We start from the raw sequence: 72089 nt of genomic DNA, 5'->3' as shown, positions 1-72089 counted from the left end.
CTCAATACTCCATGGGACCAAGCTCCACTTCCTTATTTTGAAATTTTACAGCTAATTTGGTAGTGTTAAGGAGTTGTCTTATTGATGAAAATCTACTGACGTCTACCACATATGGCCTAGGTGCTACAGGATCCAAGTTTACAACACTAACCTCAGCAATAATATACTTTTTCTGCTCAGGCCATTCTTTAGTAAATGACCATTTATGACCCTTGAGCCACAAGTCATTTCTGATCAATCTCTTTACTGTCAAGCCTCTCGAGAGCAGATCAGATGGGTTTTGAAAGAATACACATTCATAAATTTAAATTTGGTATACAGTTATTTTATATTTTTCAATCTGTTGCAGACGAAAGGAATTTTACTGTCTTCCTTTCCTATCCAGTAAAGACAAATCTCACTGTCAGTCCATATTTAAATATCCTCAAACTGAGTGTCAAGAGTAGTGGTTAGATACCTGGCCATTTTAGTTCCTACTTCTATGGAAGCTAATTTCATTTGAGGTATGGTTCTTCCTTTAATTGGTGTAACTCTGGCGTTGGATATAATAATTTAACTATAATATCTTGTTGCACAATAAGCTACTGCCCCATATGCTTTTTGAGAAGCATCACAAAACAATTATATGCAAATGTGACTTTCCATTACTATTTATCTGGCGTGGAATACATATGCTTGATCATTTGTCGAATTCCTCTCTAATATGTTCCCATTACGTCTCACCTAATTCAGTGTTCCAGTCCATCTTTTCTCACCAAGCCTCTTGCACTAGACATTTGCCCCTAATAACTATGGGTCTGACCAATCCCAATGGGCCAAAAAACATGGAGTCGTTTTGGTGAGTGTTATTTCAGAGAAGTTTATTGGTTTTAGACTTATTTCATCAGCCCTTGTATTCAAGGTAAGACCCAACACATATTTAGTTTTGGGAATGTCAATATTAGGAGAGCCCTCTTGAATTCTATTCCTTAAAAGCTGTGAATTTGTATTCCAGCACTGTAACGGCAAATTTGCCTTCCCACATTCGGAATTGGCTACATCATAAGCCTTCAATGCTTCTGCTTCTATATCAGCAACACCTTGCAAGTTATCCATATAGAAGGCCTGGCCTATTTCTGGTCATTTGGCATTTTCAAAATGAGGCTTCAAAGTGTTGCAAAGTAGGAAAGGACTAACACAAGTGCCAAAGATCACTGATCTGAAACAGTAAGTTTGCAAAGGACTTTCCTCATGTTGCGAGTCTTGAGGCCAGAGGAATTTTGTAAATTTCCTATCCTCTTCTCTCAATCCTATTCCAGGAAAAGCCTTACTAATGTCTGCTGTATAAGCATAAGATTTCTCCCTAATACTAAATAACATATTCCCCAACTTCTCTGTTAGTGTAGGTCCACATTATAGGCAATCATTCAAGCCAGCTAATACTTTGGATGCTTAATTACTACGATTAAAAACTATCCTTATAGGCATTGTTACTGAATAATTGGTTTCAGCATGATGTAGTAAATGATATCCATCTTTATGATTAACAGGAATTCTACCTTTTCTATAAAGTTATTCTTCAATTGATCCTTTATAATATTATCATATACTGTTAGATGTTCTGGGTCGTCTCTCAATATTCTTAGAAGAGAATTTAATTGAGCCTTAGCTGCCTGGTAATTTGTTCGTAACGCTGAATGGATTAGCTTTCATTGTAATCCAACCCAATACTGTTCAACTTTAAAATTCACTGACTGATCATACTTATCCATAGGTATTTTCTCTTCAGGGATTGGTTCTTCAGGATGTATTCCCACAGTATCTAAGTCTCACATTTTGTGTACAGGTTCAATTTTCTCATCCAATTAGTCATTTACTTGAGTAGGTTCTAATTCTGCACCTATTCTAGCTACCATTAATAACCGTGTGGGGGTAACAAAGACGGAGTCTACCAATATGGCCTCTCCTCTAGCTTGCTTTGGAAAATGCAATTAACCGATAATAAAGCTACCTCCTGGACTCTTGAACAACTATACTTTATTCTTCTTGAAAGTCCTAAATAGGAATCTTCCACAGTAATCTAACCGTATTATGATTTTTATGGGACATACAGTATCTGATTTCACATTGTTTAGCCAGCCTTATCCCTATGCTCTGTAGATGATCAGAAGTTTCCTTCAGTTCTTTGATAAATATACCTGCTTCCATCTTATCGAGCACAGGTGCAGTTATGCGGCATTTATATATGCCAAATTTTATTAAAGGTCTAACTAATTCAAAGGATTGTGCTTCCTTTGTAGTTATGAACCCTGTAATGGCTAGATTTACTTTGTTTATAATGAATACCTTGAATTTCTCTACATCAGCTGGAATGAAGGTTTTCTGTGCACCCATATCAAAAAGAGCACGTGCTGTTTCACTTCCGTTTTCTAGCCTTGATTTCACGTATGAAATTGGAACTGCAGCTGGCATTGTTACTGGATTAATTGTGTTCGCAACAGTCATACTGACACTTACAGGTTTAGGAACCTTATACGTGACCATCCTTGGACACAAAGCACAATGATGATTACCCTTTTTTGCACCTGAAACAAACATTTAATTTATTTTTAGAGTCTGTGGACGTTTGTCCTGAATTCATACAAATCATACAACACCCCAGTGCATTCAGCCTCACTATTCTAGAGATATAATCAGGATAACTCTGACAAAATACAGTGGAATGATGTTCACTACAAAACACACAAGCTTTCCTGTCCTTTACCGTGGAAGTTTTTATCTCTTATCATCCACTTGTCCATATTTTGTCCTTGGTAATTTCTCGGATAATAAGGAGCTCTTAAAAATTGCCAACTTCCTTTTCATTTACAGGCTTAATTGACCCCGACTTAGGTTTCACAGTCAGTTGGTTAGTGGCTCTTTTCTCTAATTCCACATTCTGTTTACCTTCAGCAGGCTTCGCTGTTCCTTGCAAATGTTTACAGAGTTGCATTAAGCCCTCCTCAATCTCCTCACTGGAGAAATGATCCTTTTGGTACCTACCATACCATGCGTCCTTGGTTTCAGGTACCAACTTTAACCCGCCCCGTCCGGGCCACTTTTCGACCACTGGTACCCCCCAATCCCGGGCATTTTTCGACCCTTTTTTTTTTTTGCTTAAACTTTCGCTTTTGGTCAGAAACAATGGCCGGTGGCAAAGAAAGTGGTCCCCGGAGTCCCTAATTAGCTTAACCAGGTATGCCTTGGTCCCACCTGGCCCCGTGTTCTCCATAGGCGGTGTGAGCATCAAACGTTTTCTATGGCATTATAAGTTTGGGAAACCAATGAAAGTAAGTAGAAATGAATTTATTACAAACATAAAAACATGTGATAAAAGAGTATATTGGATTTTATACAAAAATAGAGCAGAAATAAGCATTGTACCATCGTGAGAAACGAGCAAAATCAGCCAACTTGGTCACGATGAATCGCTAACATTCTAAAATCATGATATATATAATTTTTTTTACTTACATAATACTTCTACAATAACATTATACCATTTTACATTTTATTGAACTGTTTTTACGTATTCACAGGCCTTTTGATAACATTTAGCGTAATGTTAGCGCTTATTTATGTAGTGAGTGAACTCGCTGTGACTGTTGTTTCAACTCGCATTGTGCTTTTTCTACTTACATAATACTTTTCTAATATTATTATACACTTTTCAACTTTATAGAACTGTTTTGAGATTATTTCAGGCCTTACGTAAATATATAGCGTAATAATAGCGCATAGTAACACACACGGTGAAGTCGCTATGACAACTAATTCAACTTACAACCTATTTTTGTACTTATATAATAATTCTACACTAACATTGCACATGTAAACACTTGATATAATTGATATCACATCATTTCTGAATGTACGATGGAACTTAGCATCATATTTGCGCGTACTTACATAGGGAGTGTTATCGCGATATCATTTGTTTCATCTTACACTAGTAATCAACTTATAAAATACCTTACTACTAACATTACAACATCTTCCACTGTATATAATTCCTATCACATACTTACTGACCAGAATGTGGGTGTACTCGTGACATCAATTATGACAACTTACAGTAATGTTCAACTTATACGTTTTATTCATGCTAACATTACACCCGTTTCCACTTTATTTCTCATCTTATACATTATTTTTCTGAAAAAATAACACCCGTTTCAACTTTATATTTGACTTAGCACCTACTGACTGGCCTTACCATTATCATGAGCGTCATTTCGCCTTCCCACACAGTTTCAGAAGTGTAGGAAATTATGATATTCCTTGAAACAAGGCTGAAGGCACAACGCAACATTGCACTCGACACACTCGTATCTTGTGTCTTTTCTCTGCGTGGATGGTCTGACTGTCGAGTGCCTACATACAAGGCAGCGACGCTGGGGTTTACGACGGTTTGGTTCGGAAGGGATTGCGCTGGGGTAGTGGCAGCCTGCAAGACGTAGGGGAGTCTGAGCAGCACGGGGGGCACGGGGGCGGTGTGGGGGTCTTTCCTGGGCATGCTTGGCGATTATTTCACGTGCCAGCTCCCTCACAAACCCCTCAAAGGTCTCGGATACTCCGGTGGTCATTGCGTGCAGGTAGTGGGCGTTCAGGACCGTGATGTCGAGCAAGTGGAAAAAGAGTTTCTTGTACCACTTCATCGTGGTCCTGGCACAGTCAGCACTTGAAATCATCGAGTCTGACTGATCAACTTGCCTCATGTTCAGATTATAGGCAAGTACAGACTCTGGTTTCCATACGTTGCGCCTCCTCTCGCTACGGTGTTCCACGGAGTCTGTGCGGTGCATCAGGGGGCTGTGAACAGTTGATAGGAGGCAAACTTCCCTGTTGTGGTTCCACAGGGTTGCAAGGATGTTATTGGCATGGAAGAAAACCACCTCATTCTTGTCAAGTTTCCTCCCTATCTTGACCATATGGCGATGGTTTCTCTTGACTGTACCACAGACTCCGGTGTCGTGTTGGTGGAGGAACCTAGCGAGAAGAGGGCTAGTGTACCAGTTGTCCAGGTACAACACATGACCACGATGAAGGTACTCTTCTATCATTGTCTTCACCACGGCCCCAGAGAGTCCTATACTCCGATCTTCTATTATATCTGTCTGTGCGCCCGTGTACAAGACTATGTCTTGCACATAACCAGTCTTACAGTCACACATAACAAAGATCTTGAACCCGAAACGGTGTCTCTTGCTGGGTATGTACTGCCTAAAGGAAATATTGCCTCTCCACAACACAAGACTCTCGTCTATGACGAGGTCTCTGTAGGGATAAAATGAGGAGCGGAACATTTCCCGTAAATGATCAAATACCAGCCTAATTCTCCTCATTTTATCGGTGTTATTTGCATTGGCTGGATCATCTGCATCAAAAAAGTGGAGGCGGCCGAGAATAAACTGAAATCTATTACGACCCATCACCTTTCCAAAGAAAGGTGTTAGGATGATTGGGTCCGTTGTCCAGTAGGCAGGAATTTGATTTTTCCTCACCACACCCATCAAGATTACCAGGGCAAAAAATAGGAACATCTCTGATATAGTCACGGGATAGTCATACTGTTCTGCATGCTTGCTTGTGGTTCCTAAGCGTTCACTTTCAAGGCGCTGGGATTGTGAAAATATATTTGTCTGTTCTACTATGCGCCCAACAAACGCCTCACCAAAAAACAAGTTGAAAAAATCTAACAGTGACGACCCAGCATTTACACCTGCAGCCGTGCAACCTGACCGCCACTCCTCAGTGAAAGGGTGAATGATGGGAGTAAAATTACTCCCATCCTCCCAGTTCCACGTGACACCACCGTCTCCAGCCACGTCACCATCGTCCCCTTCGTCAGGGTGGGGAGGTGAGGGTGGTGGGGGAGGTTGGGGAGGTGGAGAGCGGCGCCTCTCATCACTCGCACTTCTCTTCCCTCTCTCTTTTCCTTTACCCTTTCCCTTCCCTTTCTTTCCTTTCCCCACATCCTGGAGCTGTGGGGAGGAAGTTTGTGAATATTCAGGGGCGAAAGAAGTGCTGGGGAGTGACTCAACCTCCTCTCCCCTAGGCCTACGAGCACCACGTGCTCGTGCTGCCTCCCTCACACCACTGGCCCCTTCACCCCGCACTACCCCCACACCACTCTCACTTTCACCCCGCGCTGCCACCACAACACTTTCCCTTTCTCCCAGCAATCCCACCACACCACTTGCTACTTCCCCAGACAAAGTACTTTGACCATACCTTAGGTGTCGTCTCACCCCACCTTCTGATCCACGTGGTGATATTTTCTCCTTTCCCAACCACGCGGCGATATCACATCCTAGGCCTCCGTCATCCTCATCGTCCTCATCCTCGTCCTGATCAGAATCGTGATGGAGAGATAGCTGTGCACATGGTTGGGCAGCAGGCTGGCCTTCCCTTGCCTTACGGTATGTCACATACCGCGTTTTTCGAGGCGAAGGGACCTCCTCATCACTGCTACTTATTTCTTCCTCTGGCTGGACGTAATCGCGATCCACCACATCATCATCGAGTGGAGAATCACTGTCTCCAGTGAAGGCTTCCAGGACGGATGCGATTTGCTCGTCTGAGAGACCTTTCCGCGCCATGTCTGACCTGGGTCACTGCTGGCAGGTGAGTGACCGAGACAAGGGCGAGCGCGGATCACGCGGGGTCTAGGATGCTGCCCGCCTGGCGGCAGGTAGGGGAGGCTTGGGTACCCGGGCGAAATGAAAATCTCCCGCGAATTTTGAAAATTGTGGAAATTATGAACCTTGCAATTGCAGGACGTTGAAGTACGTCCTCGGGATTAGCTGTGACAAAACGTGAGGACGTGGAAGTACGTCCTCGGGACGGCGCGGGTTAAGGATACAATTCTATCTGCTCCTTTTACATCTTCGTAAATACATAAAGCTTTTAAATTACAACCTACAGCAATCTGAAAGTTTTGTATGGAATCAAAATCATGTTTAGTATGGGTAATTCAATTAGAGTCTTCAGTATCAGTAATGTTGGAATGACAGATGATACTGGGCTAGCAGTCTTAGTTAACTTTCCAAGGGTTTATCCAAGCGTCCTGGTGCAATTTTTTATAGCATGCAGCTTGAATGAGCTTAAGGGACTGAGTGAGCAGTGGCGTTTCTTCTCGTCCTCATAGGATTCAGAGATGCCAAACATTATTTAACTAGAGTTACTGTTCTTAAATACAATGAATTACCTCACGAAACTTAAGAGACTGAGTGAGCAATGCCGTTTCTCCTATCCCTCATAGGTTTCAGAGATGCCAAACTTTATTCAGTTACAATTACTTAAATACAGTGAATTACCTCACAAGAAAAGGTTTAACTTAACACATGTCTTATTTTCAAATAGGAATAAGATCATATATTCATTTTATTTACATTAAGGTATAATACCTTCTCCCATTTTACACGTCACCACAGCATGCAGGCACTGTCCGGTACTGTGGAAAAAACCCTAACTCTCTAAGTATTTGTACACATATTTACAATATGCAGTAGTTGTCCATAAAGGTAAAAGGAAAATAGTTTCCACAAGAGAAAAGAGACTTGCCTTGAAATATGTGCAAAAGTCACAAAAGTGAGAGGGCATACAACAACAATAAACTGGGAAGAAATGATTAAACAATGACAAGATGAGGAATTCAAAGACAGTTTGAGGATGACATAATAAATAATAGTGATGAATCAAAGATGTTTTACAACCACATCCAAAGCAAAACCAGTGTTAAGAATAAAACACAGTCCATCATGGATGAGTGGATAATCTATATCCGAGAAGATATATGTGAAATAACTAGCAAAAAAATCCAATCAGTTTTTATATAAGTATAAAATTTTGAGAGAGATGATCGTGAACATGTGTCACGGGGTTTTTAAAATGATTCAGTATTAAAGGATAATGTTCAGTAATACTGAAGAGCAGGAACAATGAATTGTCCTGCTAAAAATCAAGCAATGATTACTTTATGCTGACTTGCTACACCGATTCTCTAAAAAACGAGAATTTATAAACTCTCAACAGTACACAGCATAGACTAGTTCCTCACAATTGCTGTTTATTAGTACTGTTGGCCTCTGGAGAAAGTGACTCCACCCCTGACAATCAATAACTAATACTATTAATGATATCAGGTTCTTGCTGATCCATTAACTCCTAGATGGCACAATGGATTCTAAGCTTAATACAACAAGACTGGCCTAAGTACCAGTTATGAATAGCAAACCGTTTATGCAAGCTAGGAGCTAAGTGAAATAAGCTCAATGGAGAAATGAAACACGAGTTTGCATTACATTAAGTTCAAAGAAAAAGAACCGTTAATTTATTAATTACAATAAAATAAATTAACGTTACATGAGTCTCAAGATGAATTCAAAATAAGATTGCACTCACTCTCTCACGAAAAAGCTAAACTCTTAAGCCTAGGAAAACGAAAAGAAAATACTGGTCAGAAAAGTGGAGAAAGCGGATGACTGGGTGTCGTTACTGGAAGGACACTGCACTTGCTGTCTCTCGCCAATCACAGCTATGTGGGAATACGGCAGCGGTGGGAACTGCCTCGTAGGAAAGACACTGCCACACACTACCTACTTCCGCGGCGCTCAAACCTTGACTCAAAATCGTGGGAAAGAGGGGAGCGCTGTGGCCGCACTACTAACGGGTAGAATGAGCGAAAGATGCCCAAAATAAATCGCTCAGCGGAAGTGCTAACGTCTCGCACGAAGACGATCATTTATGACAGTGAAAAATTGTTTTGAAAACACTCCCGACCGGGTGAGCAGTTAACTTTTTTTTTTTTTTTAAATAACAGAACGGAGGAAGGAAAAACAAATGGGGAAAAAAGAATAATCCATACACCATATTACTGGTGTCCTCTATTCATAAAATATCTGTAGCGGTTAGACTTGAACAGTTGTGGGTTGAAATTTGGAGGAAAACAACTCTGGGGAAGCAAGTTCCAGAGAGATGCAGTTCGGGGAATGAAAGAATTCTGATAGGCAGAAGTTCTGCAATATGGCTGAGTGACATTCCAGTCATGAGCGCTACCAGATGCCCGTGTAGCACGAGGGAAGGCATGGAGAGGTGGCACCGTGGATGTAACTTCGTCTGAGCATTTGCCAAAAAAATATCTGTAAAATAATGCAAGGGGGGCAACATTCCTTCTTACATGCAGGGGAGGTAGTTTATATGTAATTGCAGGGTTGTTAATGATTCTAACAGCTTTATTCTGAATTTTGTCTAGTTGTCTTAATGCAACCTCTCCACAACCATTCCACAAGGGTGAGCAATATTCAAGCTGAGAGCGCACATGACTTATAAATTATAGCTAACTGCTCATCGGCGAAGAAGTTACGGACTCTGTACAATAATCCAAGTTTCTTTGAGGCAGTTTTAGCAAGTGATCTGACATGAGAGGTCCAGCTGAGGACACTGTTAAGTGAGACACCAATAATTTCAATACTTTTGGAGATAGGAATATTAGTAGCACTGAAGGTAATGTACGAATCTGGCAATATCTGTCTATTAGTAAACTGTATATATTTAGTTTTACTAGCATTAAAAGAGACAAGGTTGTTTTGTCCCCATTCACTGATTGTAGCTAGATCTTGATTTATGGAGATGGCTGTACTGAGTTGAGAGGTAGAGATATTAGACTTTGTAAATGGGTGTCTGAGTGTGAATAAACTATGTAGTGTTGAGTCATCTGCATATGAGTGAACGGGATTGTGAGTGACAGATAAGAGACCATTAATATGAACCAGAAATAGGGTTGGCGCCAGGACTGATCCCTGCGGCACGCCGGCGTTAACTGAGTGGAAATTGGAATATACATCATCTACTTTTACTCTAATTTTCCTGTCACTAAGATAAGAAGAAATCAAAGGAACAAAAGACGTTAGTCCATAGCAAGGGAGTTTGGACAGCAGGGAACGGTGCCATACTCTGCCGAAAGCTTTAGAGATATCAAGAGCTACTGCATGAGTTTCTCCAAAAAGATCAATTGATTGATGGATGGTATGAGTTAAGAGATTGAGTATGTCAATGGTGAATCTTTCGTGGCGAAAACCGTATTGTCTATCACTAATTAAGTTGTTGGATTCAAGATGTTTAACAATATGCTTATTAATTAAAGTTTCAAATACCTTACCAAGAGAAGATGTGACAGCTATTGATCTGTAATTGGAGGGGTCAGACGAACTTCCTTTCTTCGGAACTGGGTGGATATTGGCTTCTTTCCATGAATTTAGGAATAAAGAAGTACGTATGCATAGTGTGAATAATTTAGCTAGGACAGAGGGAAGTTCAGGGGAACACTTTTTCAAAACAATTGGCGGAATTCCATCTGGTCCTGGAGCTTTGTTGGTAGGTAAATTGTCTAGGATGGATTTTACGAATCTTGTCTGTATTTTAAGTGGGGCAATTTCGGGAGAATCAAGTTCCAGCACTGAGACATTCTGGCTGGTATCATCTATGGTAGAGTTTCTTGCAAAGGTACTAGCAAAGATATCTGCTTTCCCATGTGGGTCATTTGTAATATTGCCATCTGAAGATTTTAGTGGGGGGGTGGAAGATGACTTGTTAAAGTTATTATTGAAAGAATTAAGAGTTGACCAGAATATCCTATTGTCATTAGGGTTGTTAAGTAGTTTTGATGCTTGCTTTTGAAGAAAGTTTGATTTAGATAGATTTAATACAGCTTTTGCATGATTTCTAGCAATTTTAAATTGGGAGAGTGATTCAGATGTTTTTGATTTTAAGTAAGAGTTATATGCTAATGACTTTTGGGCTGTTGCTCTGGCACAATTGCCATCAAACCATTTTGGAGAGTTTGATCTTTTAGTGAACAATAACACGGGATTCCACTAGAGTTCGCGGTTTCCCACTAAATTTAATATCACGAGTTTATTCAAAACTTAAACTCGCCTACTCGTGACATTACGCCCCATCAAAAGGTGAAATTTTTTCCTAGGGAAAAAATTTCATATACATATAAATCCTAACTCAATCACACAAGATTCACACTGTGGTGTGTGTGTGCTATCCTGCTACAGGAGAAAGTCATAGTCACCAGTGAGTGAAAAAACCTCGTATTTACATTAACAGAAGCAAGCTTGAGGGAAAAGCTCCGTGTCAACGGTGAAAAATCCTGTACTCAAGTCAATCCGAGCGATAAGTTCGCTACATTTACATTAACAACTAATTGTTATGTAGCGTAATGTATGTAATACACGATGAAGGTGTGACAGTTGTCGTGTAACTGTATCTACGTGTAAAATCATGTAATGCAAATATATAGTAAATAATGACGATGAGGCAGAAGGGAAGGGGCAGCAGCATGCGACAGGGACGACCAGCTGACCTGCACGGCAATGCTGCACCCACCAGCTGCACCTGCAAAAGGAATTAAGGTGGAGCATCAAAACTGTTATTTCTCTCTCTCTCTCTGCCTAGCAATCAGTACTTACGTCATTATTAACCAGGAAACGTAATTCTTGAATGCACAAATTGCTTAGAACCCTTATAGTTTACTGGTTAACGCTTATTAACTAGGAAATATGCCAGTTCTTGAATTACTCAAATCTTTTAGAACAGGCAGTTTACTAGTTAACCTAACATTATTAACCAGGAAACGTGCCAGTTCTTGAATTGCTCAAATCTCTTAGAACGGGTAGTTTACTGGTTAACCTAACTTTACACTTACGACTAATAACAGGAAGCTGAGAATCATTACGCAATCTCGGGCAGGTCACATTATAACACCCACCGTGGGTGTGAACACTCATGTGGATATTGTGCATTCTCCGGGAATCCTCAGAGAGGCCCAGAGCTCGAGACGTTCCACAAGGTAATTCATACACAGCCTCAGACTGTCTCTGCGGAGTTCTCAAACTTCCCCCCTTAACCTACGGTACATAAGTATGTACAGGCCCTGGACATACTGTGTCCTGCGGGGCCAACAGGTGAGACGTCAGGTCTACAGTTTTAACTGGGAACCAGACTGATCCTTGGATTTCTCAGATCTCTGAGAACGCCTATCTTACGGAACCCAGCACACAGCAGTTGCCCGTATTAGTCATCAGTTAGTAGGTGAGACATCAGGTCTACACCCACATTATCACTGCCCTGTCTCTCAACTGTTTCAGAGATTATGGGTGTGAGTTCAAACGGCGCAGGAAGGAAGTGTCCCTGACTGGTGTTATGTGGACACACATTGCAAGAACGCACAAAACTATCAATGTCTCGTCCCATCCCTGGCCAGAAAAAGTCAGCTCGGATACGGCCCTGGGTCTTCCTTTTGCCCATGTGACCTCCTGAGGCAGAACAATGACCCCATTCTAACGCTGCTAGGCAGTACTTGGCAGGAACTACAAACTGCAGTCGATCCTCGCCCGCGGGTGTTCGTGACTCACGGTAGAGCCATCCTTGTTTGCGAAGGAACTTGGCTCGATCTCCCCGTGAATACTTTATCACTCTACCCTTTTGTTTCTTTCGCACGGCAGCAAGTGTTGGGTCAGAATGTTGTTCTTGAACAACAACTTGGCTACACATCAGATCTTGCGGCAACTCAATGGTCACTGGGGTGACAGTGTGGAGCCTCAGCCATGGCTCGTGTTACTGTAGCCGAAGTCTGAGTAGTGTCATCTTCGGTGCAACTATGCTTGGCACCTGGAATATTGCCTACAATTAGGTCAAATAAAGGTTCTGGCATGACAACTGTGACTGTTGTACCAGTGTAAAATGGAGATGCCACCTGGATACATGCCTCAGGGAACAATCTCACTGATCCATCTATAAGGTTAGCTTGGATCTGTCGACCTGTGTACTGCTCAAGCCGAACTAGACTCTGCTTGACAGAGCAACGTGAGGACCCGTTGTCTCTCAGTACCTTCACAGGAATGTCTCCCACAAACCCTGGCTGAACAAGGAAGGCACTGTCACCTGTGAGAGGGCCTGTGGAGGAAGCAACTAGCCACTGATTAGGCTGCTGAATAAATGATGCGGCAAACATGGTGCCTTGAGAATTAGATACTTGAGGGGTCGTACTCACTGCCTGGGGAGATGGAGGATTGGCCATGTGTGGAGGGGGGTTCACTGTCGCTGTGGGACTAGAGAACTGTGGGGGAGTACCCGTACTGGTAGGGACGTGACCACCGTGCTGCTGCTGAGGAATGAAGGCTACGTTCACCTCCTGCCTCCCATTCACTTGAGCTGCTGGTGAGAAGGACAGTCCCGACGGTCGGTTGCGTGGCTGATACTGCTGCTGGTTAGGGTACCTGTTGTACCTCTTCCTCTCAGGTTTCTGAGTGTTTTGCCCTTGGTCCTTCCTCTGCAGTTTTGGACCTTGGCCATTATTCTGAAAATGGCCTTGTTACTGGGGTTCAGTCTGAGACAGTTTCCCAGATTTATCGGGTTTCCTGTTCCAGGTATACTGCTTGCAAGTTTGATACTCATATGCAGTAAAGAATGCATCAGCCTTCTTCACCTGGCATCTTAAGTTGAGCCATGAGTTCAGTAGGCCACGACTTTTCTAGCTGCGTGCGCAGCATAAGGTAAATTATCCCCTCACGCATGGAAGGAGTTTCATCTTTCTCCATCCATTCATCTAAGTAAGCAGGAAGCCGGTCAAGAAACTGAATGGCAGTCTCTTTATCCTGTAAACGCGCCCTCATGAACTGACTCTTGGCGTCTCGCCATCTTTGTATGGGGGATGATTGATGTGTTGGGATGCAATAACATGTGCAGGGAGAACGCTTGTGGAGCTTTGACCAGCTGCACCAGATGTGTCTGAAGCCAAGGAATCTCGCTTGAGCTTCAACATTTCAAATTCATGTTTTTCGTGTGCCTCTCGCTCGGCATGTTTGTGTTCTCATTCTCTCTCGCGTTGTTCTAACTCGTGTTGACGTTCTCTCTCTCGTTCCTCACGCTGTTCTCGCACATGTTCTAACTCGAGTTCGCGTTGTTTTTGTTCGGATTCGCGCTGTTCTCGCTCGTGTTCGCATTGTTTTTGTTCGTATTCGCGTTGTTGTCACTCTTGTTCTAACTCGAGTTCGCGTTGTTTCTGCTCGTGTTCACGCTGTTCTTGCTCATGTTCATGTTGGATTCTACATTCTTCACGAGCATCTTTCTCACGTCCGTGCTTGTAAATAAACCGTGAGAGGACAGCTTTGGATTTTTCCTGGGTCAGTAGGCTAAGGCCCATATCTTTAGCTTCCTGTACACAGACGCTGGCTGCCATGATGCTAACTCAATCTAAATAACTAGCGAGTCAGTACTGACTGCAATTTTTTTCAGAGAAAGATGCCAATAATCAAGAATAAAGAATATAGGCACAGGTTAGTGATGACCAGTTTTTATCTAACTAAACTGGTAAAGAAAGAAAATTAAACAAACAACTGACTGTGAAAACAATTAAGTAAATTAATAAAAATGAATCAATAATCACCAGTAAGGTAGTGCCTATAGACTTTAATGATAAATACCTAAGTATGAGCGAGTGAGTATTATCTCGTGAATAGCTTTAGAGCTAGGAGTTAATATCCTGGAGTGTGGTCGCCAATTGTCACGGGGTTTTTAAGATTATAGAATATTAAAGGATAATGTTCAGTAATACTGAAGAGCAGGGACAATGAATTGTCCTGCTAAAAATCAAGCAATGATTACTTTATGCTGGCTTGCTTCACTGATTCTTTAAGAACGAGAAATTATAAACTTTCTCAACAGTACACAGCAGAGACTAATTCCTCACAATTGCTGTGTATTAGTATTGTTGGCCTCTGGAGAAAGTGACTCCACCCCTGACAATCAATAACTAATACTATTAATGACATCAGGTTCTTGCTGATGCATTAACTCCTAGATGGCACAACGGCTTCTAAGCTTAATACAACAAGACTGGCCTAAGTACCAGTTATGAATAGCAAACCGTTTATGCAAGCTAGGAGCTAAGTGAAATAAGCTCAATGGAGAAATGAAACACGAATTTGCATTACAATAATCTCAAAGAAAAAGAACCGTAAATTTATTGATTACAGTAAAATAAATTAACGTTACATGAGTCTCAAGATGAATTCAAAATAAGATCGCACTCACTCGCTCACTCAAAAGCTAAACTCTTAAGCCTAGGAAAACGAAAAGAAAATACTGGTCAGAAAAGTGGACAAAGCGGATGACTGGGTGTTGTTACTGAAAGGACACTGCACTCGCTGTCTCTCGCCAACCACAGCTATGTGGGAATACGGCGGCAGTGGAAACTGCCTCGTAGGAAGGACACTGCCACACACTACCTACTTCCGCGGCGCTCAAACCTTGACTGACTAAATCATGGGAAAGAGGGGATCACTGTGGCCGCATTACTAACGGCTAGAATGAGCGAAACATGCCCAAATAAATCGCTCAGCGGAAGTGCTAACGTCTTGCATGAAGACGATCATTTATAACAGTGGTTAACTGAACGATAACACTGGGATTCCACTAGAGTTCGCGGTTTCCCACTAAATTTAATATCACGAGTTTATTCAAAACTTAATCGCGCCGACTCGTGACAACATGCATGCCCACACATATTACCAGATATACGAATATCGGAGCAAGAGGTACAAGAAGAGTAGAGCAAATTAGACAACGGAAAGCAAATGGTCCAGAAGAAAATTTTAGGTTCGGTGCTACATGAATGTCCAGAAGAGTTTAGCAGACCTATATATTTAATATTCAAGGAATTCTTAAGTCAAGGTAAACCATCTGCTATTTTGCAGAAATCAAACATTGTTCCTCTCTTCAAGAAAGGAAACAGACAGAATCCACACGACTACCAACAAATATCTCTGACCAATGTTGTAATTAAGCTACTAGAAAAGCTGATAAGAAAAAACTGGGTAAACAATTGGAAAAATACAAGTATGATAAATACAGTTCGGATTTAAAATAGGAAACTCTTGTGTTACTGTTCTAATAAGCTACTATGATACAGTTTTAGAAACACTGCAAAAATAGAAGGACGGGTTGCAGACCTATATACTTAATATTCAAAGAGTTCTTAAGTCAAGGTAAACCATCTGCTATTTGGCAGAAATCAAACATTGTTCCTCTCTTCAAGAAAGGAAACTGACAGAATCCACACAACTACCAACAAATATCTCTGACCAATGTTGTAATTAAGCTACCAGAAAAGCTGATAAGAAAAAACTGGGTAAACAATTGGAAAAATACAAGTATGATAAATACAGTTCGGATTTAAAATAGGAAACTCTTGTGTTACTGTTCTAATAAGCTACTATGATACAGTTTTAGAAACACTGCAAAAATAGAAGGACGGGTTGACAGAATCTATTAAGATTTCAAGAAAGCATTAGTTAGAGTATGGCACTGAAGACTTTAACTCGTCATGTCCCGAGGTTTTCCGCACCTCCAACATCCCCCAGTCCTGAGGTATTTTCGAAATTTTTTTTTTTGGCTAAAACCTCCGCTTTTGGTGAGAAACATCGAAAATTCATAGAGAAATCCCTCACCTGAGGTTTAAAATACTCAATCCAGGTAGGAGTTCCTCCTTACCTGACTGGGTTCTCTAACATGCTGCCACCAAAGAAAACGAGTTCTATGGGAGGGTAACTATTTTATCCACTCATAAATGGTATTTATTTATTTACGTGGTATGAATTTATATGTAGTATGAGAGTATATTGGTTTTCAAGCAGTAATATAGGCATTATAAGCATTGTTTCACTCACTAACTAATCACCATTCATGACCTTTTTTTCCCACATTACCTGATCATCATTTCTGACTGTTTCTTCCTCTAATGCTATGTAAACCTTGTCCTCCACATTGTCATCAATTGGGGAATCACTCTGGCCCTGAATGTCTTTATTGGCCAGGTCACTGGTAACAGGTGAATTGCTGAGACAATGGCGTGAGGGGGGGAGGGGGGAGGTTATGTGGTATAAGGCATTGTCCCTGCTTGGCATCTTGTAGAGGAATAGAGGAAGGTGTCCCGTGTATACGTACGAAAAAGCACGCGCGAAAATTGAAAATTGTGCAAATTAGGGACCTTGCAATTGCACGACGTACCGGTACATCGCCGGGACTGGCAAATGGAAATCGTTGCAACGTACCCATACGTCGATGGGACGGGGCGGGTTAATGAAAACTATACCATCAAAGACGAATCCAAGGTAATCTGTACTGTTGGATGCAAGATTTTCTCAGAAAAAGGGAAATGAGAACAGTACTTAGGGGAAATTACTCATCATGGAAAGAAGTGACTACCAGAGTTCTGCAGGGCTCTGTGGTGGCACCAATTATGCTTTTAGTATATGTAAATGACACTGACAGCAACAATGGAAATGAAAACTATCTAATATGTTTGCTGATGATGCAAAAATACAAAGGAGAATTACAAACAGATTCTTGCAGAGAGCTGCATGAAGAATTAAATAAGCCTCATGAAGGGAGCAATAGACGGCAAATGGAATTTACTGTGGACAAATACCATGTAATTAAGTTTTGTAAATGAAGAAGATCGGACTGGGATTATAAGCTAGGAAATTCAACATTACTCATATCAGAAAAGGACATCAGAGTGATTATCAGTAACAGACCGTCTCCGGCTGACATCAGTGAGAAAATATGGAATATGTACACTGATTTTTTTTTAAATAACAGAGTGGAGGAAGGAAAAACAAATTAATACAAAAAAAAAATAATCCACACACCAGATTACTGGTGTCCTCTGTTCATAAAATCTGTAACAGTTTGAATTCAACAGCTGTAGGTTCAAATTTGAAGGGAAACAACTCTGGAGAAGCGAGTTTCAGAGAGATGCAGTGCGGGGAATGAAAGAACTCTGATAGGCAGAAGTTCTGCAATATGGCTGAGTGACATTCCAGTCATGAGCGCTACCATATGCCCGTGTAGCACGAGGAATTGGGTGGATATTGGCTTCGTTCCATGAATTTGGGAATAAAGAAGTACGTATGCATAGTCTGAATAATTTAGCTAGAGCAGAGGCAAGTTCAGGGGAACAGTTTTTGAAAACAATTGGCGGAATTCCATCAGGGCCTGGAGTTTTCTTGGTAGGTAAATTGTCTAGGATGGGATTTACGTATCTAGTCTATATTTTACGTGGGGCAATTTCGGGAGAATAGCATTCACGTACATATGAATGACTACATGGTGAGAATGATAATAATATCATTCATCAGACCAACCCTTGAGCATGCATCAGTAGTCTGGAATCCACATCTCAAAAATCACACAGATAAGACTGAAAAAGTACAAAGGGCAGCTACATGATGGATATCAAGTTTAAGGGATGTAGGCTATGAAGAAAGACTAGAAAAACTGAATCTATCAACATTACAAGAGAGAAGGAAAAGAGGAGACATAATCAAGCTATAAATACATCACGGAGAAAGAGAAAATATACAAAAATTAGTACATAGCCTATGGCAGAGCATCAGGAAGAGGGCACAGCAAAAAAAATGCATAAAAAGAGAGGTGATAAAGACGTTGGGGAATTCAGTATACCAAATAGGGCAACTGATCATTGGAATGTGCTACCTAATAAGATTGCGTGTGCCAAAATTATTCATAAATTTAAAGATATATATGATCAAAATCGTTTAATACATGGGTCAGTAGGAGCTTGACTCATTTCTCTAAAGATACAATTAGGAAAGAACGGTTAGGTGAGAACACACACACACACACACACACACACACACATCAGGTTAGACTAAATGATTTTTCATTATTAAAAGAAAAAAATAAGAAGTTTAAACAAGACTTGTTCAAACAGAAAAGAGAACCGAGAGGCGAAAGAATGTGCTAAGTCAGCTGAGGTTTGTTTAGACTACAGCTGCACGGGGAATGATAGTACATGTACTCTGTGCATTTAGTATTGCAAAATGGACACATACTTTAGTAAAGCAAATTTGGAAAAGAAAAGAGATAAATGCAGAAAGCAAGATGATGATTTCTACCAAGAACTGGTTGAAGTGGAAACTCACAATAGACTGGTTGAACGTGTACACAAACTAGAAATGGCTTTCAAAAATGAAATTGATGAACTAAAGAAGCAGATGCACTTGCAAAACGAAGAAATAGAAAAACTAGGAAGGGAGGCCAACAAGAAAGACACAACCATCAGTGAACTAACAGTGGAATTGAGTACACTTAGGAAGAAAATGAGTGAAATGGCAAGTACAGTAGTCAGTCACGAGAGTGTTATGGAAGAGTTCAAAAATGATACAGAGACAATTAGGCAAGTAAGCAGTCTGATAGACCAAAGCAGTGATATTGAGGAGCAGATAACACAGGTGAATGAAGCTGTGCAAAGCTACAAAAATGATGTGGAAACCACGTATGCTGAAATGGTGAAAGTAAAGAAAGACTTAGAAACAAGGGTGGAGGAAAAAAGCATTAAACAGGAAGTGAAAAGAATAATCCAAAACAATCCAAAGTTAGTCAGAGATTCAGTAGATATCAAAAAATCTATAGTAATCACTGGTATAGAAGAGGAAGAAGTAAAAAACAAGATCACAAGAGACAAAAAGGAGATGGCAATTTTTTTTTTTTATGCGAGGAAGAAGGAACCAAAGGCCATGAGCCCGCAGTAACAGTTCCCTCCAAGAGAAAAACAAAATACAATAGAGAGCCAAATTCAAGATCCGATCATTTTGAATATGCCTGGACACACTGCGTTTGAAAGACTGGAGATCATAGGCAGCAGGAAATACAGACAGAGGAAGACAGTTCCAGAGCTGACCTGTTGCATAAATGAAAGACTGGGAGTAATGGTTAACTCTTGCATTAGAGAGTTGGATAGAAAAGGGATGAGAGTTTGCTGCCTGACGGGTGCTACGCGCCCGTCATAGAGGTGGAGGAATGCAAGCAGACAGTTCAAAGGAGCAGTGACCATTAAAGTAGTGATAGAAAAGAGATAAAGATGCAACGGTGCGGCGAAGAGACAGAGGTTGAAGGGAGTCAGTAAGAGGAGGAGAGTTAATGAGACGAAAAGCCTTTGACTCCACCCTATTGAGAAGAGCTGTATGTGGGGAGCCTCCCCACACATGAGAGTTGTACTCCACACAGGGGTGGATAAAACCCCTGTATAGAGTCAACAATTGTGCAGGGGTAAAAAAAGAGCGGAGTCGGCTTAGCACACCCAATCTCCTGGAAGCAGATTTTACAAGAGATGTAATATGATCTTTCCAAGATAAGTCCCGAGTAAATGAAACCCCAAGCATGTTCAAGGATGATGCAGGATTAAGCTGAATATTATTAAACATTAGTGGGTATACCTGTGGAAGATTTTGTTGGGTTGATAGGTGTAAGAACTGAGTCTTAGATGCATTAAAAACAACCATATTATTTTTACCTCAGTCAGAGATACGAGCCAAGTCAGACATTAGGTGTGCCATAGCCTCATCCCTTGTTTGTTGAAGTAACTGTTGAGATGGGCGTTGCGGGAACCGAATGGGAAGGTGAAGGGTGGAGTCATCAGCGTATGAGTGGATAGGGTTAGATGTACAGCTTAGAAGGTCATTGATGAATAAAAAGAAGAGAGTTGGTGATAGGACAGAGTCCTGAGGAACACCACTGTTGATAGATCTAGGAGAAGAACGATGGCCGTCTACAACAGCGGCTATAGAACGACAAGAAAGGAAGCTAGCGATGAAGGCACAGATAGAAGGATAGAAACCGTAGGAGGGCAGTTTGGAAATTAAAGATTTATGCCAGACTCGATCGAAAGTCTTTGAGATGTCAGGTGCAATGGCAAAGCTTTCGCCAAAGTCCCGAAAGGAGGATGACCAGGAGTCTGAAAGGTAGGTGAGAAGATCGCCAGTGGAGCGTCCCTGACGGAACCCGTATTGACGATTGGAAAGAATGCTGTGATAGGAAAGATGCCTTAAAATTTTGCTATTGAGAATTGACTCGAAAACTTGAAATACAGGACGTTAAAGCAATTGGACGATAGTTGGAGGGTTGGGAGTGGTCACTCTTCTTTGGGACTGGCTGAATGGGAGCAAACTTCCAGCAAGAAGGAAAGGTACAAGTTGATAGACAAAGATGAAAGAGTTTGCTTAGGCAGGGTGTAAGCACAGAAGCACAGTTCTTGAGAACAACAGGAGGGACCCCATCAGGCCCATATACCTTACTGAAAGAAGTATCAGAGGAAATCTGTAGTAAAGACATAGAGGAACACAAAAGGTTAGGGAAATACGAGAAAAGCAAGACAAGACCTCTAAAGGTGACTTTCCAGAGTGTAAACACTGTGGAGGAGATACTAAAAAATGCAAAGAATCTTATGGAAAAAGAGGAATTCAAAAACGTATGAATATAAAGATGCCTAACACAAGAGGAACTGGATTTACTGAAAAAGAAGAGGGAGGAAGCAAAAACAAAAAATTAGGGAAAATCAGAAGAGAACACATTTTTTTTACAAAGTAATAGGATTGGAGGTACGAAAGTGGTACACAAATAGGAGGGAATAAAAAGGAGGAAGGTAGTAGAACCATGTCATGACAAGTATATAAACAAGATGATAAAGTTGATGTACTCAAATGTGGATGGAATGGTATCTAAATTACTAGAGATGAATGATTATGTCAGAGAAAATGAACCACAAATAATATGCCTAACTGAAACAAAATCAACACCAAGGATATCCAATGACATACTAAACTTAGAGGAATACAATATATGGAGAAGAGACAGAAATGTAAAAAAAAGGAGGAGGAATTATAATATTAACTAAGAAAAATCTAAAAGTCAATGAAATAAAACTAGATATACCATCACAAGTAGAACTGATTGCAGTAGAGATCAACACATCTGAAGGGAAAGTAATTGTAGCCAATTTGTACATGCCACCCAGATCAAACACATGGGAAAGAGACAAACATGAGGACCTGGCAGAGAGTACAATTCAGAGTTTAAGATCATTACTAAATAAAATGGAAGAGGAATCGGAAAGAATTATACTAACTGGAGATTTTAATCTATCTATCTATCTATCTATTGCCAGACGCCTCAATCCCGTTTGGGGTGGCCACAAACAAATCGCCTCCAAGTCGCCCTGTCCCCTGCCATTTCACTGCCCTGCTCCCAACTCACACCCCCCCTCTCTCATATACCTCTCCACTCCATCCCTCCATCTCATCCTCGGCCTCCCCCTCCCTCTTCCCCCCTCCACCTCACTCACATACACTCTCTTCGTCAGTCTTTCACCCTCCATCCTCTCCACATGGCCAAACCACCTCAGTGTGTTCCTCATAACACTTCCTATCACATCCACATCCACACCACAACGCTCCTTTATGTCCTCATTCGTCAGCCTGTCTCTCCACGTGACTCCACAGGCTCCTCTTAACTCATTTCCACTGCTCTCACTCTTGACTTGTGTCCTTCCAACAATGTCCAAGCTTCACTTCCGTACGTTAGAGTTGGTATCACAATACTGTCATGTAGTAACTTTTTCACTTCCATGCTCACTTCCCTGTTTCTTATCACTGCTTTCAAGGAACCAGCAACCTTTCTTCCCTGCTGTACCCTTTCAAGCACTTCACCCTCCAAACCTCCATCCTTACTCATCACACTACCCAAATACTTAAACGTACTCACATTTTCCAATTCCTCACCATCTAACCTCGCTGTACATTCACTAACTTCACCTCTCTCAAAGACCATCACTTTACTCTTCCCTACATTCACCTTTAGGTTCCGTTTCTTACACACTCCCTCAAACTCATCCACCAAGCCTTGCAGCTCCCCTTCGTCTTCACTCAACAACACAGTATCCTCTGCAAAATACAGTACAGGAAGTTTCCAAACACTATCCTCTCTCACCAGGGCCACTCCAACATCCACTACCCTACCTTGTACCTCTTTTATTACCCCATCCATGTACAGATTGAACAACCATGGAGACATGACACATCCCTGTTTCAAACCAACTTTCAAAGAGAAAAATTCACTTAGTTCACCATCCACACGCACTGCAGCCTTCGCACCATCGTACATACTCTTCACAGCATTCAACAACTTCCCATCTACTCCATATATTCTTAACACTTTCCACAATCCTTGTCTATCCACCCTGTCATATGCTTTCTCCAAATCCATGAAAGCCGCATACAACTTCTTTCCCTTCTCTAGAAACTTTTCCACTAAAGATCTAAGAATGAATATCTGATCTACACAACCTCTTCCCTTCCTAAAGCCTCCCTGTTCTTCTCCAACTAATTTCTCTGTTCTTTCTCTAACTCTGTCTATAAGTATCCTACCATACACTTTTCCTATTATACTAAGAAGACAAATGCCCCTATGATTACCACACACTTCTTTTTCCCCTTTTCCTTTGTACAAGGGAATAATTATACCTGACTTCCAATCATCCGGGACTCTACCTTCCTCCCAGGCCAATATGCACATCTTCCACATCCATTCTGCTACTATCTCTCCCCCATGCTTCAGCATTTCACCACACACTCCATCAATTCCTGGGGCTTTCCCCGATTTAACTTTCTTCATTGCTTCCACAACTTCTATCCTACTGATTTCTTCCTGTCTTCTCACCTCCCTCCTTCTCCCAGACATTCCCCAGCCACTTATACTCGCATTACTTCCATCCTCTACGTTCAACAATTCCTTAACCCCTACACCGCGGGCTTGTTTACCAATTACTTGCGTGTCCCGCGGGGTTATTTGGGCTCCGACAGACTCTCAAAAAATATTTGCTAAAAATCAGTTATTAGTCCTAGAATAATAAAATTATATATGCTTATAGCACATACCTTCAGCTTTCTCCTGGAATGATTGTTGAGCCTTCGTCAGTTTCCGTAGGACTTGTGGAGACCTCTGAAGTAGGGTAACTAAGTCTCCACTTTACACTTCCCGACAACCCGTTATATGATTACCACAGCCAGATACAAACACTATAAACGCTATTCTACCATTTTCAAGTAGTTTGGGATCCATACTAAAAAAAAAAACAGTGTGAAAGCAATGGAAATTACGAGCGCGTCTGATCGCCGCACTTGCCCTAGTTCGCTCTAGGCACTCTGTCATTTATTATTCATAAAACCCCTCACACTTTATATTTCTATTACTATATCACACTTATATATATCTGGAGTCTTTCTCCATAAGTTTCATTCAGTCGTATTATTTTATTGTCACTGAAGTCATTCTATTTTTCAGTCAGTAAAATACGTAGAGAGCCACGGATTCACTCTCACTGTTATAACATAAATTATTTGTACTCATATTCTTATATTACTAATTACTTACATTACTATTTACATTTTCTATTCTATTTTCAATATTTACCCTTCTATTTTACTTACAATATGTTATTCACTGTCACTTTCAGTAAGATGAAACTATAGTACACTGTTCAATCATAGGAACTGAACATCCATTGCTTTCACCTGCTATTTACACATTATTTACACATTATTTCCAAATAATTCTGCTTCCACACTTGCACTGTTAGAACTGCTTCTGGCTGTGATAATCGAAGAAGCAGGTTACACAGAGGGGAACCTGGCATTCAGCGCACTGCCAAGAGGTGCGTTTATGCTCAGGTGTGCGGCGTGTGGTATGCGCACATACCTGACACCTGCGAATCGCAGCCTTCCTTTTCCCTGTGGCAGGCATTAGCTCAAGTCTGTGCCGATCCATATACGCCCTCTGCTCAAGTCGGTCGGGAAGTGTAACTGGATGGCGCCTTGGAGTTGCTGCTTGCACCTTACCATATTTTTCCAGCAGCTGCTGGACACAAGTCCTGGCGAACAACCTCAGGGAGAAGGACTTGGGTGGCTTTACCTTCATCTTGTACAGGATGAAGGCGTTCAGCATCGTCATATCTATGAGATGCAGAAAAACTTTCCTGTACCACCTAGTATTCTTCCTGAGGCAGTCGATCTCACCAATCATCATGTCGGACTTGTCCACCAGCCGCATGTTTATATTATAGTCCAACACAGCATCAGGTTTCATCACAGGTTCGCCTGTCCTACGGTCGACCTTCCCACTGTCTCTCATCTCCCCCTTATGTACGGTGGTGAGCATGTGCACGACTCTCTTGTCATGCCACCGTATTGCCAGCATCTTCTCAGACTTGCGTAGGTGCACGTCTCCTCGCTGCGAGTTTCCTGCCTCTGGGAATTTGGGGAAGTTGGCACGATTACTTTTGACAGTGCCGCAGGAGCCAATGCCATGCTCAGAAAGGTATTTGGCAAGTTTCGGTGCTGTATAGTAGTTGTCTGTATACAGCACATGATTCCCACCAAAATACTTTTCTAGGAGCACTTTCACTACACAGCCTGAGAAGCCAAGGGGGTGTGTTTTATCGAGATCGACAGTGCTGGCTGAATATATGACGAAGTCAAGGATGTACCCCGTCTTACAGTCGCACAGTACAAAGAACTTAATTCCAAAGCGATGGCGTTTGCTTGGAATGTACTGGACAAACCGAAGACGTCCTCTGAACAGAACCAAGGACTCATCAATGACAACCTTCTGAAATGGGTGGAAGAATGACATGAACTTATTGTCACGGTGTTTTTATATTATCACGGTAATTTTGATATAAATAATGGTTAAATATTATTTAAATTGATATTTATATTCAATAATATTGAAGCGCAGAAACAATGATTGTCTTGCTACATCAAGCAACGATTACTTTACGCTGGCTTGTGCACGATTCTCTAAGAACGAGAATTTATAAACTTTCTCAACAGTACACAGCAGAGACTAATTACTCACAATTGCTGAATTACTGTACTGTTAGCCTCTGGAGAAAGTTACATCACCCCTGACAATAAATAACTAATACTAATAATAATAACATCAGGTTCTTGCTGATGCATTAACTCCTGGCACAACGGATTTTACGTTAATACAACAAGACTGGTCTAAGTACCAGTTATGAAAGCAAACGTTTATGCAAGCTAGGAGCTATATGGAAAATAAGCTTAATTATGGAGAAATGAAACAAGATTTTTACTCTACATTAAGCTCAAGAAATAGAACTGTTAAATTTATTAATTACAAAAATAAATTTAACATTACATTTCAAATCAAATCAATGAGGCAGCACTCGCTCACTCACACAGAAGCTAAATACTTACGCCTAGGAAAAACACCTTAACTAAGCTCTTAAAACTACAAAATACACAAAAGAAATACCAGTCGATGAATGCTATGTATCACCACTAAGGTGGGAGGACTGGATTAACTGTCTAGTGGAGCTTGGGGTGCTAGCTGACCTCTCCACTTCTGAGCACAGAACCTTTCTCCGCCACAGCAAACACAAGACTGAATTCAAATACATTGAATGGGCAGGACGCAAGGCGTGGCTAACGGTTGAGGGAAGCAGAGGCAAACGATAAAGAAATAATTGTATCGCTCAGTAGCGCACTTAGTGACGTGCATTAAATCGGTCACTTTTTGAAAACGGTGACGAATTATTTGAAAAGTATACCCCGGAATGGAGAGAGAAACGGTTAACTGAGCGATACACAGTGAGTTTTCCACTAATAGTTCGTGGCTTCTCACAAAAGGAAATGTCGCAATTGATTCGTGACATTACGCCCCATGAAAATTAAATCTTTCTTCCTTCAGAAGAAAGATTTCAATCCCATACATATAAATCCTAACTCAGTCACACAAGATTCACACTGTGGTGTGTGTGCTATCCTGCTACAGGAGAAAGTCGCAGTCGTCAGTGAGCGAAAAACCTCGTATTTACGTTAATAGAAGCAAGCTTGAGGGAAAAACTCCGTGACGACGGTGAAAATCCTGTACTCAGGTCAAACTGAGCGAAAATTCGCTACATTTACACTGACAACTAATTGTTGTGTAGCGTGGTGTATGTAATACACGGTGTAGGTGTGACAGTTGTAGTGTAACTGTACCTACGTGTAAAATGACACAGTAAATAATATGGCGACGACGAAGGCAGAGGAGAAGAGGCGGCAGCGTGCGGCAGATGATCAGCTGGCCCGCACAGCAAAACTGCTACACCCATTGCTGAACCTGCAAAACCAATTGAGGTGGAGCATCAAAAGTGTCAATGAGACAAAATTCTTATTAAGTTACAATTACTCTCTCTGCCTAGCAGTCAGTGCTACGACGTACATTCGAGGTCGCCATTAATTATAGCACACAATTATGGTCGGCAAGTTGAGAATCCTTGTGCAAACTCGGGTCTTCCATAGCCTCGAACTGCACACGGGTCCTCAACCTGTGCCTCAACCTACAGTACTTATATTAATATCGGAGAGCTGAGAAACCTTGTGCAAACTTGGGTCTTCCATAGCCTCAAGTCGCCTCTGCAGAGTTCTCACTTCCCCCTTAACCTACAATACAATACTTATATTAGTACCGGAAAGCTGAGAATCCTTGTGCAAACTTGGGTCTTCCATAGCCTCAAGTCGCCTCTGCAGAGTTCTCACTTCCCCCTTAACCTACAATACAATACTTATATTAGTACCGGAAAGCTGAGAATCCTCGTGCAAACTTGGGTCTTCCATAGCCTCAAGTCGCCTCTGTGGAGTTCTCTCTCGACTTTCCCCTTAACCTACAGTACTTCTATTAGTACCGGGAAGCTGAGAATCCTTATGCAAACTTGGGTCTTCCATAGCCTCAAGTCGCCACTGCGGAGTTCTCTCTCGAACTTCCCCTTTAACCTATGGTACATAATATGTATGTACAGGCCCTGGACATAATGTGTCCTGTGGGGCCAATGGGCGAGACGTCAGGTCTGCACCCACTTCACCACTACCCTGTCTCTCAACTGACTCAGAGATTACAGGTGTAGTTACAAATGGCACAGGAAGGGCATGTCCCTGATTAGTGGTGATACTTTGGCACACACTGCAAGAACGGACAAAACTATCTATGTCCCGTCCCATCCCTGGCCAGAAAAAGTCAGCTCGGATACGGCCCTGGGTCTTCCTTTTGCCCAGGTGACCTCCTGAGGCTGGACAATGACCCCATTGTAACACTGCTAGACGGTACTTGGCGGGAACGACAAACTGCAGTCGAACCTCGCCCTCGGGTGTTCGTGACTCACGGTAGAGCCGTCCTTGTTTGCGAAGGAACTTGGCTCGACCTCCCCGTGAATACTTAATCACTCGACCCTTTTGTTTATTCCGCACGGCAGCAAGTGTCGGGTCAGAATGTTGTTCTTGTACAACAAGTTGACTGCACATCAGATCTTGCGGCGATTCAATGATCACTGGGGTGACACAGTCTGGAGCCTCAGTCATGGCTCGTGTCACCGCAGCAGCCGAAGTCTGAGTAGCGCCATCGGAGCAACTATCCTTGACTCCATTAATATTGCCTACTATTAAGTCAAATAGAGGCTCTGGCATGACAACTGCAAGTGTCGTACCAGTATAAAATGGAGATGCCACCTGGATACATGCCTCAGGGAACAATCTCACTGATCCATCAATAAGGCTTACATGGATCTGTCGACCTGTATACTGCTCAGGCCGAACTAGACTCTGCTTAACAGAGCAACCTGAGGAACCATTGTCTCTCAGGACCTTCACAGGAATGCCTCCCACAAACCCTGGCTGAACAAGGAAGGTACTGTCACCTGTGGGAGGGCCTGTGGAGGAAGCAGCTAGCCACTCATGAGGCTGCTGAATTGATGTGGCAAACATTGTGCCTTGAGAGTTATAAGATGGAACATTGGCCATCTGTGGAGGGGGGTTCACTGTCACTGTGGGACTAGTGAACTGTGGGGAAGTACCCACACTGGTAGGGACGTGACCACCAGGCTGCTGCTGAGGAATGAAGGCTGCATTTGCTTCCTGCCTCTTTTGAGCTGGTGGTGAAAAAGTTTGTCCCGACGGTCGATTGCGTGGCTGATACTGCTGCTGGTTGGGGTGCTTGTTGTACCGCTTCCAAGCAGGCTGCTGTGTATTTTGCCCCTGGTCCTTCTGTGGTTTGCTTGGACCTTGACCATTACTCTGAGAACGGCCTTGGTGCTGGGATTCAGTCTGAGACGGCTTCCCAGACTTGGCAGTATCTTTTCTGCTCCAGGTGTTTTGCTTACGAGCTTGATACCCGTATGCAGTAAAGAATGCGTCAGCCTTCTCTGCCATTTGGCTGGCATCTTTCACCTGGCAGATCTTAAGCTGTGCTATGAGCTCAGCAGGCCACGACCTCTCTAGCTGTGTACGCAGCATAAGGTCAATTATCCTCACGCGTGGAAGGAGTTTCATCTTTCTCCATCCACTCATTTAAGTAAGCTGTGAGACGATCAAGGAACTGAACAGCTGTCTCCTTGTCTTGGAGACGAGCTGCATGAACTGAACTTTGGCGTCGTCTACTGTGAGACCATACGCCTTAATGAGTGCAGCTTTCATCATCTCATATGTGAGATTGTCTCCACGAATTCTGTGGAGAATATCGAGGGCAGGGCCCTCAAATAAACTAAGAAACTGAAGCCGCTTAGCTGCCTCATCCAGTTGATATAAGTCTGCCATGTCCTCAAAACGAGCTATGTACGGCTCGATTCGCGCGCTTTCCTTGTATGAAGGAAGCTTGATGCGTGGGGTCGCCAGGACATGTGCAGGAAGAACGCTCGTGGAGCTTGGACCAACTGCACCAGACGTGTCTGAAGCCAAGGAATCTCGCTTGAGCTTCAGCACTTCAAGTTCATGTTCTCGTTCTTTGTCTCGTTGTTCACGCTCGTATTCGCGCTGTTCTCGCTCGTGTTCGCGCTGTTCTCGCTCTTTTTCTAACTCGAGCTCGCGTTGTTTCTGCTCGTGTTCGCGCTGTTCTCGCTCGCATTCGCGCTGAATCCTACGCTCTTCACGAGCATCTTTCTCACGTTCTTGCTCGTAATTGAACCGTGAGAGAACGTAACTCTGTATTTTCTCTGGGTCTGTGAGACCAATATCTTTGGCTTCCTGTACAAATACAGCGGTAGCCATGGCGCTAATTTATTAAGCAACCCGAAATAAAGTACTGACTGCTTAGCGACGAATACTAATAAACAAAAGTAAAGAGTACAGACACAAGCTAGTGGTGACCAGTCTTATCCAGTTAACTGGCAAAGAATAAATCAAAAATGTAAATGACTGGGAAGACTCAATAATAAACACAATGGTACGGCGACTTCCCAGAAGCGAATAAAATTGTCTGGCGTTACCAAAAATAAACTAGAGTTAAGTATTCTATTGATTAATAAAGCAAAATTCACTTGCTAAATTAAGGGTAAACACCAGTAAGCTTGTGCCTATAAACTTTAATGATAAATACCTAAATATGAATGAGTGAGCACTATCTCGTGAATAGCTTTAGAGCTAGGAGTTAATATCCTGGAATGAGGTCGCCAATTGTCACGGGTTTTTTATAATATCACGGTAATTTTGAAATATATGCTTTAAATGTTGTTTAAATTGATAATAATATTCAATAATATTGAAGCGCAGAAACAATGATTGTCTTGCTACATCAAGCAACGATTACTTTACGCTGGCTTGTGCACGATTCTCTAAGAACGAGAATTTATAAACTTTCTCAACAGTACACAGCAGAGACTAATTACTCACAATTGCTGAATTACTGTACTGTTAGCCTCTGGAGAAAGTTACATCACCCCTGACAATAAATAACTAATACTAATAATAATAACATCAGGTTCTTGCTGATGCATTAACTCCTGGCACAACGGATTTTACGTTAATACAACAAGACTGGTCTAAGTACCAGTTATGAAAGCAAACGTTTATGCAAGCTAGGAGCTATATGGAAAATAAGCTTAATTATGGAGAAATGAAACAAGATTTTTACTCTACATTAAGCTCAAGAAATAGAACTGTTAAATTTATTAATTACAAAAATAAATTTAACATTACATTTCAAATCAAATCAATGAGACGCACTCGCTCACTCACACAGAAGCTAAATACTTACGCCTAGGAAAAACACCTTAACTAAGCTCTTAAAACTACAAAATACACAAAAGAAATACCAGTCGATGAATGCTATGTATCACCACTAAGGTGGGAGGACTGGATTAACTGTCTAGTGGAGCTTGGGGTGCTAGCTGACCTCTCCACTTCTGAGCACAGAACCTTTCTCCGCCACAGCAAACACAAGACTGAATTCAAATACATTGAATGGGCAGGACGCAAGGCGTGGCTAACGGTTGAGGGAAGCAGAGGCAAACGATAAAGAAATAATTGTATCGCTCAGTAGCGCACTTAGTGACGTGCATTAAATCGGTCACTTTTTGAAAACGGTGACGAATTATTTGAAAAGTATACCCCGGAATGGAGAGAGAAACGGTTAACTGAGCGATACACAGTGAGTTTTCCACTAATAGTTCGTGGCTTCTCACAAAAAGGAAATGTCGCGAATTGATTCGTGACACTTATCCTTCATTCTGTTCAGAATCTCCCAGATCTTCCAGAGTGGGTCGGTTTGGGAAGGTACATCATTATCGGCAAAGTGCAGGTTTCCCATGATGTTCCGGAAGCGATCTCTGGCCATGTACTTGTTGAAGGTCGGTGAGGGTAGTAAGGGGTCCATGGACCAGTATTCTTCCAACTCATGCTTCTTGGAGTGTGGCATAAGAAGCATGAGGGCAAAGAACACATACAGCTCCTGCACTCCCAGCATGGTCCACTGTTGCATCTTGGCTGCACCTGTACCACTAGCAGCACGTTGTGATTCGAACCTGTTAGTCTCATCACATATGTGCTGCATGACTTCGTCATCTAGGAAGGCCAAAAGGTAGTCGACACACTCAGCATTTTCGTCCATAGTGAAGGCAGGCTGAACTCCTGACGAGCTCTCATCGAAAACCAGGTTTTCGGGGACAAAATCTGACCCTTCCGTCCACGCGAAGGCGTCCAGGATTCCCTGGCGTGGCGGTGGAGGGATGGTGGTGGTGGTGGTGGTGGAAGTTGGCTGAGAGGGAGGCTTATCATGGTCAAGGTCACTCGCACTGACCCTAGGTTGCCGTACAGCACTAGCAGCCCTTACCCTACTAGCTACACTACTTCTCACTCTCTTAGATCTACCTCTACCTCTACGGCCGGCCTTCACTGTTGATGCTGGTGGTGACTCCGACGACGAAGACTCCGGAGATAACTCAGCCGACGATGATGATGAGATGAGTAAAGCAGGGCTTGGGGAACGGGGAGGTGAATGATCTCGTTACTCATGGCGGGCTGGGTCACGTGGTGGCATTGTTCTGGGGCTAACACGCCGCCTTTTCACTCCCTTCCCAAATTCTTTTCCTTCCTGCACTAAAGGCTCCTTTCCCTTGGAGCTACACACAGATTCACTAGTAGGAGCACTTGTTGTCGCTGTTTCTGGCGCGATAAGTTCACCCGGCTCATCACACGATTCACCGGAATCGTCAAAATCGCTGTCCATTATTATCATCGACAATTCAGCAAGTTCTCGTGCCACTGCAGAGTCACTGAGGCCTTTCCTGCTTGCCTCAACACTTTTCTTGGGGGTAGAGGTCACGGGGCCCTTTGCAATGGGCGCAGAAGCGGCAGGAATGGCGGGGCGCGAGTGCGACATGTTGTCTCTGCAGTGGAGGACAAGGAACTAAATGCCGCGGCTTATCTGAGAAGGGAAGGGTTGACAATGACACTTTAGGCTGACTGCTGCTAACTTACAGGCTAATTTTTTATAGGTAGAAAATCTCGGCAATAAATAAAGAAATAGGTACTTCCAGGTGAATGTAAATGTCAATTAGGATTCTCCCTTCCTTTCTGATATATATTTTTATTACAGACATCGATTACAAGGCATAAATCAAAGGGGAAATTACCATGGTAATGTAGCGAATGAATGCACGTGAGGTTTTGTCAGGTGATAATTGGGCAATTTCAGGAGTATAACACTATCACTTACCTGTTTTTTTTTTGGTATATATTATTGGGTAAAAATATTGGGCATAGGGCTTATTTCAATGGATGAAATCTGTGGAAAAAGAAGAGGGAAATTTCCGTAGCGCAGCGCGGCGTGAGAGGTGAGAGGAGAGGGTAATGGAGGGCAAGTAGGGAGGGGAGTCAAGAAGGGGGTAAATTATCTGAGAAGGGAAGGGTTGACAATGACACTTTAGGCTTACTGCTGCTAACTTACATGCTAATTTTTTATAGGTAGAAAATCTTGGCAATAAATATAGAAATAGGTAGTTCCAGGTGACTGTAAATGTCAATTAGGATTCTCCCTTCCTTTCTGATATATATTTTTATTACAGACATCGATTACAAGGCATAAATCAAAGGGGAAATTACCGTGGTAATGTAGCGAATGAATGCACGTCAGGTGTTGTCAGGTGATAATTAGGCAATTTCTGGAGTATAACACTATCACTTACCTGTTTTTTTTTGGTATATATTATTGGGTAAAAATATAGGGCATAGGCCTGATTTCAATGGATGAAATCTGTGGAAAGAGAAGGGGGAAATTTTCGTAGCGCAGCGCGGCGTGGGAGGTGAGAGGAGAGGGTAATGGAGGGCAGGTAGGGAGGGGAGTCAGGAAGGGGTTAAAATAGCTAAAATGTCAACAATGGATGGGAGTACAGATGAGATTTGGAGTGCTGACTAGTGTTGGACATTGGCAGTACTGATATATGATACAAGCCACCACTTGAGAGCCCGGGATAATTCAAAATAACACAGAATCACAAAAGTGACGCCCCGCGGTATGATCCATTGTAGCCGAGCGTCACGAAAGTGACGCCCCGCGGTTAAGGGGTTAAAGTGTTCTCTCCATCTGCTCACTTTTTCTCCCTTCTCCACTAGTAATCTACCATTTTTATCTTTCACTCCCCTGCTAACTTCACTTCCACCCTGTCTTACTCTTTTCACTTCTCTCCAGAACATTTTCTTACAGTCCCTCCACTTTACACTCAAATTCCTTCCAAATTCCTCATCCACTCTCTTCTTACTCTCTCTTACTAATCTTTTCACCTCTCTCTTCCTTTCCACATATAACTCTCTCTTCCGCCTCTCAACTTCTTCCACGCCCCTATTTCTCATCCATTCATTGTATGCTTTCTTCTTTTGTGCCACAGCCTGTTTCACCTCTTCAGTCCACCACGCTGTTCCTTGCACCCCCCTCCGTCTTCTCTTCCTTCCACACACCACATCACATGCTGCACATATTTCTTCTGTAAATATCTTACACACACCTTCCACGTTTCTCATCTGCTCCAATTCATATTTGCCCAAACGTTCCTCCACTTCTCTCTTATACTCTGCCTTTTTCTCATCCTCTTGTAACCTTTCCACTCTCCTTGCAACTACTCCTTCCTCTCGTCTTTCCCTTCTTCTATTCCTCCACCTCACTTGCATCCTAATTCTGGCCACCACCAAGTAGTGGTCAGAAAGTCCACTCCCCCAACCTCTATACACTCTTGCATCCTTTACACATCTTCGCATCCTTTCATCCACACACACATAATCAATCATTGCCTTCCTTTCATTCAGTTCACCACCCACCCTTCTCATCACTCGCCATGTATTCCTGTGGATCATTTTATGCCTGAAGAGGGTATTGGCTATCACCAACCCCCTCCCAGCACAAATGTCCACTAACGCACTCCCATTCTCATCTATCTCGGCAGGCACACCCCACTCACCAACTATTCCATCCAGCTTCACATTACCAACTTTACCATTCATATCACCAATCAAAAACACTCTCTCATTCCTTCCAGACTTTTCCATGCACACTTCCACATTTGTCCAGAACTCTTCTCTCACTCTTCTAGCACGATCTTGCGTTGGCGCATACACACACACAATCGCCCACATTTGTATTCCAACTTTCAACTTTACCCACACAATCCTTGACCCAACTGATCCATACTGTCTTATTCTCTTCTTCCATCTTTTACTCACAACTATACACACTCCTTCCTTTGCCCTCTCATTCTCATCTACTCCTGCACATATACCCCATCCATACTCCCATTCTCTCTCACTTTCTCCTCTCCATTTTGTTTCAGTTATTCCACATACATCCACTTTCGCACCCTCAAGCACCTGGACAATCTCTCTTTTACATATATAAATTGGAATACTCTAGATATAATTAGCCAAGAAAGCTGTTGGGACCAAAAGCTCCTGGATCTCGTGCAAGACTTTTTCCTAACGCAACATGTGAGGGAAACCACCAGAAAGAGAGGACTCGATGTACTTTCAGTGCTAGATCTAATATTTACTAGGCAAGAAAATGATATTGACAGTTTAATATATCACCCTCCACTCGGCAAAAGCGATCATGCAGTACTAAATTACAACTTCAGGATAGCATATGACATAGATAACAGCAATGAAAGTTACAAAAAGAGCCAAAACTATAAAAAGGGAAATTATCAAGACCTAAAGAAGTATTTTTTAGAAGTTGATTAGGAAAATGAGCTTAGAGGACAAGATTTAAATGCTGTATATAAAAAATTCTGTGAATTTTATGAAATAGGAGTCCAGAAGTACATCCCACAGCACAAAGAAGCAGATAAGAAAATACAGAAATGGTTCAATACAGAATGTAAAAATTCAAAAGAAAGAAGAGATTTGTTGTGGAATAGATACAGAAGACACAATAGTGAAAGGCGTATAATAATTACAAACAAGCAAGAAACGATTATACAAGAATAAGGAGGGAAACCCAAAAACAGTCTGAGGAGGATATTATAACTAAAAGTAGTGATCAACCAAAGCTGTTTTACAGCTACATCAGAAGCAAAACCAAAGTAAAAGATATAATACAATCCATTACGGACGAGGGAATCACTTATATACAAGAGACAGATATTTGTGAAGCACTAAATAAGAATTTCCAATTAGTTTTTACCGAAGAAAAAAAATTTGAGAGGTACTATGTGGAACATGCATGTCCACACATATTACCAGATATACAAGTAGTAGAAAAAGTAATACAGGAGGAGTTAAGTAAATTAGACAGAGGAAAAGCAAGTGGTCCTGATGAAATTTCATGTTGGGTACTACGAGAATGTGCAAAAGAGTTAAGTAAACCATTATTTTAAATTTTCAAAAAATCCTTGAGTCATGGTAAACTACCTGATATTTGGAAGAAAGCAAATATTGTCCCCTTATTCAAGAAAGGAAATAGACAAAATCCACTCAACTACCGACCAGTATCACTGACCAGAGTTGTAAGCAAGGTATTAGAAAAGCTTATAAGAAAAGCTTGGGTAAATCATCTAGAAGAACACAGTATGATAACAGAAAGACAGTTTGGTTTCAGAAAAGGAAAATCATGTGTTACTAATCTGTTGAGCTACTATGACAGAGTAACAAACACAATACAGGAAAGAGAAGGATGGGTGGACAGTATCTAATTAGATTTCAAGAAAGTATTTGACACAGTACCACACCAAAGACTTTTATGGAAACTTTACCATCAAGGAGGAATTCGAGGCAAACTGTTTTGTTGGATGCAAGATTTTCTCATAAAAAGAGAAATGAGAACAGTACTAAGAGGAAACTACTCATCATGGAAAGAAGTGACTAGTGGAGTACCACAGGGTTCAGTGCTGGAACCAATCATGTTTTTAGTGTATATAAATGATATAAACAGTAACATTGGAAATGAGAGCTATCTGAATATGTTTACAGATGATGCAAAAATCTATCTATCTATATACCTAGGCTGCTTCCCCCAAGGAAAGGGAGGTAGCCGAGACAGGACGACACACTCCCCATTTACTCATCCATTCAAACACATTCATTCGCATCTTAGCCCCAAAGGGGAGAACGGACAGATCCTCACCGCATCACACCGCACAAGGGTCAACTGCGCAATGCAATCAGTGACATCCACAGCAGGGCCCGAGAGCAGAACTGGTTTACCCCTGCCACATCATAACAGACCCATCCCCTTACCTGCACCTGACCTGACTAGCTGATCAGACTAAACGCGGGAGAATATCCCCTCAGGGCTGCGTCATCACTTATTCATTCACAATTTCTCTCCATTTATTTCTGTCATGCACAGCCACTCTTCCTTGCTCAACAGACATCCCTCTCGCATCCAGGGCTCTCTTCACACTGTCCATCCATCCTATTCGTGGTCTTCCTCTCAGCCTTACATCTCTCACATCAGATCTAGTTATCTTTTTCACCAATCACTCATTATTCATTCTCTCCATATGCCCAAACCATCGCAACACCCTCTGCTCAACTCTACCAGCCATCTCCCGAACAACTCCAATTCTCCTTCGCACTTCATCATTTCGCACCTGATCCATACGCGTCACTCCACACATACTCCTCAGACACCTCATCTCCATTACATTCAAACTTTTCCTCTCTGCTACACCCATATTCCATGTTTCAGCCCCATATAACGCAGTCGGTACCACAACACCCTCATACAGCCTTCTCTTTACATCCATTCTAAGCGAACGACATTTAAACACTTTTTTCATTCCTCCCAGCACCTTTCCTACTTCATTTATTCTAAACTTCACTTCTGCATCTATTCTTCCATCCACAGCAACATGTGACCCTAGATATTTAAAACAATCTTCCTCCTCAAGCAACTCACCATTCAAAACTATATTCATCCCCCTACCATCTATCAACCTCGTACACTTCATCACTTTACTCTTATTCTCATTTACTTTCAATTTCCTCCTTTCACACACCCTTCCAAACTCCTCTACCAACTGTCTCAATCTCTCCTCTGAATCAATCACCAGTGTAGTATCATCTGCAAACAGCAGCTGCTTCAGATTCCACTCTCCACCATCAACATTCACTAGACTCAGACCTCCACCTAAAACTTTTGCATTCACCTACCTTACAACACCATCCATGTAAATATTAAACAACCAAGGCGACATCACACATCCCTGTCGCAGCCCCACTCTCACGGGAAACCAATCACTCACAGCATTTCCCACTCTTACACACACTCTACTGTTTACATAAAAACTTTTCACCCCTTTTAGTAACCTACCGTCAAGTCCATACAATCTTAAAACAGTCCACAAAGCCTCCCTATCAATTCTATCATACTCTTTCTCTAAATCCATAAATGCCCAGAACACATCCTTGCCTTTCGCTAAATACTTTTCACACACTTGTCTCATAGCAAACACCTGATCAACGCATCCCCTCCCTCTCCTAAAGCCACACTGCTCGTCACCAATTACTCCCTCTGTACCCTCTCGAACTCTCATAATTAACACTCTACCATACACCTTACCTACAACACTCAACAGACTTATACCCCTAAAGCTAGTACATTCATACTTATCACCCTTGCCTTTATACAAAATGACCACACAAGCACTTGCCCAGTCAATTGGCACCATACCTTTCTCAAAGCACACATTCAACAATCTTACTAACCAGTCAACAATAGTCACTCCACCACCCTTCAGGCATTCCACAGCACACCCATCCATACCTGCAGCTTTCCCTGTTTTCATCTCCTTTACTGCCTTCTCCAGTTCCTCCTTCGTGATCAAAGAATCATTCAACTCTCCCAACACATTTATTCCTTGCACCCTTCCATCCGCCACAATCTCGGCCACCCTTTCCTCCTCTACATTTAACAATCTTTCAAAATACTCTGCCCATCTCTTCCTTACTGCATCCGTCTCAGTTAACATCCTTCCATCCTCTGCTTTTACTCGTTCTTCCTTCCCAGACTCTCCCTTTCGCACCTTTTTCACCTCCTTCCAAAACATTTTCTTATTCTGTTGAAAATTATCTGTCAGCCGCCTACCCCACCTCTCATCTGCTGCCACTTTAGCATCACGCACAGCCCTTCTCGTTCTATTCCTCTTTTCCTTATACCTTTCATATGACATCTCATCCTTCCTCTGCAGCCACACTTTATATGCACGTCTCTTCTCAGCCACAGCCATACTTACTTCCTCGCACCACCATTCACTTCCTTTTCTTACACCACCACACACACGTCTCACACCACACACCTCTTCTGCACGCCCCCCCACAGCACTCTTAAACAACTGCCATTCCTCCTCCACGCTGCCATTTTCCCGATCGTTCACTGCGTTCCACTCATCTTTCAATTTCTCCTGATACTCTATCTTTTTCTCTCTTTTATCCAACTCACTCACTTTCAAAACCTCCCTGCCACACCTAACCCTCCTAGCTCTCACCCATCTCTTACCTACTCTTAACCTTCCCTCCACCAGGTAGTGGTCAGATATACCTCCACCCTCCCCTCTCAGAACTCTCACATCCAACAATCTTCCTATTACATTCCTAGACACAACCACATAGTCCATCAAAGCTCTATCAACAACCCTTACACCCTCCTGTCTCACCCATGTATACTTATAAATATCTTTCTTCTCAAACAGCGTATTCTCAATCACCATCTCTCGCTCAGCACACATCGCTATCATTCGTTCCCCATTATCATTTCTTCCAGGCAAAGGAGAATTACTTCATGAATGGAGTAATACATAGCAGACGGAATTCAATGTGGACAAGTGTCATGTAATCAAGTTTGGTATAAGTGGAAAAAGACCTGATTGGGATTATAAGTTAGGAAATAAAACCCTATACACATCAGAAAGAGAGAAGGACCTAGGTGTGATTATCAATAACAGACTATCTCCGGCTGACCTCATCAGCGAGAAGGTACGGAACATGTATACACTGCATGCAAATATGAGAACAGCATTCACATACATACATACATACAGTGAATTCCTGAATGCAAGCTTGTCCCCTGTATTAAACGTGCTGCCTGGAAAAGCTTCCATCATCGTCAGTCTACACCAGACGGTACCCATAGTCTCTTAATATTGCAACGTGTACCTGCAACCCTCTGCCATACTATCCATTGAGCCAAACACCACAGCTGGACATCCTTTGTTTCTAGCATTTCAGCGAACACTCCCATTGCAGCACTTTGGTCTCGTATCAGTAGAATCTCTGGTAAGCATACCCCGCCACAGGCCTCTGTTCTTTCTTTAGATGGTCGTTCTGTAGCTGATACGTCCTTGATTGCTGAAACACAAGGTCCCACCTCGCTCCAAATTTTCACCATATTATCTCTTTCAGAATCTGTCCTGATTTATTTTACTTTATCTGCTGATTTGGCTAATAATGCTCCTTTCTCTCTTCATGAATTGTCGTTCGCTCTTCAGTTGTGTAAAGATTCCAGTGAAGGTCTTGATGATATTCATTATAGTATGTTGAAAGATCTCTTCCCCAGTGCTCTCTCTTTTCTTTTGGCCCTTCACAACAGGATTTGGCCTCAGGGTTTCTTTCCTCCTGCTTGGCACGTGGCAGTCATGCTACCATTCATGAAGCCTGATAAAACAAGTCGTCTTCCTCAAGACTACCGTACCATTGCTCTGACCAGTTGTTTATGTAAACTGCTTGAATGTATGATCAGTCGTTGACTTATGTGGCATCTTGAATCCCACTGTCTTCTTTCCCCATTACAGTTCTGATACCAAAAAGCTTGTAGCACTTTAGATCCTCTCGTTTTGGAGTATTTTATCCGTTTTGCTTTTTCTCTTTGCTGCTCTGTCATTACTGTATTTTTTTATTTGGAAAAGGCATACGATACTACATGGCTCTATCATATTTTGTGTTGCCTTCATTCCCTTGGTCTTCATGATAATACTGGTGTTCTTCTTGAAAATTTCCTTTCCCTCCGCACCTTCCATGTCTGCCTTGGTGCCCTTCTTTCCCCTACCTTCCCCCGGCATGAAGGCATTCCCCAGGGCCGTGCCTTTAGCACTATTTTTTTTCTCAATGCAATTAACGGTATTGTCTGTTTTCTATCTCTCTCTGTTCTCACGTCTCTATTTGTCGATGATTTTGCTTTTTACGCTGCATATTCGGATCTTCCCCATCTCCAAGCCCTTATTCAGTCCACCATTACAGGAACCTCCACTTGGGCCACCACTCATGGTTTTCGTTTCTCTATCTCCAAGTGTCGTTTACCTGTTCCCATACTATACCTCAGCCTCCTCTTCACCTGTATGACACCCCTCTCCCTTATCGCCCTTCTGCAACTTTTCTTGGTCTTGTCTTTGACTCTCGGTTAAACTGGAATCCACATGTTTCTTCCCTTTGTTCTTCCACTCTTCATCGCCTTTGCTTATCACAAACTCTCCCTTATCTTTTGTGGGGTACTGATTGCACTATGCTGCTTTGTCTCCACTTTGTCCTTATGCTCTCTCAATTCGATGATGTGTGTCAAGTCTATTCTTCAGCCTCTGCCCGTACACTTATGAAACTTTCCCTTCGTCATACTGGTCTTTGCTTAGCCATAGGTGCCTTTCGGTCAACCCCAGCCTTTGTGTGAAATCGGGCATTCCCTCCCTCTCCTCTCGTCGTTCTCTCTTTCAGTTAAGTCTTATGCACGATTGCGACAGTTTCCTTCCTAAAAATTGCTCCTCCCTTCTTCCTTTCTCCGTCGTTCTTTTCGGTCTGCCTCTCATCTCCTCTTCCCTATCTCCCTCCATGTCCCTGCCCTTCTTCAGTCTATTAGTTTCACCCTTCCACCCATTCTTCCTTTTCGTCCTATTTCTTTCCCCACTTGGCTTTTACCTCCTCCAGACCGGTCTGGTCTTCTTGTTCTCGCTCTCTTTTTTCTCCTGTAGTGTTAGCATTCTTTTTATTGAACACATGTCTTCTCCTTCTTTTGCAACTCCTATCTTTCCCGACCGCTCCAAATCCCTTCGCGATGTTGGTTTTGTTCTTGTTTCCCCTGAGTCTTCTTTTTCCAGTTCCCTTCCTTCTGTTGCGTTTGTTGTCACACCGAAACTTTATGTTATTTTTTCTCTTTGAAATCTCTGTTTCATTCCATTTCTTCATCTTTTGTTATCTTCTCTGATTCTCACAGTGCGCTTTCTTCTCTACGGGCCTCTTCTTTTCATTCCCGTCACCCAAATTCAAGAGCGGCTCTTCCGTTTTTCTGAGCGCAAGAAGTCGATTCAATTTTGTTGTGTCCCTGGTCATGTTGGAACTGCTGCTAATGAACGTGCTGACTCGCTGGCACGTTCTGATTCCCGGTCTCTCACATCGTCTCTCCGACCCATTCCTGTTCTTGATTGTTTCATATTCTTACTCACCTCTTCTGTGGCCTATGGCAAACTTCCTGGGAATCCCAGGTCACCAGTTAACTTCATCTCGTTAAACCCTCTGTTCTTCCATGGTCTATTTCCACTCATCCCAATCGTCGATGGGAGACTGTCCTTGCTCGCCTTCGCTTGGGTCACACCCGCCTCACTCACGGTCACTTTTTGAGTGGTTACCCTCCGCCACCATGTTCACGTTGCAACTGCCCCATGACTATCCGACGCCTTATTCCAGACTGCACATTCGCACTTCACGTCCGTCGCTCTGGTTTTCCCTTCCTCTTATTATGGCACCGCCTCTCGTTGCATACTGATTTCTTTGGTAACTCTCCTACGTTTCTTGTTTCCAAAATTATTGTTTTTCTTTCTGATCAGCTTATTTCGCATCAGATTTAAGTGTCTTTCTTTGCTGCCTTAGTGCCACATAGCCTACTCTCTCTAGGCTTGGGGCTAGCTCTTCTCGCTATTCAGTCATTCATTACCACACTGATCATAGTACAGGAAAGTAAGGACGCAAAGTTTTACATGAATATATTTAGTATCATATAAATACCACTTCACTACAAATGCAGTCTGATAATAACTGTGAAACATTTCTGCAAGGACCAACAACACAACGACCAGGTAGTAAATAAATAAATAAATAAATAAATATTTTCAGTTCCGTTATGGCCGAACCTACAAAACCTACGGTTCTTTCACCTTAACTTGGGCGTAATCTTCGTCTGTTTTAGTTTATTTCTCGTACCTCAGTGACATAAAAAAAGAGTGTTATGGCTCCAAATCCCTTCCACGGGAATATTTCGTGATAAGCATAACATTGTAGTGTCAGTCTATTGCTACAAATCGGCATTTGAGACGGTAAAGAGGTGGTCTGCTGTCCTAATGGTCGCGAGTTCGATTCCCGGCTGGGGCAGGGAACAGTTAAAGGAAATGAATTTCGTTAAAACAAGCTTTTCTGATCTACTATAAGAGCCACCGACACTTCGTAAAAACACCCCCACTAATACCAATACACCAGTCATGTATGAGACAGTCCTAGCATGTATTCAACACAGGCGGTGGGTGTTACTGCCCAAGTTTGTGAATGGTGGTGTGTGGTATGTTGGAGGACTACTGGACCTCGGGGAACGGGCTGCTGAACCTATGCCCAGAGAGGGAGAGAGAGAGAGAGAGAACTAGGCTCGCAATTTCTGAACCCCGAATCCGAATACACGAAACCTCGACAACTTTGACTCTACACTGAATGCCACTCGATTTCGGACCGCACGGTCCGCACCTACAGTCAGACTTTGATCGTTTGGATGGTAAGACTGTGCTGCTGTGTTGAGACTGACTAGATATTTTGGGAGGCTTTTATTATCTCCACAAACGAAGTTGAAGGAGGTTAAGTATTCACCTATGTTTGTCTGATTGTTTGTCCACATGATATCTCCAAAAGTTCTCAGTGAATATCAGTGAAATTTTGTGGAAAGGGTGGGCCATGGGCCATAAAAGAATTGATTAAATTTTGAGACGGATCCGCGACCGGCATTGGCGGACGTATGCTCTCTGAGTGCCTTCTAGCTTATTTATTTAAATGTTTAATTATTTATTTGTATTTCATTTTCATTTTTATCGGATTTCTCTTTCGTGTTCTTTCAGCAATATAATTTAGGGACCTGGAACTCTGACGTTGACAGATCGTTTAAAGAAAGATTACTATTTTTAGTATTAGTATTAGTATTATTATTAGTATTATGGTGGCATGATGATGATGATGATGATTTATCATTATTATTATTTATTTATTCAAAGAACAATTATTCTCGTGTCGTTTACAAGATCCCTAACATTTTTTATCATTTTTTAGTGGTGAAATATCTCTTCACTTTTTGGAAATTACTGTGGAATAGAGGTTGGTACTCCGGGTGGCACTGTTGCCTTCGTAACACCTTTTCTTAGCGATTTATTATGCCTATTGGACACTGATTTCTGTTTGGATTTTTTTTTTTTTTAAAGACTTAGATTGATTAAATAGCTAAAGGATATTCAGGTATTATGTGCAAAATAAATCGGTGACTTAGAAGTGTTACGAAAGTCATTTAGAAGACCTCCCTTAATCCTTTTAATCTGATTACTTATTTTTATTTGCTGGCTCCAAACGGAATGGCAAAACAAGGGGGAAAATCTCCTGTAGTAAAATTATTAAGTCTATATCAACCCTTCAAGTTCAAAAAATGTATCCGAAGATGTATAAAATTATATGAAGAGCAGGAATAAAGACAAAATAGCACCACTGGAGTGAGTGGAGTTAAAATGAAGACTGAGAATGACAGATCTAAACGACAAAATAATAAAAACAGCAGGAAAAAAAATGCTAATACCAATACACCAACTTTCATTCAATATCGACTGTGGGTGTTGGCGCCGAAGTCATGACATGTGGAAGGTGGATGGTACGTAGGACTGCTGAGCCTCGGGGAACGGGCTGTTGAAGCCTATTCCCAGAGTTTTGGGGAAAATAATTGGATCTCCCGCCGCGCTCCTGCCGTCGGCACCGTCACCAGTCCGTTTCGTTACTAAATCTTAGACCAGTTTCGTAACCTTGATCCACCCGTTCCGTCACCACATACTTCCGTAGCTTGATCACACCCGTTTCGTCATTATGCTCTTCTCGTTTTGCAACTTGATCCCTCCCGTTTCTCCACCATGCTCTGAAAGTTTCGTCGCCATTTAAATAGGTTCTATTGATCAATATGGTTCCTTCCATGTCACAACGTTAGAGCGTAAGTGATTCAAAGTTTTGTCACAGTTTTGTCACAGCGTTATAGTCAGTGATTATACTTCTGACAATACCTGGAACTGTTCTCCTGTTTTATTTTCAGATTTGCCAGCATTGTGTGAACATACTACTGTGGATAACTTGAAGCTTAATGATGGCAATGCTGGCAGCTAAGACCGGACTGAAAGGGTAAGAAAGCTAAATTTCTCATACTCCTATGAGCTGACAATCCAGGAAGCTAATTTTCCCTTATCCAGGAGGCTAAATTTCTCTCGCTGCCACGAGCTGACAATCCAGGAAGCTTAATTTCTCCTCTCACCACAAGGTAACATCCAGGAAGCTACATTTCTCTTACTACCACCATCAAAACCAGAAATAAATAGCCAAGGAAGAGGTGCTAGGGAGCTTCTTTAACAGAGAGAATACGGGCCAATCAGTACCTTGTCCTCTTGAGTGCAAACCCTTGTGCTTCTCATTGGACATAATTTACTACCTTCAGACTATTTTAGTTAACTCTGGAAACTTTTTTTTTTTTAAGAAGATTAACGGAAGGAATGTTGAACAAAAATCCATACACCAGATTACAGGTGTCCTCCATTCATTTAAAACATCTTTAACAGTTGGACATGAACAGCTGTAGGTTGAAGTTTGGGGGGGAACTAATCTGGGGGAGCACGTTCCAAAGCCAAGCAGTTCGGGGAAAAAATGAAGTAATAAAAACACTCATTAAACTGATCAAGGTATTAAGCTAACCGACCCAAAGTCCTTCTTAATCCAAATAAATGTCTAGAAATGACCCTAACAAAATGAGACGATAACTTCTTAACTACTAATCTTAAAGTTCGAGATGCGAGAACGTTGTGAAAACTTTATCCATGTATCATAATTCGTAGGAATTGGGGCATGGGTTTGAGTATCGTACGTGCTCTGTTATCTGTCTAGTCTTCTCGAAGTCAAAAAAGTCTAGAAATAACTCTTCAAATCAATCTAGCTACTAATCTTAACTTCAAGGGTTGAGAACTTTTTGAAGACTTTAACCATACATTTAACTTCCAGGACTTTTGGCATGGCTTTGGGTGTCCTACGTGCCCAGATTGTACCCCGCTTTGGCCCCTGGTGCGTGGCAAGACCACTATGCTCTGTGGTGGACATGTTTGGGGAAGAGACGGAGGACAGCAGGGAATATGTGACTATCAAGGCTTTCAAGAGGAACAGAGTCCGCACCATTGTGTTCAACAGGCCGAGGGAAGAAAACAGATTGGATGAACTGGTGAGAGAGCCTTGTTTTTACACATATTGTTAACTGAGATTGGTTGGATTTGAGTTAAGAGTCTGGTAGTGAATAAACATGCATAACACGGAATTAGCATGCAAAACAAAATAAACATGCTCAATAGAATGAACCAACATGCAAAACAGACTGAACATACAGGACAGAATGAACTAGCATGCAAAATAGACTGGAGGTGAGTTTATAGGCGGGATGTTGAGTGATCGTCTGTCTATCTGTCTACCGTCAGACGCCTCAGTAGAGTGATCGTCTGTCTATCTACTGTCGGACGCCTCAATCCCTTAAGGTGGGGAGGCACAAACAAATCCTCTCCATGTCGTCCTGTCACCCTCCATTTCAGAACTCCACCCCCAGCTCGCATCCCCCTCTCTCATATACCTCTCCATTCCATCCCTCCATCTCATCCTCGGACTCCCTCTCCTTCACCCCGCTTCACCTCATTATATACATTCTCCTCGCTAGTCTCTCGCTCTCCATCTCTCCACATGGCCAAACCACCTCAGTGTATTTTCCCTAAGGCTTTCTATTACATCCACATCCACACCACAACGCTCCTTCACTTCCTCATTTGTTAGCCTGTCTCTCCATGTAGCTTCACATGATCATCTCAAATAACTCATTTCCACTGCCCTCTTTGACGTGTTTCTTTCCAACAAGATTCAAGCTTCACTTCCATAGGTTAGAACTGCTGTCATAATAGTATCATGCACCAAATTTTTTTTTTTCTTCAGTACTCACCTCCCCATTTCTTATCACTGCTTTCAGAGACCCGGCAACCTTTCTTCCTTGTTGCACACTTTCAAGCACTTCATCCTCCATACTTCCATCCTCGCTCATCACACTACCCAAGTACTCACATTTTCTATTTTCTCATCAGCCAACTTCACTGAACATTCAGTAACTTCACGTCTTTCGAAGACCACAACTTTACTCTTCCCAACACTCATCTTTAGCTTCCGTTTCTTACACACGCTCCCAAACTCATTAAGTTTGGGAGCGTGTGTTTGTGAGTCTTGCAGTTCACTTCATCATCACTTAACGATACATTATCATCTGCAAACAGAGCAAACCCACAACATCCACTACATTACATGGCAGCACATCCACATACACCAAGGAACATCAAAACAACACCCAGCACATGATATCATACGCAAATACTGTCATCTCTCCCCCCTCGCCCGCCTCAGACCAGCTTCCAGAAGCATATCTATACTCAAATCACTCGCTGCTCCATTCGGTCACTTAAAGACTACACACAGCTGCATGCACGGCCTCCTGATATCCACCCTTCTGAATCCTATCTCCCTCGTGAGGACAGGGTCCACCTGGCCAGACTGAGATGTGGGCATCATCCAGCTCTCTTAAGTTATCAGAAGCAGCTGGATTACTCCGTTGCTGATGCCTGTCCAGGATGTAACGCAGCACCCCATACTGTTAAGCACATTATGGAATACTGCTTTGCACACAATAACCTACGCCAACAACACAACATACACTCCTTGAGAGCTCTGTGGGAAAGCCTGGTCTCGGCCGTGGCCTTCCTTAGGGACTCTGGGCTGTTCGGCCAGACTGCCTAGGAAACAACAATTACTACTACTACAACAGTACAGAAAGGTTCCAAAAGCTGCCCTCGCTCATTAGGGCCGCTCCAAAATCCGCTGCCCTATCCTGTACCTCTTTTATAAACCCATCCATATATAGACTGTGAACAACCATGGAGGCATGATACATCCCTGTTTCAATCCAACATTCAAATAGGAAAATGCAATCAGTTCACTGTCCCCACTCACTACAGCCTTAGCATCCTCGTACATACTCTTCACGGCATTCAGTTTACTTCATGTATTCTTAATATCTTCCACATTCCTTGTATACCCACTCTGCCATATGCTTTCTCCAAATTATTGAAGGCCACAAACAACTTCTCTTCCTTTTTCTAAAATCTTTTTGCTGCCTACTTCTTCCTTAGCCTGTATAATTCTTTTTCTATGCCTGACCTCCTCTCTTTCTATTTCTCCCATCTTTCCTGTCACTTCTTTTTGCTTTTCTTTCCATTACAGGTGGCTTTACGTTGAGTGACAAGGCAAATGGTTTCATGGAACACAAGAAACCGTTTACAACGCTGGGTGGTAACCATATAACCAAACTGTACGTGCTCCCTACGTGTCAGCAAGTGGGTTGGTGGAGCGTTAGTGCCCCGCCCCGTAAAACAAATCACTCAAAGTCAAATGGCCACCCCTTATGGGATTATGGCATCTGGCAATAGATAGATAGATATTCCACTAAAGGCCTAAGAATGAATATCTGATCTACACAACCTCTTCCCTTCCTAAAACCTTCCTGTTCCTCTCCAACTAACTTTCCTGTTATTTCCCCAACGCTGTCAGTAACTATCCTACCATATACATTTTTACTGTTCCTATTACATTAAGAAAATAAATGACCCTATGATTGGAACACACTTCTTTTTCCACTTTTCCTTTGTACAGGGGAATAATTATACCTGACTCCCAATTCTCCGGGACTCTACCTTCCTCCCAGGCCAATCTGCACATCATCCACATCCATTCTACTACTCTCTCTCCCCTATGCTTCAACATGTCACCATACACTCCATCAATTCCTGAGGCTTTCCCCATTTTGACTTTCTTCATTGCTTCCACAACCTCCATACTACTGATTTCTTCCTCCCGTCTCATGCCTCTTTCTCCCAGCCAGTCCCTAGCCACTTACACTCGCATTACTTTCATCCTCTGTGTTTAACAGTTCCATAAAATGTTGTCTCCATCTGCTCATTTTTTCTTCCTACACCATTATTAATCTACATTTTTATCTTTCATTCTCTTGTTAACTTAGTTATTGCCTGTCTAACTCTTTACCTCCTTCGAGAACATTTTCTTATATTCTCTCCACTTTACACTCGAGTTCCAGCCCTATTCTTCATCCACTCTCTTCTTACTCAATAATCTTTTCACCTCTCTTTCTCTCTACATATAAATCTCCCTTCCGTCTTGCAACTTCCTCTGTGCCTCTGCTTCCCATCCACTTATTATATGCTTTCTTCTTTTGCAACACAGCTTGTCTCACCTCTTCATTCCACCATGCTGTTCCTTGCACCCCGTTACATCTTCTCTTCACCCCCAAACAGCACCTCACATGCTGCATATTTTCTTCTGTAAATATCTTGCACCCACCTTCCACCTCTCCCATCTGGTCTAAACCATATTTACTCGCTTGTTTCTCCACTTCTCTTTTAAAGTCTTTTTTTTTTTTTCTCTTATATCTTGCAGCCAGCGTCCACCTTCCCCATCTGCTCTAAATCATATTTACCCATTTATTCCTCCACTTCTCTTATAGTCTGCATTTTTTTCATTATCTTGCAACCTTTCTACACTTGCTGTATGGACTACTACTTCCTGACCTTCCCTCTTTTTATTCATCCATTGCACTTGAACCTTGACTTTCACTGCCACCAAGTTGTGGTCCTAAAGTCCACACCCCCAACCTCTTTATGCTCTTGCATCCATTACATTCCTTCTCATTCTCTCAACCATAGACACATAATCAGTCATTGCCTTCCATTCATTCAGCTCACCACCCACCCTTCTAAACACTCGCCATGTAAACCAGAATATCATTTTGTGCTTAAAGAGGGTATTGGCTATGACAAACCCCCTCCCTGAACAAATGTCCACTAGAGCACTTCCATTCTCATCCACTTCTGCAGGCCTACCCCTCACCAGCTACTTTATCTACCGTCTCATTCGATACTTTTCCAATCATATCTCCAGTCTAAAACACTTTTTCATTCCTCTCAAACTTTTCTATGCATGCTTCCACGTCCAGAAGTCTTCTTTCACTCTGCCTCAATGATCTTGTATTGGATAACACACACACACACACACACACACACACACACACACACACACACACACACACACACACACACACACACACACACACACACACACACACACACACACACACACACACACACACACACACACACACACACACACACACACACACACACACACACACACACACACACACACACACACACACACACACACACACACACACACACACACACACACACACACACACACACACACACACACACACACACACACACACACACACACACACACACACACACACACACACACACACACACACACACACACACACACACACACACACACACACACACACACACACACACACACACACACACACACACACACACACACACACACACACACACACACACACACACACACACACACACACACACACACACACACACACACACACACACACACACACACACACACACACACACACACACACACACACACACACACACACACACACACACACACACACACACACACACACACACACACACACACACACACACACACACACACACACACACACACACACACACACACACACACACACACACACACACACACACACACATCTATAGTAATCACTGGTATAGAAGAGGAAGAAGTAAAAAACAAGATCACAAGAGACAAAAAGGAGATGCCAAATGTAATGAGCTTACTGAAAGAAGTATCAGAGGAAATCTGTAGTAAAGATATAGAGGAACACAAAAGGTTAGGGAAATACGAGAAAAGCAAGACAAGACCTCTAAAGGTAACTTTCCAGAGTGTAAACACTGTGGAGGAGATACTAAAAAATGCAAAGAATCTTATGGAAAAAGAGGAGTTAAAAAATGTATGGATAAAAAGATGCCTAACACAAGAGGAACTGGAATTACTGAAAGAGAAGAGGGAGGAAGCAAAAACAAAAAATGAGGGAAGATCAGAAGAGGAGAAGAACACATTTTTTTACAAAGTAATAGGATTGCAGGTACGAAAGTGATACACAAACAGGAGGGAATAAGAAGAAGGAAGGTAGTAGAACCATGTCATGACAAGTATATAAACAAGATGATAAAGTTGATGTACTCAAATGTGGATGGAATGGTATCTAAATTACTAGAGATGAATGATTGTCAGAGAAAAATGAACCACATATAATATGCTTAACTAAAGCAAAATTAACACCAAGGATATCCAATGACATACTAAGCTTAGAGGAATACAATATTTGGAGAAGAGACAGAAACTTAAAAAGAGGAGGAGGAATTATAATATTAACTAAGAAAAATCTAAAAGTCAATGAAATAAAACTAGATATACCATCACAAGTAGAACTGATTGTAGTAGAGATCAACACATCTGAAGGTAAAGTAATTGTAGCCAATTTGTACATGCCACCCAGATCAAACACATGGGAAAGAGACGAATATGAGGACCTGGCAGAGAGTATAATTCAGAGTTTAAGATCATTACTACATAAAATGGAAGAGAAATCGGAAAGAATTATACTAACTGGAGATTTTAATACAAATATAAATTGGAATACTGTAGATATAATTAGCCAAGAAAGCTGTTGCGATCAAAAGCTCCTGGATCTCGTGCAAGAGTTTTTCCTAACGCAACATGTGATGGAAACCACCATAAAAAGAGGACTCGATGTACCTTCAATGCTAGATCTAATATTTACTAGGCAAGAAAATGATATTGACAGTTTAATATATCGCCCTCCACTCGGCAAAAGCGATCATGCAGTACTAAATTACAGCTTCAGGATAGCATATGACATAGTTAACAGCAATAAAAGTTGCAAAAAGAGCCTAAACTATAAAAAGGGAAATTATCAAGACCTAAAGAAGTATTTCTTAGAAGTTGATTGGGAAAATGAGCTTAGAGGACAAGATTTAAATGCTGTATATAAAAAATTCTGTGAATTTCATGAAATAGGAGTCCAGAAGTACATCCTACAGCACAAAGAAGCAGATAAGAAAATACAGAAATGGTTCAACACAGAATGTAAAAAATCAAAAGAAAGAAGAGATTTGTTGTGGAATAGATACAGAAGACACAATAGTGAAAGGGCGTATAATAATTACAAACAGGCAAGAAAAGATTATACAGGAATAAGGAGGGAAGCCCCAAAACAGTTTGAGGAGGATATAATAAATAAAAGTAGTGATCAACCAAAGCTATTTTACAGCTACATCAGAAGCAAAAGCAAAGTAAAAGATATAATACAATCCATTACGGACGATGGAATCACCTATACACAAGAGAAAGATATTTGTGAAGCGCTAAATAAGAATTTCCAATTAGTTTTAACAAGAAAAAAATTTTGAGAGGGACTATGTGGAACATGCATGTCCACACATACTACCAGATATACAAATATCAGAAAAAGTAATACAGGAGGAGTTAAGTAAATTAGAGGGAGGAAAAGCAAGTGGTCCTGATGAAATTTCATGTTGGGTACTACGAGAATGTGCAAAGGAGTTAAGTAAACCATTATTTTTAATTTTCAAGAAATCCTTGAGTCAAGGTGAACTACCTGATATTTGGAAGAAAGCAAATATTGTCCCCTTATTCAAGAAAGGGAATAGACAAAATCCACTCAGGTACCGACCAGTATCACTGACCAGTGTTGTAAGCAAGGTATTAGAAAAGCTTATAAGAAAAGCTTGGGTAAATCATCTAGAAGAACACAGTATGATAACAGAAAGACAGTTTGGTTTCAGAAAAGGAAAATCATGTGTTACTAATCTGTTGAGCTACCATGACAGAGTAACAGACACAATACAGGAAACGGAAGGATGGGTGGACAGTATCTATTTAGATTTCAAGAAAGCATTTGACACAGTACCACACCAAAGACTTTTATGGAAACTGTACCATCAAGTAGGAATTCGAGGCAAACTGTTTTGTTGGATGCAAAATTTTCTCGTAAAAAGATAAATGAGAACAGTACTGAGGGGAAACTACTCATCATGGAAAGAAGTGACTAGTGGAGTACCACAGGGTTCAGTGCTGTTACCAGTCATGTTTTTAGTGTATATAAATGATATAAACAGTAACACTGGAAATGAAAGCTATCTGAATATGTTTGCAGATGATTCAAAAATACAAAGGAGAATTACTAACACAGACTTTTGTAAAGAGCTACAAGAAGAATTAAATAAACTTCATGAATGGAGTAGTACATGGCAAATGGAATTCAATGTGGACAAGTGTCATGTAATCAAGTTTGGTAAAAGTGGAAAAAGACCTGATTGGGATTATACGTTAGGAAATAAAACCCTACACAAATCAGAAAGAGAGAAGGACCTAGGTGTGATTATCAATAACAGACTATCTCCGGCTGACCACATCAGCGAGAAGGTACGGAACATGTATACACTGCATGCAAATATGAGAATAGCATTCACATACATAAATGAAGACATGCTAAGAAGGATAATATCATCATTTTCTCCTCCAATTCCACCTTAGACGATTCCGGTGCTGTTCCTCCATCACTTCCCCCCTCTGACTTCCTCATGGCTGACATTAAAATTTCTTCAGTTGATGTATTTTCTGCCATTACTGGCCTCAGTACTAACAAGGCATATGGGCCTGATGGGGTCCCTCCTGTTGTTCTCAAAAACTGTGCTTCTGTGCTTACACCCTGCCTAGGCAAACTATTTCGCCTTTGTCTGTCAACTTGTACCTTTCCTTCTTGATGGAAGTTTGCTCTCATTCAGCCAGTCCCAAAGAAGGGTGACCACTCCCAACCCTCCAACTATCGTCCAATTGCTTTAACGTCCTGTATTTCAAAAGTTTTCGAGTCAATTCTTAATAGAAAAATTTTAAGGCATCTTTCCTATCACAACCTTCTTTCCGATCGTCAGTATGGGTTCCGTCAGGGACGCTCCACTGGCGATCTTCTCGCCTACCTTCCAGACTCCTGGTCATCCTCCTTTCGGGACTTTGGCGAAAGCTTTGCCATTGCACTTGACATCTCAAAGGCTTTCGATCGAGTCTGGCATAAATCTTTAATTTCCAAACTGCCCTCGTACGGTTTCTATCCTTCTATCTGTGCCTTCATCGCTAGCTTCCTTTCTGGTCGTTCTATAGCTGCTGTCGTAGACGGCCATCGTTCTTCTCCTAGATCTATCAACAGTGGTGTTCCTCAGGGCTCTGTCCTATCACCAACTCTCTTCCTTTTATTCATCAATGATCTTCTAAGCTGTACATCTAACCCTATCCACTCATACGCTGATGACTCCACCCTTCACCTTTCCATTCGGTTCCCGCAACGCCCATCTCAACAGTTACTTCAAGAAACAAGGGATGAGGCTATGGCACACCTAATGTCTGACTTGGCTCATATCTCTGACTGGGGTAAAATAATATGGTTGTCTTTAATGCATCTAAGACTCGGTTCTTACACCTATCAACCTGACAAAATCTTCCACAGGTATACCCACTAATGTTTAATAATATTCAGATTAATCCTGCATCATCCTTGAACATGCTTGGGGTTTCATTTACTCGGGACTTATCTTGGAAAGATCATATTACATCTCTTGTAAAATCTGCTTCCAAGAGATTGGGTGTGCTAAGCCAACTCCGCTCTTTCTTTACCCCTGCACAATTGTTGACTCTATACAGGGGTTTTATCCGCCCCTGTGTGGAGTACAACTCTCATGTGTGGGAGGCTCCCCACATACAGCTCTTCTCAATAGGGTGGAGTCAAAGGCTTTTCGTCTCATTAACTCTCCTCCTCTTACGGACTCCCTTCAACCTCTGTCTCTTCGCCGCACTGTTGCATCTTTATCTCTTTTCTATCGCTACTTTAATGGTCACTGCTCCTCTGAACTGTCTGCTTGCATTCCTCCACCTCTACGACGGGCGCGTAGCACCCGTCTGGCAGCAAACTCTCATCCCTTTTCTGTCCAACTCTCTAATGCAAGAGTTAACCGTTACTCCCAGTCTTCATTTATGCAACAGGTCAGCTCTGGAACTGTCTCCCTCTGTCTGTATTTCCTTCTGCCTATGATCTCCAGTCTTTCAAACGTAGTGTGTCCAGGCATCTCAAAATGATCGGATCTTGAATTTGGCTCTCTTGTATTTTGTTTTTCTCTTGGAGGGAACTGTTACTGCGGGCTAATGGCCTTTGGTTCCTTCTTCCTCGCATAAAAAAAAAAAAAAAAAAATTCATTAGGCCAACCCTGGAATATGCATCAGTAGTCTGGAGTCCTCATCTCAAAAAACACATAGACAAGATTGAAAAAGTTCAAAGGGCCGCTACAAGATGGATACCAAGCTTAAGGGACCTAAGCTATGAAGAAAGACTAAATAAACTGAATCTACCAACACTACAGGAGAGAAGGAAAAGAGGTGACATGATAATGCTATATAAATGCATATCAGGGAAGGAGAAAATAGACATAAATGATTACTTAACATATGGAGAAGCATCAGCAAGAGGACACTGGAAAAAAACTGCATAAGAAGAGAGGTGATAAAGACTTAAGGAAATTCAGTTTCCCAAACAGAGCAATTGATCAATGGAATGCACAACCGAATGAAATAGTGTGTGCCAAAACAATTCACAAATTTAAGGATATGTACGAATAATATGGTTTAAGACACGGGACAGTACAAGCTTGACTCATTCCTGTAAAGATACAATTAGGTAAGAACAATTAGGTAAGAACACACACACACACACACACACACACACACACACACACACACACACACACACACACACACACACACACACACACACACACACACACACACACACACACACACACACACACACACACACACACACACACACACACACACACACACACACACACACACACACACACACACACACACACACACACACACACACACACACACACACACACACACACACACACACACACACACACACACACACACACACACACACACACACACACACACACACACACACACACACACACACACACACACACACACACACACACACACACACACACACACACACACACACACACACACACACACACACACACACACACACACACACACACACACACACACACACACACACACACACACACACACACACACACACACACACACACACACACACACACACACACACACACACACACACACACACACACACACGTACGTTTGTAATCCAACTGTCATTGTTACCCAGACAATCCTTGAACCAACTGATCCATATTCATATATTTTCCTTCCGTGTTTTGCACACAGCAATACGTACACACTCTTTTTGCCCTCTAATTCTCACGTTTTCCCGCACATTTACCCCATCCATACTCTCACTCTTTCACACACCTTCCCTCCATTAAGTCTCGGTTAATCCACAAATGTCCACTTTTGCACCTCAAGCACCTGGACAGTCTCTTTCAGCTCATCATTTGCAACCCTTACATTCCATGTTGCAATCCGAACCATGTCATTTGTCTGGTCCTTGGTCGTCTCTTGTTTGTCCGTCCTGGTACGAGGGTTCTTGTTTGTATTTTAGTTAATTGTTTTCTGGGGAAGGGTACTAACCCACTGGCAATCCACTTGGCATGTAGGGAACACGTGTTGGTAGGTTATAAGGTTTCTATCATGCATAATAAACGATTTCCTGGTTTACAGGAATTCATTTGGCTTTGCCACTCAATGTTGAGTTACCTCGAAAAAGAGTTCGACTACACGAGTGGGTGGATGATGGGCGCCCCCACCGACCAAACATACTGTATATGAGTATGTAATAAACAGGTTAATGATCAAACGCAGGAAATACATGTTTAAAAAAGCGTGTAAGGGACAAGTCTCGATTACAAAGAATTTAGGTGGAATAGAGGTTGCACTTTTGCATTGAACAGATTGGATGAGCAGGAGAGAGAGAGAGAGAGAGAGAGAGAGAGAGAGAGAGAATGAATTTTTAGGACGAGTTAGCAGAGAGGAAACGCTGAAAATGAGACAAGATGATAAATGTAAATAGGTGAATGAAGAGTTGAGAGTTTAATGTTTTGAAATGAAAATAAAATGAAATGGAATCACATTAAAACAATCTGAATTAAATCAGATACACTAAAATGGGATGTCACATCAAATGACATAGAATAAAATAAAATTGGATAAACTAAAATAAGGTAGTCCATTCAAATATTAAGTTAAAGCAAATCAAGTGGGAAAAAATTAAAACAATTGATAAAATAAAAGCAAGATCAGATGAAATGGAGTAAAGTTAAATCGTAGAATCATATCATATCAAATGGAATAGTAAAATAAAACCGGATAAAATAAAGCGTTTCAGATATTCCTTAAGATTAATATGGGCTTTGCCAACACACTCCTCTTAGAATAACTACAGGAGCCTTTGTCATAAGAGCCAGAGTTAAATAAATGTTTCCCATGTCCCGTAACGATTTCACATGCTGCGTAATGGTTTCAGATGATCCGCAATGGTTTCAGAGGTTAACTAATGGTTTCAGATTTCTCGTGACAGTTTCAGATGTTTCGTGGTGGTTTCGGATGTTTCGTGATGATTGCAGATATTTCGTAAGTGTTTCAGGTGTTGCGTAATGGTTTCATGCGATTGGTGATGGTTTCAGGTGTTCCGTAATGGTTTCATGCGATTGGTGATGGTTTCAGGTGTTCCGTAATGGTTTCAGATGTTTTGCAATGGTTTCAGATGTTTTCAATGGTTTCAGATGTTTGGCAATGGTTTCAGATGTTTGGCAATGGTTTCAGATGTTTGGCAATGGTTTCAGATGTTTTGCAATGGTTTCAGATGTTTTGCAATGGTTTCAGATGTTTTGCAGTGGTTTCAGATGTTTTGCAGTGGTTTCAGATGTTCTGCAGTGGTTTCAGATGTTCTGCAGTGGTTTCAGATGTTTGGCAGTGGTTTTCGATGTTTGGCAGTGGTTTTCGATGTTTGGCAGTGGTTTTCGATGTTTGGCAGTGGTTTTCGATGTTTGGCAGTGGTTTTCGATGTTTGGCAGTGGTTTTCGATGTTTGGCAGTGGTTTTCGATGTTTGGCAGTGGTTTTCGATGTTTGGCAGTGGTTTTCGATGTTTGGCAGTGGTTTTCGATGTTTGGCAGTGGTTTTCGATGTTTGGCAGTGGTTTTCGATGTTTGGCAGTGGTTTTCGATGTTTGGCAGTGGTTTTCGATGTTTGGCAGTGGTTTTCGATGTTTGGCAGTGGTTTTCGATGTTTGGCAGTGGTTTTCGATGTTTGGCAGTGGTTTTCGATGTTTGGCAGTGGTTTTCGATGTTTGGCAGTGGTTTTCGATGTTTGGCAGTGGTTTTCGATGTTTGGCAGTGGTTTTCGATGTTTGGCAGTGGTTTTCGATGTTTGGCAGTGGTTTTCGATGTTTGGCAGTGGTTTTCGATGTTTGGCAGTGGTTTCAGATGTTTGGCAGTGGTTTCAGATGTTTGGCAGTGGTTTCAGATGTTTGGCAGTGGTTTCAGATGTTTGGCAGTGGTTTCAGATGTTTGGCAGTGGTTTCAGATGTTTGGCAGTGGTTTCAGATGTTTTGCATTGGCTTCAGACATTTCGCTTTTTAGCTTCAGACGGTTCGCATTGGCTTCAGGCGTTTCCCATTGACTTCACGTTTTTCGGAATTGCTTCAGATGTTCCGTAATTTTTTCAGATGATCCGTGAGTTGACTAGTGCCATACGTGCCGGAAGGGATGATACAAACACTCGTGTCATGGTCACTACAGGGGCGGCGGGAGTGTATTCGGCAGGCAGCGACTATTATAGCTTCAAGACGGATGGCATAACTTCAGACACCATGGCGCAGATTATTTATATGTATGTATATATTTTGTAGCTCTGGTTCTTGTTTAATAGTGCATTCGTTGACCAGTTTATCACACCCGCATACTACCCGACCCAGTGAGTGTCCCTAACTTTGCCACTTACTCACTCCCTGTACATATCTGAAGGATGAAGTTTGACAAGTTTCATCAGAGTTTTGTATGTCACTGCTTCACTTTGTTGACTGCTTCCGCACTCACAGGGGCTGAACTTTATGAGGGTGTGTTTGATGGGAGAAAGAGAGGGACAGGTTTGAGCTTTCTTTGTTTTCTGTAATATTTCGGGCCACACAGAACCCATCTAGCCTGAAACTCTGTGAAGAATTCAGTCTTTAATCCTTCTCTCCCACACTACATTTCCACTTGTTGCAGTGGATAATTTAACTTACGGGGGTATGTTGAGGGGTAGGTGGTGGTGGTATCTGGTATGTATCTGCAGGAATGATTTAATCTGCTGGTGTGGGCGTGGCAGTGGGAGTAGGAAACAAATGCAGGCTAGATAATGATAACGCCGTATGAGCCGTCCCCGCAACATATGAGAAACATCTGGATGGAATGGAAGAAGAGCATTTTTTGGACTACCTTGTAATAAACCTAAATAACCCCAGGTTTGTGAAGGAACTGCTGGTCGAAGTGAAGCCCATGGTGGCCCTGGTGGACGGTCCGTCAGTAGGCACACTAACGTCAATCTTACCCCTCTATGATGCCGTCTACGCAACACGTGAGGTAAACACGACACAATAAAAATTCTTTAAGCAGGGGTTCTAATTGCCCTCAGACTATGAACTCCACCTTTCTGTCAAGCTTCGTCAAATGAAAATACTCCATTGTAAAACTGTGTACTTACTGAACTCCACCTTTCAGTCAGGCCTCGTCAAATGAAAACGTTTGTGTAATATCGTGTACTCGCTGAACTCCACCTTTCAGCCAAGTTTCGTCAAATAAAAATATTCCTGTGTAGTATCGTGTGCTCATTGAACTCCACCTTTCAGTCAAGCTTCCAGACCCCGTATGCCAAGGCCGGACTGACGCCAGCTGGGTGCGCCACATACACCTTTCCTCGGTTCATGGGTCACGTCAGGGCGTCTAACATGCTACTGCTGGGACATACGGTCAGTACAACGCCCGTATTCTCGATTCGGGAGCTTTTTTTAGTGCCTGTTGTTTAGCGATTTATATTGCATAATAATTATTACCAGTTTTCTTTATACTATAACTGGGAGTTAGTTTTGTGATGACTTTTCCTCTCCTTAGCTAATCATTTTTGCTTAAAGAATAATACAGGAAGATTTTTAATTAGGTTAGTTACCGTTTCTTTAAAAAATACAAGGTATGGATGGTCCTTTTTTTTTTTTTTTTTTTTCCCAGTTCAGATTCAGTGGAACTTGAGGTGTCTGGGAGGCGGGGCTTAGGCAATCTTCCCCTCCGGCAGTCTCTTCCCTCACTATCCGCCCCTCTCGATTTCAAATCTGATTATTTAATGCATGCAGACTATGTAGCAGTTGGCCCCCAGAAACATAATAAACAGGCTCTATATTAAACTTTGACTTGTACCCAAACTTCAAATTCACCTCTTCCTCTACCTCGGTAGCAGTTGGCCCCCAGAAACATAATAAACAGGCTCTATAATCAGCTTTGACTTGTACCCAAACTTCAAATTCACCTCTTCCTATCCCTCGGCTGACTGCACAAGAAGCCTTCGAAGCCTAGTTACCCTTTCTTATGGGATATATATGTAACTATGCAATTATTTGGAAGGTGTGTGCAAGATATTGACAGAAGAAATCTGTGCAGCATGTGAGGTGGTGTGTTGGAGGTGGGGGTGCAAGGAACAACATGTTGGAATGAAGAGGTGAGACAGCCTGTGGCACAAAAGAAGAAAGCATATAGTTAGTGGATGAGATGAGAAACAGGGGCGTGGAAAAAGTTGAGAGACGGAAGAGAGAGTTATATGTAGAGAGTAAGAGAGAGGTGAAAAGATTAGTAAGAGAGAGTAAGAAGCGAGTGGATGAGGAATTTGGAAGGAATTCGTGTGTAAAGTGGAGGGAATGAAAGAAAATGTTCTGGAAAGAGGCAAAGAGAGTTAGACAGCTTGTCAAAGAAGTTAGTCGAGGCGTGAAAGATAAAAATGGTAGATTACTAGTGGAGAAGGGAGAAAAGTGAGCAGATGGAGAGAACACTTTAAGGAATTATTGAACATGGAGAATTAAAGTAATGTGAGTATAAGTGGCTGGGGAATGGCTGGGAGAAGGGATGTGAGGAGAGAGGAAGAAATCAGTGGGATGGAAGTTGTGGAAGCAATGAAGAAAGTCATAATGGGGAAAGCCCCAGGAGTTGATGGAGTGTGTGGTGAAATGCTGAAGCGTGGGGGATAGTTGTAGAATGGATGTGGACGATGTGCAAATTGGCCTGGGAGGAAGGTAGAGTCCCGGAGGATTGGAAGTCGGGTATAATTATTCTCCTGTACAAAAGAAAAGGGAAAAAACAAGTGTGTTGTAATCATAGGGGCATTTGTCTTCTTAGTGTAATGGAAAAGTAAATGGTAGGATACTTATTGATAGAATTAGTGAAATAACAGAATAATTACTTGATGAAGAACAGGGAGGTTTTAGGAAGGGAAGAGGTTGTGTAGATCAGATATTCATTCTTGGATCTTTAGTGGAAAAGTTTCTAGAGAAGGGAAATAAGTTGTATGTGACCTTCATGGATTTGGAGAAAGCATATGACAGGGTGGATAGACAAGGATTGCAGAAACTATTAAGAATATATGGAGCAGATTGGAAGTTGTTGAATGCTGTGAAGAGTATGTATGAGGGTGTTAAGGCTGCAGTGCGTGTGGATAGTGAACTGAGTGAATTTCTCTACCTGAAGTTTGGATTAGAACAGGGATGTCATGTCTTCATGGTTGTCCAATCTGTAAATGGATGGGGTTATAAAACAGATTCAAGGTAGGGTAGTGGATGTTGGAGTGGCCCTAATGAGAAAGGGCAGTGTTTGGAAACTCCCTGTTCTGTTGTTTGCAGATGATATTGTGTTGTTAAGTGAAGACAGAGGGGAGCTGCAAGGCTTGGTGATGAATTTGGGAATGTGTGTAAGAAACTGAATCTAATCTAAAGGAGAATGTAGGGAAGAGTAAAGTTTTGGTTTTCTAGAAAAGTGAAGTCAGTGAAGGTACAGTGATGGATGAAGAGGAAATGGAAAATGTGAGTGTGTTTAAGTACTTGGGTAGTGTGATGATTAAGGATGGAAGTTTAGAGGGTGAAGTGCTTGGAAGAGTACAACAAGGAAGAAAGGTTGTTAGTTCCTTGAAAGCAGTGATAAGAAACAAGGAAGTGGGAATGGAAGTGAAAAAGTTACTACATGGCAGTATGGAAGTGAAGCTTGGACCTTGTTGGAGGGACAGAAGTCAAGAGTGAGAGCAGTGGAAATGAGTTATTTGAGTGGAGCCTGTGGAGTCACAAGGAGAGACAAATTGACAAATGAGGATGTGAAGGAGCGTTGTGGAATGGATGTGGATGTGATAGGAAGCGTTGGGAGAAACACCTTGAGGTGCTTTGGCCATGTGGAGAGGATGCAGAGTGAGAGACAGACAAGGAGAGTGTATGTGAGTGTGGTGGAGGAGGGGGGAGAGGGAAGGGGAGCCACAGTTGAGATGGAGGGATGGAGTGGAGAGGTATATGGGAGATGGGGATGTGAACTGGGAGCAGGGCAGTGAAATGGCTGGGGACAGGACGAAATGGAGGCTTTTTTTTTGTGGCCACCCCTTACGGGATTAAGGCATCTGGCAATAGATAGATAAATAGATTTTTCGATTGGAAATTCAACTATATAAGAAGCTTAAGTATGCAGGACTTATAAGTAACTTTGAATTGTACCTAAATTGAAAAGTCGCCTCTTCCTCTCCCTCAGCTGACTGCACAAGAAGCCTTCGATGTTGGCCTAGTGACGAAGATCCTCCCCCAGTCCACCTTTTATGAGGAGGCTATGGCCAGGGTATACCAGTTATCAGCGATGCCCTTAGATCCCTTAGTACTGACGAAGGGACTGATGAAGAGCACACTGAAACACACGCTCGAAGAGGTACGAGTCGATAGATAAATCCAGTCACTACATGTTTTTTTCTTGGTCGTTCTACCACCATAGGGTTATGTTCAGGCAAAGAAGGGGATACTGAAGGATGTGTCTAACCCCCCCCCCCCAGTCCGGAAAAACTATCCCACACTGAAATAAGTCTGGAGATGGTAACAAGAAAGGGAAACAGAAGTAACCAGATTCGAGGGATTGTTGTGTTGCTTGACGCCAGTCTGTCTGGCCAAGCAGCTCCGTTGACAAGTAACAACTTCTTCTTTGTGGCGGTCCTACCGATAAATTATGGCAAATAAACCATGTGGGAATCCAACACTCCCTTGTGGTAGACAGCGCCTCACCAAGTCCTTCCCAGGGAGAGGTGCAGGGATATTTTATGACGTTTGAATCCCAGGTGGTCACAGCAACTCTTCCACCCAGGGCACACAGTAGGCTCCCCATCCATGCTAGCCTTAAGAGGTTAAGCCCACAGATACCAGGAAGTGTATTCTCGTTATCTACCGACCCTCCTCCTTATGTCTTGATTTTAATGCCGTGAATATAGAGTCTGCATAAAACACTAAAGTTATTTTGCGGGAACAGTCTCCCCACGAGTTGTAGTTGATTTCTGTATAAATGAAGTGAGCTTCAGAGACATTCAGAGTCACGAATAAGTCATTGTCGAAACTGTGACGGGCAATGAAAATACGCAGAAACCTGTACCTTGCTATTCTTGCACAAAAAAATTAATAATAATAATAATATGATGATTGATGATGATTGATGATGATTGATGATGATTGATGATGATTGATGTTGATTGATGTTGATTGATGATGATGGATGATTGATGATTGATGATTGATGGATGATGGATAATGGATGATGATGGATGATGGATAATGGATGATGGATAATGGATGATGATTGATGATGATGATTGATGATTGATGATGATGATGATACGTGGAATATTATCGTGATGTGGGACGACCTGTTTTGAATAGACGCTTGATTTCTTTTCTCACGAGGGATAAGAATTACGTAGAAACCTCCCATGACTTTTTCTTCTGCATAAACAGATACTCGTATTTGGAGGAAAAAATATCGTAGTTAGGAGGAAGATTATCGTACTTTGGAGGAAAACTATCATATTTAAGAAAAATTTGTTCTGTGGATATTGAAGCTATTTACTATGACTGCTGCTACTACCACTACCACTACTACTACTGCTGCTGCATTATTATTATTATTATTATTATTATTATTATTATCATTATTATTATCATTATTATTATTATCATTATTATTATCATTATTATTTATTATTATTATTATTGTTTATTATTATTTTAGGTGAACTACAAAGAGAGTGACAGACTGGCCAAGAGATGTTACGCTGACGAGATCTTTCGGAGTGAAATGATGGCCTATCAGATCGACTTCAAGGAGCCTACGGAAGAAAACTGAGAAACTTTTAACAATGTAAAAAAAAAAAAAATCTGACCATAGACAGTGGTCCATATACTGTAAAACGCCCCTCTTCCACTTTGGGCTATTTTTGTGTTGTGGAGACGGTTCAGCGTTCATCAATGTCTGTCCTGCATCATTTAGTCGTTTTCTACTCCCACCCATGTGCATTTAATTGACTTTACCTGCTGCTCTAACTTTGCCTAAAATTGCCTGCTCTAACTTTGCCCAAAATTGCCTGCTCTAACTTTGCCCAAAATTGCCTTCTCCAAGTTTGCCTAAAATTTCCTGCTCTAACTTTGTCTATAATTGCCTGCTCCAATTTCGCCTAAAATTGCCTGCTCCAACTTTGCCTAAAAACTTCTCCAACTTTGCCTAAAGTTGCCTGCTTTAACTTTGCCTCAAAATGCCATCTCTCCATCTTCAATGTTGAGCTGAACCAAGAGATAGCCACTGGAATATGATGCTAGTCACGAGGAATGTTGCGGAAAGGTTGTGGAAGAGTAGCATGTTTTTCGGTGGAGAGTTACTTAAAATAAGTTGCAAATGGACGAAATTCTGGACCATATTATGGTGAGAGAACCATGGAGCCGAATTTTAGGTTGCATTGGACATCTCCTAGCACCTCTTCCTTAGGGATTTATTTTGCATACAGCAGGCTGATATTCTTTGGCTTAGGTATATAGTGTTAATGTTGATATAACTTCATCAGTAATACACTAGATATACTAGTGTGAGAGAGAATAAACTGCAAACAAACAGGTGTTACGAAATCCCCCTTACTCTTTCAATACGACTGTTTAAGGAGCTGGAGGTTATTAACACTTCAAGAAAATTTTATATTTTTGTCATCATCATCATCATCCGGACCTCCTTTCCCACCCAAGGGCAGGGTGAGGAAATATTTTTGTGAATGTATCGTTTAATTTCGCAACAAATATGATACTAAAATGATTATGATTTGGCACCTGAGAGAGAGAGAGAGAGAGAGAGAGAGAGAGAGAGAGAGACTTGTTAAAACTGAGTCCGCGAAGGTGTAGGCCTACGTATGACCTTATTATTTCGACTTACTTATGGAACACATGTAAAATATTAAGTCATTACTCCTTCAATATCTGGATCACTTAACGCCCGTGCAACTGATTCTGTAGCGTTAAGACATCACAGCAACTTTCATTTCATGCGACGGAAGTGGGCCATACACACAACTCTTAATACTACGTCGTAGTTGCATGAAACTCGAGCCTTATGAGATAGGAATGAGTCTCCATGGTTACGAGTCGAATCAACCCTCCATCTTGACTATACTTGTCAACTGAGCTGAAAGGGATTAGGGGTCTTCGTCAGGTGAGTGTAAATGCAGTACAATATTACTGACATGCTTTAATAAGACTGCTTTATAACAGAAACTTATGGTAAAAGAAAATGTAGAATGTGAGTGTCCCTTTGTAATTATCTACGAATATTCTAACATTTGCATTATAGAATCGTCCATACTATTACACTTTTTACTCTACATTTGACTAAAATTAAGAAATGTTTTAAATTTGGAGTTATAACAGGAATTGTCAATAGATTATGATGCTAGTCATGAAGAAAAGATATAGAAAGGATGTAGTGCCATAGCATTCTTCCTTCCACTGAGCTACACGAAATAAGTTGCAAAATGATGAAAATCTTCGTCAAGAAGTTAATAATGTAACGTAAACTTAGGAAAGCTGAGAGAAGATAGGAAAGGATTATGTTAGAAGTCACATGGTAAGATAAAAAGAGTTTACAGAAGACAACAGGCGAAAATAAAGGATATTATCATAGAAAAAAAAACTGATATAGGCAGGTTTATCCTTTGTAAAGCCCTGTCCACACGAACGGGCAATGCCCGCGGGCACAAGTGAGCAGTTTGCCTGTTGACGGGCTCACCGCTTGTGCCCGCGGGCAAATGCGTAAATTGCCACGCATTTGCCCGTGGGCACAAGCAGTGAGCCCGTCAACAGGCAAACTGCTCGCTTGTGCCTGCGGGCATTGCCCGCTCGTGTGGACAGGGCTTAAGGCAGATAACAGATGGACAACCATAGTAACAGTGGCGACCCAGAGATGGAATGGGAGGAAGAGCCAGACCGAGAATAGGATGATGATAAGCGATTCGAAGGTTTTCTGGGACGGGATGGGATAGGCTAACAGTAAACAGTTAGAGAGAGAGAGAGAGAGAGAGACCTTTGTACTGCAGTGAACCGACTCTGGCTGATGATAAGAGTAAATCAATGGAAAAATTCTGTCGTCCGTTGTTTAATTGTTTTTACATGTAACTTTCCATTAGGCACCTCTTTACTTCAAGCACATAGAAGTATTTCATTCTTGCTATCCCTGAACCGTAGCTGCAGTGGCATAGCGGTAGGTATTCATCAAGTGGTGCATGCTTTCCTGGTGTAGGGTTCGATCCAACGCCAGGGAGACATTTAAAGATAGTGCTTATAATATTACGTCCCCGTCCCACACTGTCACAGGCGCCAGCAGCAGTAGCTGAGTATGGAAGGAGGTTACCCAGTGAGTTGTTCTTCCTTTGTTCCGTTTATCGGTGTGCAACGGCGGGACCAGCTCAGGCGCTGTAGACAAGCACTGGCTTTTCAAGTTTGCTGCCTTTATTTACCAAGTAACTACACTCTGTGATTGCCAACTGCACTTCACTGTTTTCATAAGTGTCTGAGCTACACAATCTTCACTAGGATGTGCTGACACTGAACTGCACTGAAACTAAAACAAAAACAAAAACTGACTCATTAGGCTCTTAAACCTCCTTATATAAGCTTCCTATATACCAGAATGATCTACTACACTGGAGAAACAATAGTTTCCAACTCGGAGACGTTCAAAATATCCAGAGTTTTCTTTTACAGCATAACACTAAATTGTTTAGCATACAAACTGAGATAAAATTACATACTTTAACAATCACATAAACATTACAGAGAATAAGAGCAAAAAAAAAAAAAAAAAAAAAAAAAAATACAAAGACCTCCACTCACAAATAGCAGTCTAATTGGCAACTCTGATAAGTAACCAAACAACAAGAATTGTTGAGAACCTTCCAGCACTGCCTAACTAGCAAATCCTGCTTCTCAACACTACCCCACCCCTAGTCCTTTGGCGTCCCGACAAAATACGAACATAGCCTTTAATCCAAACTAAACATTTAATTATATATATAACAATCCTTCAAGTTATCAGGTCTTCTCCTATGCTGCTTTCGACGACGTCCCTGCTCCGTCAAACAGTTCACTCCTCCTGGAATGTCTTGGTCATCATGATTGATTCTTCCATTGGGAAACTGTCACCATCCTCTTGTACTTCAGCTCTGTGGTCCTCCTCAACATCCCTGGCCGCAGGTAAGCACGATTCCTCAGACGTCCCATCTGTACTGTCCTGGCCTATGGTACTGCCACAGATGATTTAAGTCTACCACCTTTGGTCTAGTCTTCCTGCCTCCCCAAATCTTGTACGTTAGGTCTGATAGACTACCCAACACAATGTAAGGCCCGTCCCACGGGATCTGATGTTTCGGTGACTGTTCCTTCGTCCACTGAGGATTGTATAACCAAAGTCTGTCACCACCTTCGAAGCTCACCTCACGTGCCTTGGCATCATACTTACACTTCATCACTTTGCCTGAAAACCTCAGAGCTTGATGCAATTAATGACGTCCCTCAGCAAGCCTTTCCTGAAGATGCTTTGCATAGCTGGAAGTGTCTGTAGGCAGCTCACCACCAGGTGGTCTTCCAATCAACAACTCAACACTTAAACGCAACTCGTGGCTCAACATCAATTTTGCAGGGGTGTAGTAAACTCGTGGGATGCAGACCGATATCCCATCAGTAATGCAGGTAATTTCTGGTCCCATTCTATCTGTCCCTCTAGTCTATACAGTACATATCCAGTTCTTCTCCCAGGGTCGAGTTGAATTTCTTCACTATCGCATCTGATTGTGGCCTTGGTGGGGTCGTCCTGGTCTTCTTGATCCTCAGTAAATTGCAACACTCACGGAACAGAGCACACTCGAAGTTTCTACTCTGGTCTGAATGTAGCTCTTGTGGCATCCCAAAACGACAGAAAGACTGGTCAACCAACACCTGAGCAACAGTCGGAGCCTCTTGGTCAGGGAAGGGATAGGATTTTGGCCACTTTGCGAAGTAGCCCATGGTGACACATATATACTGGTTTCCTCTTTCAGTGAGTGGCAAAGGTCCAGCAATGTCCACCAAGACTCTTTCCATCACTGCACCCACTTCGTACAGCTGGAGAGCACTGAAAAAAATTTAAGAGTAAAAGTTACTCTTTTAGGGGAGTACAGCGCCTATGTCATATTTACTCTTCTGAGAAACGTGAGAGAGTAAACATACTCTTTTGAGTATTTCTTACTAGAAGAGTACATTTACTCTCTTCAATAGTAAAATTGACATGACACTGTACTCCCCTAAAAGAGTATATTTACTCCAAGGAGGGTATATTTACTTTTCAAAAAGAGTAATAAATACTCTAGCAAGGAGCATCATTACCTTTTGCAAAGAGTAAATCAATCCACCTTGAAGTAAGCTGGAAATTGTAGTGCAGATTCCTTCCACAATAGCTGCCCTTTGTGAAATAGAAAAATACACAGATAGATTTTACATGTTTATAAATTCATATCATTTCATATGTCAAAAGTCATACTAAAAAAGATATCTATAGTAAAACTGATTTCGTTCAAAAGATGCAGTATTTTGAAATCCTAAACACAGAGACCTAAATGCATGCATCCAATCCTATGTTGCCCCATGGGAAGTGTAGGAGCCCGGGGCTGGGCAAGTTGGTCCTGACGTTTAAGATGAGAGTGACCAGCTCCACTCATCCCTGAGCGGCATTATGTGATCAATAAACCCCAACCGACCCTTGGATATAAACCTGCACAGGCTCAGTCAATTGGAGCAACTTTATTACCCACTAAACCACCAGGTGCCATAATTTGGTTATATCAAATTCTTTAAATACAAAAAGTATATCATTTACGTACAAAAATATCAGTAGAAAGATTACTGTCTTCCAAAAATATGAAGTGTTCTGAATTCATAAATGCAAATATGTCTAAATGAATAAGAGTAACACATATACATGACTACAAAAACAATATCAAAATCAGTCTAACTCTAGCTCCCTCCTTACAAAAATAGGTAGTGTTCAGAATTCATAAATGAAAATACCTGTCCCTGTAAACACACATTAATCCAGAGAGATCCATCTGAACACCAGCTTCTCAACACGTAACAACTATGATGGTAGAACATATACCGGTATAAGCAACTTTTTCTTTTCATGAAATGTTCAATTCAGTTGGTGAATGAACACAGAAATACAGAAATAACACAGAAATATATTGTACACAATTGTAAAGCTGAAAGATTTCATGGTGCAGTTTTTCGTCTTTTACCTTGATAAATACAAAATACATTTCATCTGAAATAATCTCAATGCAATGTATCACAAAAGTATGAGCTGTAATACTGTAACAGATGCATGTTAAAACATGTTATAAAATTCAGTCCATTATAGGCCACACATTTGCCACATGATTATAACTAATCAACTTGTAACTCAAAGGCTACTTGCATCTATTTAAGAAATTGTGCATTTTCTTGCCTGTATTAAGAGAAACTACACTAATCAAGATTAATTCAAATATCAATTACGGAAGTGTTCATAGCGGATAATTTTTTCCAATATTGATTTGATCAGTTTACATCAGACTGCACACAATGCCTTGGAAGTATTAACATACAGAATTTTAAGCTGTTCACATTGGAGAGTGCTTCCCAACCATTAAACTTTAAGAAAACAATGACTTCTTTGTTTGCTAGACAAGCACAAAATTCTTTAAAATACTGATGTACATATGTAAACTTAAATTAATGCACTAACACGGCATTGACAAAATACCAATATAGATCATAGTAAGTTACCAGTCAATAATTACTTTAAAAACATGCAGTGAAACCAATAAAAGATAGTAATTATACCTAATTACACTTTCGAAACAAAAAAGGTGACAAAATCTATGCCCAACTTTCACAAGTTGGCAGGCAATCTCCATCAATTCCATTGTGGATACATCAAATATTCAGTGTCAGGTGACAATGATGTTCTTATTCAACACTAAATACTGAATAATGAACATATTTTAAACCATATTTTTATGTGATCTACCATCAATCCCTTCCCCTAAGACAAGTTCAACAGGACCAACGTACTTCATAAGATCACAGACATATTGATGAAGCTGATGAGGATGATAAAGACTACTGCAAGCATCTTTTACCAGCTGCGTTTGCTGAAAATGTTTTTCATTCATTTCTCTATTCAGCCTATTCAGGTTTTCATGTTCATCTTGTTCCAGTAGCAATTTCATTTTTGCAAGAAATTGGTCATTGTTTAGTTGCACAATATTTTGAATCTCCTCAGCAACAGCACTACAAGCTGCTTGTGTCACTTTATGAATTTCACGCAGTGTCAGGAGAAACTTTGCTAACCTTTTAGTGTAGTCATATTCAGGAACATGATCTCTTCCCACATCATCAGCATGATTTTCTCCATTGTCATCAAAGTCCATGTCATCCTCAGCATTGTTTATACTTGGTACTTGTACAGCATAGCCAACATCAATATTTTCATTATGACTGGGTGACAAGTGTTGAACAGAAAAGGGCTTATAACACTGCATAATGTGGTGCTGCTAAGATCGAATATTTGTGTATTTTCTTGTACACCCATCTGTGCCACAAACAAGTTTGAAATCCCTCTCTAATGCATGGACCAATGTATAGTGCTTTAATAAAGTTTTAAATCTACTAGCCTGATAAATGCATTTTTGACAATGAAAACGTATTTGATTATGATCCTCCATTATTGTTATCAATTCTTACAATCAACTAACATAATTTCTGACCCTGGGATATATATATATATATATATATATATATATATATATATATATATATATATAAGTCAATCCTAGCCCAGTAGTATTGCAAACTATTGCTGAAACTTATGAAGCCCAATAATTATACTGTATGTCTCCCAGCTAGGTATTTGCCAACGCTTTTCAAACCCTAATTCACGCATGACCACCTGACCAGTAATATAGCTCAGCATTACCTACACACACAGCTATGAGTTTTTTTTAAACTAGACCACGATATAGATGATACCTTTACAAATATACTGTCACAATATTTGTTACCAATTACCTTACTTGTGCACCGATATTTATGTATTACACATCTGCTACTTTCAACTGAATCTCCAACGTAAACAGCCGGAAAAAAGACTAACGTGATGCGCAAGCGCATAATCACAGCTGACAGCCAGAATGAGTAAATGCACTCTGCATGGGGAGTGTTTCTACTCACGGTACTAATGCTAAGGAGTAAAACAAAGAATACTCTTCTAGGAGAGTAAACGTACGCTAGTTGTTCTATGTGTGAGGGGCACAACCACGTTTCTTGGGTTCTTTCTTGGCACAGCACACATCACAGGACCAACACCACTCTTCAACATCCTGACGCATGCCAATCCAGTAGGACCTCTGTTACAGCCACCTTAGAGTTTTCTTCACTC

At 41.7% G+C, this 72089-nt stretch overlaps 1 protein-coding gene across 1 annotated transcript; it reads left to right on the top strand.

Annotated features, from left to right (window-relative positions):
* Window positions 1-45054: 45054 nt before the first annotated feature.
* LOC145396008 (uncharacterized protein B0272.4-like) lies at window positions 45055-67057 on the top strand. The gene is made up of 7 exons (XM_080269474.1): window positions 45055-45089; window positions 45957-46170; window positions 58745-58908; window positions 59522-59639; window positions 59906-60025; window positions 62823-62993; window positions 66953-67057. The coding sequence occupies exons 1-7, from the start codon at window positions 45055-45057 to the stop codon at window positions 67055-67057; spliced, it is 927 nt and encodes a 308-aa protein (XP_080125600.1).
* Window positions 67058-72089: the final 5032 nt, after the last annotated feature.

Source organism: Coenobita brevimanus, chromosome 34 (assembly GCF_032717465.1).
Source record: "Coenobita brevimanus isolate Jiangsu-jjx chromosome 34, ASM3271746v2, whole genome shotgun sequence".
In the NCBI taxonomy this organism is placed as follows: Eukaryota; Metazoa; Arthropoda; class Malacostraca; order Decapoda; family Coenobitidae; genus Coenobita; species Coenobita brevimanus.
This window is presented reverse-complemented; position numbering and strand designations above follow the sequence as displayed.

Excerpts from the sequence above, each read along its gene's own strand:
- LOC145396008 (XM_080269474.1), top strand. The coding sequence starts at position 45,055 with ATGGCAATGCTGGCAGCTAAGACCGGACTGAAAGG. Across the intron at positions 45,090-45,956 it reads GCTAAGACCGGACTGAAAGG|GACTTTTGGCATGGCTTTGG; the intron begins GTAAGAAAGCTA and ends TTTAACTTCCAG. Across the intron at positions 60,026-62,822 it reads TGCTACTGCTGGGACATACG|CTGACTGCACAAGAAGCCTT; the intron begins GTCAGTACAACG and ends CCTCTCCCTCAG.